Source organism: Grus americana, chromosome 26 (genome assembly GCF_028858705.1).
Source record: "Grus americana isolate bGruAme1 chromosome 26, bGruAme1.mat, whole genome shotgun sequence".
Taxonomy (NCBI): domain Eukaryota; kingdom Metazoa; phylum Chordata; class Aves; order Gruiformes; family Gruidae; genus Grus; species Grus americana.
Genome location: NC_072877.1, coordinates 2,011,919 through 2,084,007, shown reverse-complemented (window position 1 = coordinate 2,084,007; position 72,089 = coordinate 2,011,919). Strand labels below are relative to the sequence as shown.

The 72,089-nt window shown below is 43.2% G+C and overlaps 1 protein-coding gene across 2 annotated transcripts; it reads left to right on the top strand.

Moving 5' to 3' along the window:
* Positions 1-35,189: 35,189 nt before the first annotated feature.
* On the top strand, positions 35,190-60,240 carry ADAM28 (ADAM metallopeptidase domain 28). Of its 2 annotated transcripts, XM_054804390.1 has the most exons (24): positions 35,190-35,359; positions 38,126-38,223; positions 38,885-38,961; positions 40,801-40,879; positions 42,592-42,668; positions 43,689-43,884; positions 44,332-44,394; positions 44,809-44,880; positions 45,417-45,586; positions 46,347-46,431; positions 47,639-47,769; positions 48,619-48,796; positions 49,326-49,415; positions 49,830-50,025; positions 50,709-50,811; positions 51,365-51,521; positions 52,172-52,252; positions 52,847-52,925; positions 53,818-53,908; positions 54,265-54,364; positions 54,643-54,708; positions 55,016-55,093; positions 56,095-56,157; positions 56,256-60,240. In XM_054804390.1, the coding sequence occupies exons 1-24, from the start codon at positions 35,308-35,310 to the stop codon at positions 56,286-56,288; spliced, it is 2,415 nt and encodes an 804-aa protein (XP_054660365.1). In that variant the 5' UTR covers positions 35,190-35,307; the 3' UTR covers positions 56,289-60,240. The 2 variants fall into 2 exon arrangements, with proteins under 2 accessions (XP_054660365.1, XP_054660366.1); XM_054804391.1 differs by lacking the exon at positions 38,126-38,223 and having other exon boundaries at positions 35,221-35,359.
* The last annotated feature ends 11,849 nt before the right edge of the window (positions 60,241-72,089 follow it).

Here is a 72,089-nt window from a genome sequence, read left to right as displayed (position 1 = left end):
TGGCTTTGCAGGGCTGGTGGGAGTGAAAGCTTCTTTTGAGAAGGAAGGCCTTGACCTTGCAAATACAGAAGCATGCAAGTAGCTCTTCTCCTAGAGCCAGACAGACAGCTGTTGGGCTGAGACCACTGTCCATCAGACCAAGCACCAGCGCACAATTGTTTCCTTGTGTTTTTCTGTCTGCTTGTATCCATCTGCCATCCATTGTGGTAGCTAAACTCCCTGGCGTGGAGGCCACTGCCTTGATTTATGTTCATGAAGTATATAGCTCATTGAATTCATGCTCTGCAGTGAGGACTTGCAAAGGCAGCCACTGTAAAAACCAAATACCGCTGCAGTGGACATCCTATAGAAACTCGCAGTACTACTCACATAAGTTCCTGAAGTGCTCCAAGCGTCTGGGAGTGGGGACTGAACCTTAAAGGTGACACAGGGTGCAGGTGGTGTCTCTTCAGAAGGTGCTGGTTTTGTGTCATTGCTTCCTGCTCGCAGACTTTCAAAGTTGATGGTCCAGCTCACTTTCTTTCCTTTTAGAGCCAGAGACCATGCATTCTGTTGCTCTAATGCCACTGGGAAGAAACTGGGAAATAAATACTTGTCTGTGTGTAGTAGATAAGATGTAGCAGGTAGGCAAGATGTAGGACAGATCAACAACCAGATTTCTTGGAAAGGTTTACCAGTTCTCCAAAGTGTACAGATAGCCCCAAACTAAAGGAAGAAACAGTCTTACTGATTTTTTGGTCCTATTTGGGCACAGCTCCAGTATTCTTTCTCTAGCACTTTAGGAAAACACATTAAGACCTAAAGCCTGAACTCCATTCTTCAGATTGACTCACCTGGGTACGGCACTTGCACTCTGCCTTCTGGCTGAGTCCGTAACCACCACCTTTGTGAGCTCTGTTGGTCAGCAGTGTTACGATGGGCCCTGATTCATTCTACAAGCTGGAGCTGGGGCATTGTACTTTAAAATCAGTAGAACAGTATAAATTCTACACATTGAACTCAGTTAAAGCAAAGGCCCTACCAGTTCATCAGAAAGCTGATTTTTATTTTTTTTTTAAAGAAATGGAGGGGAAAAAAGAGACAAAGACAACGCCTATATTTCAGCATTTAGTTCTGATCCTGCACGACGTACACATGCCTTGAATTAACCCTGGCAAACACAAGGCGACACTCACTTAGCAAAGGTAAGCACATGGAGAAACATCTCCAGTTCTACAGGATGCCAAGTCCTCCCTCCGCAACCAAGAGAAAGATTCAAGAAAGCGCTGACGCCCACGTTTAACGGATGAAGCTCACAGAGCCATCGGAAGGCCGATACCAAGTACGGTACTGAACGCTTATGGCCCTGACACGACTGAGCCCAAGGTACCGCAAGAAGAACAGGCGACCCCCGAAAGGTAGAGAGATACGTGCCACCTCCGGGATTTCAAACCCCTCTTGTTATCAAGAGTGTATGTGAGGAATCGCTCTGCTGCTCAGTGTTAATTTCAAACAAGTGGTGTGTTCGCTTTTGGTTTGTGATTATTTTTAGCCCCTTGGGCTCTTTTTAGGTTTCAATTAAATGTCACTAGGTAATTAGCTAACAGATAAAGTCAGCTGCTGGGGCCAGTAAATGAAAAAAACATATGTTGAATCCCGAATGAATGGAAAGCTTTTTCCTTGGCAGATACTTTTCAGAGACTGGTTTTTTTAAGGTTAGCTTTTTGTGCTCCTATTATAGGAGAAGAGCTTTGAAAACATAAATTAATTTTATGATGTATCTTCTCCACTCCTCATTCCATACTCACAAGGAAGAAAAACACATATGCAAGTGTATGTAAAAGCAATCACAATAGCTCTACACCAAAACTTTTTTTTTTAACCTTAAGTAAATGTTTAAAAAGTTCCAGAGCTGAACAACTCCAAAAATCAAATTTACAACTTCCCTTCCTCAAAGCCAAAGGAAGCGGGGAATTCTTTAAAAGCTTTAAAAGTTTGACAGAGTAGAATATTTCGGCTTGTCTTAGGACATATTACAGGAGGTAATTTTGACTGCAAATTATTTTAGCCATATTTTATATTACAGTTGCATGTAAAAGTGGTTTGCAAAAGGTTAATAACAGAAGATGAGCCCACTAAAGACAGCAATATACATCACGTGTTAAGAATACATCCCTGCAAGATGTTATTAATGATCATAAACACATTGCTGGAAGTATTGCCAGGAGGCGTAGGTAATTAATTGCCTTACAGGATTAACTCTTCAGAAGTAACTGATCAATTGTTAGCATTCCTTTATCTATAAGCCCTGTGTAAGTAGAACCTCAATACTCCAGGTTACCAAGCTCTAGATGACAAAAATCCTTTGAGCCTGCAGAGGCTCACAAAGGTACAACACGAATTGTTGTATTTTTAACTCAAAATAGCACAGCTGTGACAGGGATGTTAAAGACTGCGACTGGACAAGATACTAAGGAGATGCGGCACAGGAGCATCCAGAACAGGGAGCGCAATCAGGTGCGATCAGAGAACGCAAGCAAGCTACCCTGAAGCAACACGTATGAATCAAGGTTTGCAGATATATAACCCACCACAAATAAAAAGTATGAAAGCCATTGTGAATACCTAAGGCTGTGAAACCAGTACATAATTGTATAGTGCACCTTTTTTTCTACTAGCAAACACAATCGATTCCTAGCGGGTAGAATATAAAGTACATAAAAACAGAAATAATTCTTGAAACAAAATAGTCTCCTAGGCCTGCTGGAAAACGTGGGATCAGATGTTTGGCTGGTTCTGGCAAGGCTTTCTACTCCTACGGCCATAGCTTTGGTACGTCTCACACCACCCCTTTTTATTGCATTCAGGCCTCCGTTAGGTTCTCAGCCTTCTTCTCTGGCCCAGGGCTCTTGAAACCATGCCTGTAGTGAAGACTTCAGTGGTCTCTCATTCGATCTGAGATGATGGAGCAGAGCAGCAAGAGCTGTAGTGAATCATCCAGCTCTTGGGAAGCAGAGAAAAATCTGTCTTTAAATATATCATCTCACACTGCAGAGCCTTCCAGGAGAAGCCTAACATCTTCCTGCGAAAAGCTCTGACTTGGGAAACCGGCTACAAGTCATCACGCACTAGCCAGGTTTCAAGATAACTGTGACCTCCACGGAAGAGGCTTTGTCCCTAACTGAATGACAGTTTGCTCCTTTGAAGGACACAGCGTAAGCTCCCGGTGTAAAGCTTGGCTCTGACAAGTCCCTGGGAACTGGGGCCTCTTAACTGCACAGTCAGATTCCTCAAGAGTTGGCGTCTTCAATAAGAAACACGTACATTTAAGAATAGCACCGAACGCTGGAGTTCAGCTATGTGCTTTAGGTCTCACTGTGATCATAAATCACTGTCTGAGCTTCGCAAGTGTCACTGATCAGGCAGACCAGATGTAGGACATAAAACCAGCCGACCCAGGACCAATTACAGAAGGAAGAAGAACCTGCTGGTCCCCAAGGAAGGTCAGGCAATTCTAAAGAGGAGTTTCGTACATGGATTTTTGTAGTCTGCAGTGCATTCGTTATTAAAAAATTGATTCGCAAATTTACACATGGCCCTATTACACTGGAAAAAATTTAAATACTCAGATCTTTTTGCAAGTGCGCATAAAAATATTCTACCACCTACAGTGAAGAAAGCTAAGACTGCAGTGGATTTAAAATAAACAAGACAGCAAGAGAACATCTCACAGACTGTCTTTGTTCCAACTACACGTCTCTATCTGAAGCATCCACTGTTATTAGCCAAAGCCATTGCAAATAAGATTGAAGTTTTATAGCCACGCTAATAAATGTTGAACAAATGTTACCGCCTCTCTTTAAGGTTTGTGATAAATTATAGCGAGTAGAGCCCGCGACTGGGAACGAGAACAGCGACTTCTCTCAGATACGTGCTAACTTACTCAGCTGTACGAACAGTTGCAGCAACATTCCCAATCTCAGCAACTTTGCATGCCTTGGGACTGAATACACCTGATGCGTCTGAATCCCTTGCAGTTCCTAAACGATGCTGCATCCATTAGTGATGGAGGAGAGAGGGACCGACGCTCAGGTAGTAAACCAGCTGCAGGGAGGGCCACAGAACCAGCGACGGCCAAATCATGGTGCTTCCCGCACACGGCTCCGGTTAAGGAACAGGGACAGCCACAGCTACTCGAGCTGAAGGCAGGTTAGCAGCTGTGCTCCCAGTACCGCTCAGCTCCTCAGTCAGTTTATAAGCAAGGAAAGAAAGGTGGGAGAAGGAGCACTGACCTCGTGCTGACTGCGCCAAGCAGTAAACCGGAGCCATTCGGCAGCAGCTCCGCAGGGAGCGGAGACATCCACGCGGTGAAGTAGGAATGCTGACAGACAGAGAGATGAGCGGCAGGACCCACACCACCACCCCAAGATAAGCTGTTGCTGCTCATGACTTAAAGCCTCAAGCCATTGCCTGGAGCAAACAGGATTTCTGAATCTTGGACCATGTGAAGCTCTTTTAATTTAAGATATTAAGTCAAGAACACTGTAAGCATCAACGATGCTTTATCCCATTCAAGCTTAAAGAGTCAACATCTGTTCAGAGGCTGGTTTTGTCCCCTGGGTATACTGCTAGTTTTAGGGAAATTAATATTGTGGCTGTCTGGAGAGCAGAACACTTACAGTCTGTCAAGGGAATATTGTTTAATTCCGGCTAATGCGTCGGGTTGGTGTTTTTTCTTGTTAACATGGTGTTAAATGGTTGGGTCATGCAGATTGGCTGCCTAAAATGCATCTCAGTAGAGTATCAAGATCCCACATAGATCCTCTCCACTATATATGCCATTACATCAAAATCAGTTTGTTCAAGTTACAGCTGTCAAGATGACCACAACACAGTCAATGGATAAACTGAGGAGAAGACAATTATGTGACTTTACTGATGATCTCACTCAGCCCTTTCAAATGACAGTGAAAGCAAGCTACAGATTTTCATCTCAGCCACAGGGATCAAAAATAATCTCATACTTGTTGAAACCTTTTGAAAGGGTCACAGAGAAACCAATTACTGTCCATAGACTTTGGCCTTCCAGGGTAACAGGCCTTTGAAGGAGAATTTGATTTCATAATTAGAGCTGGTTCTAATAACAATGCCGGACGACATATTCTGTCACCTCCCTTTAAATCTCTGCATTGTGGAAGAGGGAGGACTAACGCTTCCTTGCACGGTCTCCTGTGTCCAGCCCTGCAAACACACAAACTGAACTTCCAAAACACCAAATCTGTGCTTTCACAAGGAAAAAGCAAGGGCACGTTTATCAAACTGCATTAGGTAACTCTCATTCACAACCAGAGACAAAAACCTTGCAAACACAAAGCAGTTTTATAAGCGTTAGCTCAGTGATTTCAAGGGTACTGGGATTCAGGGATGTGCTGCTGCTTTTTCCGGAGTACTTCCAATGAGAATGGCACAAAAGTTTCAAAACTTCCTCAGTTTCAGGAAAGGAAACCATTTCTATGTGTCCTCATCTCTCACGAAAGACGGTGGATTAACACAGATATTATTAGCAGTTACCACTTGGCAATCAAAACCAACTTCAGATTATGTTAAAAAACATTAATCTAATTCTTCAAATGTCTGACTCTAGCTATTTCCTGGCAGCGTATGCGGCAATCATTACATACACATTTACAGTAAGTCTGTGCCTGCTCTAGTCCTAATCTAAAACTGATGGGCAGAATTATTTTTAGTTTAACCTTGGTATTTTGCTAAAAGGAATGCAAATGTCATTGCTAAAGGAGAAAAGGAAAAAAGAGAGAGACAGAAATAACAACTCGGTGGAAAATTAAAGCACAGAGTTGACTATGACCCCAGCAATTAGACATACACAGGTAATTGATGTTTTGTTGCCTGGGTTCTAATGTCAGAAAAGTGACGTTTTTGACTCTCCCATAATGAAGCCTTAATGTGGGTAATGTTCCAGCAGCCCAGATAGGAATCACCAAGGTAGACATTTAAAGCAAACTGCATTTTCTTTATCTAGATTTTAAATCTACTACCAGAGTACTATTATTTTTATTTATTTCCTTCCTCCCTTCCACCCAGATATTTTACTTGCTACATGATAAGTATTTGCTTCCAGTTCCAGCAGAGCAGCGACCAAGTTCATTTTGCTTCCACGAGGGAAGCCGGCAACAGCAAATCCATACCCCAGGTTGTTGTGAACAGTCACAGATTCCAGGATCAGGCCAGGATATATATATATAGATATATATATGCATTCATAATCTCATGGGCTCTTTAGCCTTTTCCCCCTCGTCTTGCTCCTTACGGGACCGATGGACTAGCTTCCTGCATTGCTTTCTGTCTTCAGTGTGCATTTACACTGGTGTAAGAGGATTCAAATGCATTTTCCTGACGTTCATTTTGGGCTGGTTTATATAGCCAGGCACATCCTTGAAAATTCCCTTCTATCCTTCCTTTTTAAATGTCTGTAAACAGCCACAGAAATACCCTCCTGTTTAATATGGATTTAGACAGATAAATCAGGGCATTAACTCAAAGCTATAAGTTAAAGCTATAGCACAAGTCATACCAGTCACATCCAAAACCAAGGGAAATTCAATCTCTGAACTAACCTGACCGAACTCTGCAGCTTCTTTGTGCAGAGTGTGGGACTGGAGACCTGCGCAGGTCCCTTCTCACCTGAATTACTCTGTGATTCCCAGCCGAGCATGCTCTGGGGCACTTGATAACCTTCAAATCGTAAAAAAAAAAGCTTGGGTCTTGCATTAGCATGCTCTCCTCACCACCACCCCACCCCCAAATTTCACCAAAAAGCCCAAAACAAACATTTTTTCCCTTAATTTAAAATGCGTCTTTTTTTCCAAGGGAAATCTAATAAAAAACATGTTTCATTGACAGAACAGAGTACTCTGGTGTGTAAACAATGGAGATTCTTGTGTGAAAGTCAATTTTCTCTGGCTTCTAGGAATTCCACAGGGATAAAATTAGAAAGACCTATACACAGCCTAGGACTTGTACTTGTGAGATGAATTCTGAAGTCAGTGTTAGTAACAGCCATCACAGAACTGGAACCACAGCGATTTCCCAACACTCTCCTTCCTCTAGGACTCAAAGGCCTGACAGTCACTCACAAGATAGATCTGCTCTCAGAAATGAAGTTGGAAAAACTTAAAAGATTATAACACCAACACCCGAGTGCCAGCCGTCAGCCACGATGCTGACCAAGTCTGTGCGGCTGCGGCTGCTGACGGAGCCTGCGTGCATAATTCACTGTAATAAGAACAGCTTTGAATGTGCAAATGAAATGAGCAGCCTTCCTATTCATTGCTCTTAATTTTGATTTACATTAACACTGTGTAACTGAACGTTGGGCACTCTACAGTACTTTGCTCTTTCACGGCATCAACTCCACTGCGCGAGCGGCAACGCTCTGCTCTTGCTGTTGCAATCGAGGACAGCTGTAACGCTTTGAAACAACGGTCGTGCTCTGAGCATTTCCTACTCTTTTCACCCTTTTACTTTGGTTTCTGCCTGTTTCCTTTGTTCCTTCTTCCCCTTACCACTGTCTGTATAGGACAGTATATCCCTCTCCATTTTCCTCTCAGTCACTTCCTCAACAAACCTCCATCAGCTGCATTTTTGAGCCTGTTAGTTCAGCTGAGACCACATAGCCTGTTTTTCAGCTGGTGTAAATCCGGTTTTGCTGGCTTCACTGGAGCAATGCTGATTTACATGGGCTGATGATCTGGCTGTATATATTTAAGCGTATATTTATCCAGCAAATCTGTCCATGGTGCTTTCAACCTTCCATTCCTTATTCATTCGAACTCAGCTGGCTCTTTCAGGTTGGGAATAGCGCTCGTCTCTCTTCTGTGTTGTGTCTCTCGTAAATGAGCCAGTTGGAAAGCGCACCATCCGCTGTGCAGAAAGATTACACTCCGAGGTTACATATTACAGCACGATGGGTGAGTTGCTGAAGGCTTCAGAGTGCAGGATCAGACCAGTTAACAACAAAAAATATCTCAGAAGCCTGCTTAAAGCACAGCAAGAGGATCTGTGCTGTGAGAGAAGTGCTGGACAGAGACACAGAAATAAGCTTTTTGCATCCGTTCGAGCTCTACGTATAGGGACAGGATGAGATAGCCACATGCAGAGGTTTCTAATTAATGTTTTTAATCTCCAGGCTCCAGCTCTGAATTCTCTTCTCCCTCCTTAATTCTCCAACTGGGAAATTGCTGCAGCTCTCTGCAAATTTTAGCAAAGAATTTGTCCCGCATCTAGATATAATGATTTTGGCCATTCCTTTGACAAGTAGGAAGAGGGCCCGCTGCCCAGACGTGGGACCTCTGGATCCATAAGCCATAAACTCTCTCTCTTGCCCCATTAAGGCATCTCCTCTATCCACATACAGGAAGTTTACTGCAAACAGTAGACCAAAGGAATAACCCCTGGAGTATCCACAATCATTTAAACTTCATTTGTTTCAGCAGCATAGAAGTGCCCACTCCCATCTTTAGCAAGACATCTTCTCAGCTAACAGGAATGGGGGATGTCTCTCAACCTCTAAGCTGTGCAAATTTAGTTAGCCGAGGAATTGCCCCCTCGAGTCCTGAAGCCGAGGCCTTCTCTAGTCCAGCTCTTTCACATAAGCGGACACGACATTACCCACTGGAGTTCCACGAGTACTCTTCTTGCATCTATTGTGCTTGACAGTTACCTACGTAAGCTACATTTGATCTACATCTAAATTTGTTTTCTTATGCAGAAGGCTAGATCTCTTCCCCAGCTCATTTCATAATTTTGAATCCTAATTCATCCCCATCCTCTGGGAAGAATGCATTTTTTGCAATACCTATGTTGTAACTTTCTACAGCACATGCTTCTAATTTGAGCATTATTTTCCAAAGCTCCTAGCACTTAACCACAAAAGTTCTTCATTTATTTTCCTTTTTATTCCCCATTTAATCCATCCTCTTATTTTATGCTTTGGATCATCTTTATATCTTACATTATGGCCTCTAGTATAAAAGCTTTTTGTTTTAACTAAGTACTTAAAACCCACAGAGAAGTATAAAAATTATACTGGGCGATTTAGACAGAACTACCCTTTCCTCTCCTCATTTACTTCCCATTTTTCACCCCCTCCTAATCCCAAAGCAGAAGAGAAACTTCTGAAGAGCTGTACCAGTTCTAAACCAGCATTTGAAGGGGGGGGGAAAACGGACCAGAATCTAGTTGCTGCCACTAATTTTCTGAGTGACTTTGGCTAAGTCATCTTCCCCACGCTTCAAGGTCCACTGGGAATGGGAATGCTTCGTCCTTGTCAGTCTAAACATACTGGGGTGGGTGGTAAAGATCCTTAGGCAAAATATTTTTTGTTCCTCGAAGTTACGAGGCCCCTCTATTAGCAGGTGTAGATCAGGAGCTGCCAGCGTGGATAACGTATGATGAGATGTATTTCTCTGGCCTAAGCAGAGAAAACTACAGCACATCTTGAGACGTGAGGTTACAGAAAGCTATACCAACTCTGCAGCAAAGTTTAAAGCAGAGCAGGGTCCCAGGACAGATACACAGAGAAGAGGGAAAGCCTGAGGAACCATGAGCCAAAGTCCCCCCAGTCTACCAAGATATGATGGGGAACCAGAAGCTTATCTCTCTGTCCCTCCCTCCCTTCCTCACCCCTATCACTGCAAACATCTGAGCTTCCCAAGACCAACCTACCCCTTGCGACACACGAACGGACACCCCATTTCTGAAGGCACGCTGCAGAACAGCACACATGGCCAGCAGCTCTGCCAGCACCCCGTGAACGCCACCGCTGCGACTCGGCCAATTGCTTTCCCTCTGTAACTGCAACTCAAATCTCTTCTTCAGCTGTGACCAGTTCAGGGCCAATTCTTGAGCTACTGAAGACTGCAGGCATTTTGCCATCAAGCAAAAGTTGGCTTCGATATTCTTTACCATCCATACTGCTTACACTGGGGATGTTAAATGAAAAATTGGCAGTTTATTTGAAAGCTGGGCCAGGCGCTCTCTCTGTGGGGCATTTGCTTAAGGGGGAGCAGCAAGCACAGGGTTTTACTTCAGCCGTCCCAAAGCAACTTCTGTCTGTACTAAATTATGGAGCAATTTCTACCTCCTTCACACCAGGGTTTGTGATTAGGGATGAAGCAGGAAAGAAGGTTGTAGACTGCTTCACATGGCTCTCCAGTGCCCGGGAAGCACAGAGCAACTATACAAGAGTGTACAATACCCCAACATTTTTGGTTCACTGCACTATCCAATATCTAGGGCTATCTGGGCCAGTCCTACAGTTAGTGCACTAGGAGAATATCTAGTCAATCCCAAAGCAAAGAGGGGATTGAGCCAGATTTCTTGCTCTAGCACACAGAAGATCGCACAGGTTCAGAACAGCAATAAAATGGTTATTTCCAGCTCGGACACACCTTGCTAATCCTTAAGCTGGGAAAAAAGCCCGTGTGGCTATAACGTGGCTCCCCAACTGAACACGTCTTGTGTGACCATGGCCCTACAGAGTTAGTACAAAATTAATCCTGGTTGTATTTGTGCCTTCAGGGGACAGGGCGTTCTCCTTTCCGTACACAGCAGTGCAAGTGTTCGCTTTTTCTTTGGGGGGGAGGGAAACAAAACAAAACAAAAAAAAAGGCAAACAAAAACCAGAACAATAAAGCAAATGACTTACAGCATACTTTAGCCGGCTTCAAATAACAAACATGACCCCATTCGTATGAATACAATTCCCTCTCCAAGTTTGTATTTCCCTGGTATGTAAATCATAACAAGATGGAGACTCCTGGACCTGTAGATTTACGATGAAACCTGCGTTCAGCTACTCCACGGTTTCAGATGTGATTTCAGCACTGGCACTTGTATTGCCTTTAGCTTTCAGCTGAGGTATCTGTGCATCACCAGCCTCTTAAGAGGCACGGGCCAGAAGGTAACATTTCCCTGAAACTTTCTGGTACAAAACAGTTGTTTGGACAAATCAACGAACAGCCTGGCCAAAAGGTTCGCAAATCCCTCCTCCTCTTACACAAGCTCTTTCTTTTAAAGCTTGTCACTTTATCTGTTGTCATAGTAAAGACTCAAAGTTACAAGCTCTGAGTCAGACAGCTTATTAATAACAAGTGAAGGACGGCACAGCACAGATTTCATTAGGCAGAGTTCATTTAGCAAACAAAGAAAGATGCCAGGGTCCCAGAGGGAGAATATAGTATCCCCCCTCCAGCACCGCAGGCAAGCTCTGATCAGACCAGAGCCACGTTTGACTACAGCGAGCACAGAAATGGACGTTACCTTGGTGTAGATGTCCCCACAAGCTGGAAATTATCTGCAGACCAACCCTAACTGCTACGGTTGTGCTGTCAACCACAGTACAGAAGAGCTTTGAGTAGGGAGACGCTATCTGCTTGCTCTAACTTAGGAAAAGAGAAAAAAGTCCAACCAAATACACAAAAGTCTAAATACACCTTTTTCTTCCTCACAGTCAGAGAGGATGATTTCTGGGACTCCAGGCACAAGAGATTTACTAAACAGAGTTTACTCCAGGCTAGGGCTATGAACAGAATCAGTATAATGTGTACACAGTGGGACCTGAGCACGTTAGAAAGCCTGTCCTTCACTGAGATGCCCCAAAGCACCTACATTTTCCTAAAAATCATTGGTTTAACCCCTCATTGGGACTGTTAAAAAAGCCAGAGGAACAGTGCTGGTGTCAGACTGGAATATAAACAGTGGAGAATCAGCTCCAAGGCAAAGCCACCACTGACATGATCTCAACAAGCGATCCTGGTTTACGATGGTCTGTAGGATTGCAAAATTTGGGGAAAGGATGGGGCCTTGCAGAGTGAAGTCCTTTTCAGTCGCAGCAAAGGTACGTCATCTACAGCAAGGCAGCACGGTGGAAGGGGATCCTACACCGGCCACCACCGAATTGGTACCATCTAGTTGGTTCACAGCATTTCCCGCGAAGCCGTGTGCTGCCATCAGCGAGGACTGTGCTTTAGTCAGGTGGGGTTTACCCCTGCAGCTACAGGTTCCCGCTTGGTAGCCCCACCACCTTCCAGCTCTGCCTTGCTATTTTGGTCTCCGCTGCTTCGCCAAAGACAGCCCCTGTCACAGCAGTACAAAGCTCAGCAAACGCTTCTGTTCCTTGCAAGTCTCGCGATCACTTACTGTGAACGATAACACGTATTTCATGAAATCCTGGCCCTGTTGTTACCAGAATCCGTCCTGCCACTCGCACATGAACTTGGAGGTAGAGGAGGAGGATTCATTTGGCACTATTCTGTCAGGGATTTAATCTTTGGATACAGTGCATTAGATGGATTAGAGCAAAGACGCAGGCTATCCGTATTTTTAAAGCCCAATGACCTTTAACGATGAGAAATAATAAAAGGAAAAACGTGAACCCTGACAAATTCATAACTACAGCACAGGGGAAAGGAATGTATTCTTTTAACATATGAAAAAACATTGCGCATGACATGTCTATTTTCTTTTCAGTCCCGTAGCTGTTATGAATTACGTACAGCATATTCAGTCGTCGTTTGTTCTTGTGCCTTTTTGTGTGTGTGGGTACTTTGTTCTGAATTTTTTCTTTATCATTGATCAAGTAATTGTATGATACACAATTTGGTTTGTCTCTGCAGAATCCTGCTGCAGCGCCGTGTCCCTGTACTACTGAAACGCTGTCAAGGAGAGCTCAGAGATAGCGTTTTGCTGTTAACCACCATCATCCACTCAAGAGGCACAGAACCATTTATCATCCAACTTAAAGAAAAATGGCATTTTGAATTCGCTCCTATTAGCGTTACACAGGCAGATTGAGGAGAGGAGATGTTACAAATATTCCTCGTAGCCCTCCGGATGACTTTGGAAGGAAAGAATCAGGTTTGCCAACTTCCAGTCCCCAACTCCAACCATCTCTGTTATGGTGACAACAGCAACAGGTCATTACTTGCACGATAGCGGTGAGCCCGGCTGTGGATTGGCAGGATGTGTTCTCTATCGGTGTTATCGTTGCGGGATGCAGATAAAAGGAACCAGGCTGCAGCCCTCAGTGAGCCAAGAAAGGTCACTCCATCTCAAAGCAAAAGCAAATGTGCGCACTACCTCATCTCCAAGTGCAGTCACAAAACAATGTCAGATGTCAGCAAACAGCTCAAAAACTCACGGAATCTAGCAAATACCAAAAAAAATAATAATAATGAATTCCTTTTAATATGGAAAAGTTACCCCCAGTGTCTCTAATGAAGCTAAAGATGAAGAAATCCCATCCTTTTGTGAAATTTGCCAGCATATTCATAAAAACACTGTTTATTTTTAGTCAGTTGAAAGCTTTCTTTTCTTTATATTTTCCTCATTCAGCAACAGCCCACATACCAAAGCTGAAGCTTTGTTTAGAGGGAAAAATAAAAACAAGACACAGGAAGAGGCTCAGATCTCAGGCTACTTTCCCTGCAAGGACACTGCCTCCGACACAGCCCTCCCGCAGCCGCTCAGCGCAGGGCCCGGTCCCCTCAAAGCGGGTTTTCTTCTGCTCCTGGTCATCCCCACCACCACTTCCCCTCTCCCCAGGCTCTGCGATGGTGGATGGGTCTGTGGTGAGGGTTGCAGGGAACAGGCCCACCCCGGTTGCAAACATTCACGGGGGTTTTATCCAGATGTGCCTGGGACTGGAGCAAGAGGGAGACGAGAGGAAGGCTCAGCCCTCCCCGCTTCAGTGTGAGAGCACGGCAAATTTGCCGCAGACATTTCTTTCCAGTGGGTCTGCTGCTGCTCAGGTCAGAGAAAAGCCTGTGCTCCTCATGAGAGACCTCCGTCATTAAAAGTGGGTATCGTGGCTTTGAGAGAGAGCTCAACACGATGCTTTTTTCCCGGAATGCTTTCAGATAATCTCCCGGCGAAGTTTGAGTTCCCTTTGAGATGGTGCCTGGGGCTCCATTGGTACATTTGGAGGTTGCCATTGGCTTTTACTCCTTTTCACATGGGAACGTCTGATGAAGACACTGAAGACAAAGGTGGTTTGTTGGGTTTTTTTTCCCTTTCTTGAGTGCAATGTATTTGGCTCCCTCCTGTGGGCAACAGCATTGCTGATCTCCCAAAACATCTGATTTAAACAAGACGGTAACACCAGCTAATGCTACAGCTGAATCCACCCTTCCCCTGGCAGAGTCCTGCGCTCACTTGGCCAACAAAGATTTTCCTAAGCTTAAGCATTACCAGCAATGCCGTAGAAACGTGCAAATGGCCCACAGTAGTTTTAAAACAAGAGAAGTGTGCAGGAATGACCGAAAACATGTAAATTCTTCTGTTTAAAGTATATGAGAGGTGGCTTGATGCTATATTGCCTGGGTGAATGCAGGTAAGCAGTTCACTGGCTTCAAATTTTACTATACAGTTTTCTAGTACCTCTCAGTGTGAGCTGAACCTTCCAGGATTATTCCCTATTCAGGATCCAACTACTGAATGGAATAAACTCAGGAAGTTTTAACTCTTTGTTAGCTGTCCTTACTGATCACTTAAAACGACAAAAAAAACCCAAACCAGGAATATGTCCAAGTTCTTCAGAACTCAGCCTGGATATTCTTGATGCGGGTCCAAACCACCACCACCAGCTCAGCTCCTCTCCCCAGAACTAGAAGTTTCTGTCCTGTTCTTTCTACGAAAATGTCCCACAGAGCGAAAACTCTAGGCCACTGCAAGGCTAATGTATCAAGCAAACCAAATAAAAACAACAATTTAATACTGTCTCTGTATTGCTTAATCCTTAGAAATGTTCTTTTTTCCAGGATTAGTTGCCTGAGCTGTTTCAGTTGCCAGCTAGTTTCTCTGCAAGCACAAAACCAGTAAGTGTGCAGGTAACAGCAGTTGCCACGTGATTTAGATAGCTCTCCCTGGGCTTTTCTGGGGAGTTTCCTCCAAACCTCATCCCTTTTCTTGTATATCAGTAATTTGTTATAGGAGACTAAGTGCGCCCAGTTCCAGATTCATGGTTTGTATAGCGACAAAGGGAATTTTGGGTGTATACGAGGTATAATCAGTATTGTTTTACAGAAGATTTCGCATAGAACAGTTGCCAAGACATAGCTAGCTAATGCCACGTCAGGTTCTAGAATATTTGAATGAGGCTGGGAAATTCAGCCCCTAGAGAGAGCCACGACCTTCTGGAATGGGAACTGAAACAGCATTTCATGGAGGTATTCCGTGACATCTTGGACAGCATAAACTCTCTTTGCCCGGGCAGCTAAGTCTCACCTGAGCAGCCTTTCTCTGAGAGAGCTGGGAGGACTGGCCCAAGATTTTTATTGAAGAAAAGCTTAGATGATTCATTTGCCGGAGGGGCGAGGAAGGAGGGAAGTGGGGACCTATTTTCCTCCTGCAAGTTTTCCCAGACCATGCCTCCATAACACCGTGAAACTCTAAGAGCGAGCAGTCTGGAAGGGTTTCTGGGGAAGAAATGAGGGATGACTGCGAAAGCTCAGTCATTTTTCTTCCCTGCTCACTAGCTTCCTCTCACAAACTGGGACTGAAGTCACCATCTGCATCACGTAGCTGTTTTCACACGGATAAATGATGCTTTATCAGCTTTCCACTGAGAGCGCCCTGTTGACTGCAGGAGTCTCAGAACAAGACCTCTGGACGGGACAGCCTCAGCCAGGGAACTCAGCAGATGGAAAATGCTGAGATCATTCCCGAGCTGCAGCACTGCTGTGGCACTGGACTTCACCATGAACGCAGCCCAGCCGGCTCCCAAAGCGCACATAAGCCTCACCTCTAAGAAATCCACGTCCCCGAACCTCCAAGGGAGAACGTTTGCAGCAGTTTTCACTGCTCTGACCCCTGTAAAACTTGGTCCCTGCAGCAGTTAGGAAGTTTTTTGATCCCTGCCTCAAAACCAGGGGGTTTTGCCCCTGAGATGTGGAACAGAGAACAGAAAGTACCCAGAGAGAACGGGCAGCAGAGCCTGAGCAGCTCTGGAAATGCAGAGAAGGACCAACTCCAGGGGAACAGCGCAGCTGAGAGGGGTCCTGGCACCCCGCAAGCTGGGAAGGCTGTGGGGGGTGAGCAGGAACATTACTGCTGCCCTCTCCTGTTCCTTCACTGCCAAAACAAGCCTGAGTGTGCTCGGAGCAGCCCCGAGATTGTCCAGTGTCTCAGTGAAATGCTATCACTCACGCCCGCATCGATCTGCTTATAACACAAGAGCCATGAATCAACAGCGCTGTCCGATGGCTGTGATGTCCCGAGGGTGGGAGGCTGACCTCCCTCTACCTCAGACCCTTTGGAGCAGGGAAGGAAAGCAGGTCTTTCAAATCTCCAGTCTCGCCTGACAGCCCAGTAAGGCTTTGCGTCTCCACGGCTGTCCTACCACACTGCCGTGCCCATGCTCTGCTCTGCACAGCTCCAGATCCCTCTTTGAACTCGTGGAGAGTTCAGGGAATTGGATCTGGAGTGACCCCGAATGTCCCAGAGAAGCTGGGAGACCTCTGCTCCTTACGACACTCAGACAGTCCCTCCCTCCCATGGCCTTCCCTCCAATTTAAATGGAAATGAGATGAGACAACGCTGATCACTATAAAATTGCAAGTGAAGCAGAAAGCCAGACTGAATTGACACTCTGTCAATTCATCAGTCACCCGAGTTGTGAATTATTGACCTGCCACTCCAAAGAGACCTCCTGTGCAGCTACAACGCAGCCAGACCTCCGCAGCGACCATCACCCCCCGAAAGGCCAAGGCTTTCCTGCAGTTCCCTCGCGCCCAAGCAGAGCAACCATGGCAGCTTTCGGGGCTCTGCTCCGGCACTCTGCGCTCAGGCAGCCGGGCGAGGGGGTTAACCACTTCAAACAACGGAGCCTGGCACGACTTGGCCGGACACATGATGAATGAGTAATTCACGAGTTCACACAGGTAGTGATTTAAAGTCTGGATTTGAGCTGGAATATTGCTAGAGGGGGAGCATGAAGCTTTCAAGTAAAGAGCCGGATGACTCACTTTCTCGGTATTTGTTTTCTTGCACTGCCTCTGCTCCCCATTCCTCATGTACGATCTCGCAACAAAGTCTTGCTCTCCAGTAAAATGGCTGAACTTTCCCTTACACCAAATCAGTAGTTTCAAAATTAGTCACGCTGCGGGTCACAAGTGCCTCTGTGCAGGTATAATCAGGTAACGCTACAGTAAATATCCAGGCACTCCAGGCAATATCCTCGGGTCACCTGCGCTGATTTTCAACTGAGTTGTGCTGCCTGATGCCAGCCAAGGATCAGCCAGTTCTTTCATGTGGATGGGTGGGAAGAAGCAGCAGAACAGAACATGAATTTAAGTGTGCTGGGTGTATAGGAATCAGCAAGAGTATGATCTCCACTCCCTTGAAAAATAAGCAGGAAAGAAGTCACATTAATACTCCTCCTGAAAACCTAGAGCTCCTGACCAGAAGCCAGTTCCTTCCAACAGTGCTGAGAGCTCACACAGACGACCTGAAGTGCAAGCAGTTCACCTGCCACAAATTTCCCTGGAATGGTTTTCCTCGGCCTCTCTCCACGGCAGAAGAGTATCTTGACAACACGACCATGTTTCAGATAGTTGGTGGTGTCTGAAGTGAGGGCCACAGTGCTGCCTCCTCAGTTTCTAGTACCTATGTCTGACCCCACAGCAACTTTCCCAGCGCTACAATTCTCAAGTCTTTGTTCTTTTTGAAACAGGCAGTCAGGCAGCCTCATGCAATAACGCAAATGGTAGATCTGTGCTTCTCTTCACTTTTGAGGTATATCACTATAATAATCAGCAGCCAAAGTTACACCTATTTTTTCATACAGAACTATCAAGAGTCACTTAAGAGTAACCAACTAAGGATATAGAAATGCTAATCTACAAACATCGGTCTCCTGCAGGTTCTTTTGAAGAGATTGTGTTGTCCTCATTGAAGCCAGTGTCTGGGGGAAGAGAGAACAGACCAAGCATGAAATGAAAGCAGACTTGCTCCAGATGTGGCAGATGCAGCTTCCAGTTCTCGCTGGACACTGATGCTATTTTGGAATGTCATTCTTTATGTACGGCATTTATTATTTATTGCCTTTACCTTGCATGTGTAGAACCAGCAGAGCATCTTCTTCAAATGCACCTCACTCCAGTGAGCTCTGGATGGCAGCAACACACAAGACAGAAGCATTGGCCCAGTGCTGCAGGTGTAGATTCGCATCCTTTGCCCAACTACGGGGACAGGCCCATGGAAAGAGACAGCTTCGCCTTGCCTCTGCCATTCCCGAGGGGTTTCACACTTTGAACCACCTTCCCAGCATTATGAGAAACGGCACCTAAAGGCGCAATGGAGAGCCAATTTTTCCCCTGCTGTGTAAAACACCACAACTCATGAACTTTATACGTGCGCTATTGAGAGCGGTCACACACAGGGCACGGCAGCGTGTGCCCAGCGCTCATACCCACATCGCACAGGCACGATCGTACAAAAAAGAGATTTTCGAGCCACCTCTAAAAGTACGAGCTCCAAGCCTCAACTACAAGCACATCGCCTGTCCCCAACCTATCAAATAAAACTGAACGCTAGCCTGCAAGGGTCTTGTCCTATAATCACACAGCTAATTGCTCAAAGGGAATATTCTTTGCTTTAATACCCTCCATTTCTCAAGGGAGTTGAACCAAATATGACTAACATACAATTTGATTTTAAGTGTGCTTTCCACACATGTTTTTCAAACATAGTTTAACAACTGTTTCTGGGAAGGCTTATAAAACACTGTAATCAGCAGGTTTCTATCTTGCTCTGGTCACAAACACCAGGTAATAAAAACTGAGTAACAAATGAAATAACAGTATTGCCTCCAATGAGGATAAGCTCCTGATACACTGTGATAACATTTATATCAAAACTGTCTGATATTCTCAGATTGCTTTAAGGTAAAACCCACTCTCCACAAAACTATTTAAGTTCTACTCTTATGTAATGGTCAAAATTTTGCCCTGTAGCAAACGAATCCATCTCTTCGTGCTTGAAATATCTTAATGAGAAGTGACCTTTTAAGAGGGCTTTAAATCTTCCTCAGCAATGTGAAACCCAGGAGCACGTCGGGAAGTTGAGAAAAAACTTATCTAACATCAGTTGTACTTGCTTAGTTTCCAAAATGCAGTTGGTTCCAAGTTGTCACAGCAAGTAGGACTGGAAGGGCCCACGGTGCTTGGGCTTTTTTCATTATTTTTATTTAACAGAACTGTTTCACTTCTCTATAAACCTGAGGGCGCAAATATCACTTTCAGAGTGACTCATCTTGGAGTAAACAGAGATATTGCTACAGACCTGAATAGGTGCTATCAGCTTTTGTTTTGCAGGATTTCTACAGATAATGCTCAAAAGTCTGAGCTTTGAGAGAGTCTCTCTTGCATCCTCCTCCTCCCACATCCTTCCTTTCTCCTGACTATTCTATTTTTAGCAGTCACAGAGCACTTCCTAGTGCTCCCTTTTTCTTCTTTCAGCCTTGCAATAGGTAATACTTGTAGAGTTTAGCATCAGAAATTTTGAGATAGGTAAGAGGTGTGAATGTAAATGTGCTTTTGTGAAAGCACCAGAAAAAATAATAAGCAAGGGTTAAAAACCTGGCAGCCGTTGAGAACTAAGGATACAATTGAGTGCAATTATGCTGGGAAACATCAAGGACGGTATTTTCTGCATCAAGAACACAGCACAGACGAATTGTCAGCAGAAGACCTGTACTTCTTACCGAAGGACAGGAGGATGGCAAAAGAGAGAACTGCATGTACCGTACCTCCTTCCTGCTATTCTAACAGGAAGATGGGGTGTAAGATACCCAAAATGAGGAAACAAGAGACCATTGCCTAAAATGCAGGGAGGGTAAAGTAAACAAGATTCTTCTTGCTAACTTCAAAAGGGTGTTAAAAGACCTGTTCAAACCACAATTCTTTGTCACCATTCCAGAGGAACACAGCAGATGTAGTGGGGACGTGGCAGCTGGCACCCCTTGTTCTCCACGCCACCACAAGTAATCCTGCCCAGACTACTTGGACACGTACACATTGGTGGGGTTGACTCAGTACGTATGAGAGCGTGAATAGATAGATACAACTTAGAAAAGTTAAGTAAAATAAAAGTCTCCTTTCCCTTCCATAAGGTGTTCCATTTAATTTTTCAGACATGAATTCCTACACACTTACTTGAGTTGAGTGCTTTCATGACGCAAATGTAGAGTCATTGGCTTGTAACAACTGAACGGCATTAGTCAGTGATGTGAAACCTGGCAAAGTATAGACCGACAGACTGTTTAGCAATAAATCCTTATCTTAAGCACTTGAAAAAATGTTCAGAGCTATAGAGAGCGGGGAACTGACTTTGTTCATACTCTTTAATCACTTCTGCATCTTACTCTCCACTTTTCTCTGTTTTTCTTTGTCATGGTACATATTGAACAAAATCATATGTGAAAGGAAAGCTGCAGTCTGGAGCACCTTTCCAAAGTCTCAAAACATTTTAGAGGGTAAATTTCAGTTTTGCAAAACTGTTCTTCTCTGAAGTGCTTGAGTATCATTGTTAATTCCCGAATGACAATAGTTTCTAAAAGTAACATTTCTAATATGAGAAGCCTATCATTCTACTGTCACTTTAGGGAACGAGAAGGATGATGTGGCCTCCAAATCGGTCATAAATGTTCCCCTCTTCCCTCCTCCCCAGTCATTACAACCTGGCTGGCACTTCCTTGGCACTTAAGCACTGTATTCCCATGGACTCTTTGAAGAACCTGAGCCTCAAAGCTCAACTCAAACTGAAGCGTTTGAGCCTACGCAGCGGACCGAGTCCAGAACACAATTAGAGACCTCGATGCTACTTTTAATCTCATCAGCTTGGGTACTAACAGAAACCAAAACCACAGGGAGCTTGCAGAACGATCTCTGCTGCTCTTCACTCCCAAATCACCAGTGGTACCTGCCTCTGGATTGCATTCCCAGCCCAGCATTGGCAGACCCCGCAGTCCATCTTCAGCCCTGACAATAGCTCTGGCAACAACTTGGGTAACAGCTTTCATCTTCTGTTTTCCACCTTGTGAAATAGATATAATAATATTTATGCAGCTTTTCAAAACCCTTGGACAGGCTCACGCAATTAATCACAAAGGCACATTTACTGAACTACTAATTCAAGCAGCTCAGCGTGAGCATTCTGGCGTTACAGCAAAAGCAAGCGTGTGTGTAAAAGGTGCAGTGTGGTAACAAAACGTTTAGAGACTCCTGGGTAAAACAAGTTAGGTCCTCAGCTGATTGCTCTTGGCTGAAAAACCCGGTCCCATGAGTGAGAAGTTCAGAAGTGCTCACAGTAAATTATCATAGCACAATGGATTAAACATACGTTTCTGAATATAAGAAGAAAAGCCCTATTTATTCTTTTTTATCCTAGAAATTAGAGCTTTCTGTATCGAGATCATTAATCCCTCCTCTGCGTACACACGCGCTTAAATCTACTTGTCTCTGTGCACCTACAAGCGTACGTGCGTGTTTCTCCGTATGTCCCTACGAACGAGTAAGCGAGCAAATGTGTGTTCATGTATACCTGCGTTGTGTGCGAGCAAGAGGTTGGAAGGAAATGGTCAGGAAACGCATCCCAGCCAAAAATGGATTTCAAAGTGCAAAGCTGCCTTACGTTGCATAGGAACTGCTGTTACCGTACAGGCAGGTGTATCTCTGGGCAGTATTCATGAGGACAAGTCAGCAAGCACAGGCTACCAAAGCGTAACAAGAAGCTCTTTTATGGCTTCACCCCCTACACTCATTCCACCTGTTCTCTAAAGCTTTGAAAGTATAAAGTCACCGGGTTTATTTTAAAAAGGGCCCAGCACTGGGGATTAAACTGAAGTTTAAGATTTTAACAGAAAGAATAACAGATTCATTGAATTGACCTCTATGGCAAGATTTTAATTTCCTGCCAGAACCTTTTGAAAGAAATACGCATCTAACGAGATTTAATTAGAGTGCAAATAACAATGATGTGGCAGAGATCTCAGAGCCTAAATTTTTGGCAAGTGCTGATATTGTAGAAATTTGCTTTCATGGCATTCATCAACAGGACAGATTTTCTGAAACCTGCTAAATAGATTTCAACTTTTTAAAATAACATCCTCTAAGGATCAGATTTGCTGTAATTCAAACAGGGAGATACATGGCATCTGTGGACATACTGTAAGCTATGTTCCATGCCCGGAATAATTTCCCATCAAATTTCATTCGGACAGGGCAATTTACTGAATAAATTGCAGAATAAACAGACCTGTTTGGATAAGCTGTTATCTTGGCAGTTGTCTTAGTGACCTGGCTCTCGACTTCTTCCTCCCATCAGAAGCTGGCTGCCAGTCCAAGGAGTTTTTGTCAATGGGAAGAGATAGTAAAGCCTACCCTGCAGTGAAAGAGAGGTGTCCAGAACAGCTCCAAGCCTGGTGAGCTCCATCTCCTGCCTGTCCACTGCCCCATGCCACCTTCAGACAGCTTCGGAGGGATCTCTGACTGGTGCCTGCCAGGACACCCCACGCTCGTGGGCAGGGATGGCCTTGCAGGTCAGAGAGGACACGCTGCAGCATCCCCTGGGACGCCAGTTCCAGCTTCACAAGATGGCAAGTGGGGGAAAATCATCTATAGTGCAAAACAAGTCATGATCTGCAGGTTGTATTTCTGCCCTAAGCAGTGTAAAAAGGACAAGGAGCAGCGGATCTCACTCCAGGGATGTTCCTGCTTTGTTTATGGGGTAGACTGCCATGTATTTACTATCCAACCGTCACCACAAGCTCAAGGTTTTCTCACAGACATCACAGAAAAGCTTTTGTTTAAATTTCGCAGCTTTTAATGGAGATATTGAACACAGACAGCACTTTGCATCGTGCATTACAGTACCTATTCTTCTAAGAAGAGGGCTATCCTTTCCTCAGGATAAAGGTGGATTGCCAGAGTACAGGATTATATAGAATCAGACAGCGATACCGACAAAAAGTATATTATGTGCGATTAAAAGTAGACGACTAGCCATGGGCACTTCCCCCACGCCTGTATGTTCTTGCATGGTCAAAGAATAACGGCACACAAAAGTCAAAACTTAATTCAACTTGGAACTGCTCCCTCGAAGCAGTGGTGTCCTGTGAGCTCTGGTTTGAACCAGACAGACACTGCTGCAGGACCCGTCTACCGCACCAAACTCCTCCTCTTAGCTGTAATTAAAAAGCCTCCAAAAAGTAAAAACCAGACACTTTGAGAGTGCCATATGCGAACTACATATCTGGCTTTCACAGAAAGAAATGGGAGGTTGGGTACTTAAAAATCCTAGGATCTTTTCAAAATGTGGATATAAATTACCCGGGGAAGATCCCATCTTTTCCACGAGCCCCTTTGCTTTACCCCCTCCAGTTCCTCCAGCCTGACCCCTCTTCAGGTCTGAATCGAGCTGGATTCAGTGGCAGCTGCTCTGCAACGTGGCTGAGAAAGAGCTCCAGAGACCTTGGCCCGCTCTTCACTCAACCAAAGCGATCTCCTCGAAGGATAACAAACGCCGCAGACCCAATTTCCCAGGGATTACAATAATAAAATCTATACCCTTGATTGCAAATTCTCATGGACGTTGACAGCCACAATTATTAAACACACAGAGTAACTTAGCTTTTGCCGACACTGTTTCATCACATACAATAGCATATAAAAAGACTTAGGAAAACAAAAAAGTGGAGTTTTTTCTTTTTGAATGCAATATAAATGAAAGGCTATACCAATTAAGTAAGGTCATAGAAGTTATTTATGTAACAGAAGATAAGAATCCATTGCAATTCAATAAAACATAATTTCATTTTATATTTTCCCACTTTTATTCATGTCCCTATTGGACTCACCTCAGAATCTTTTGTAAAATTTGGTGCCTTTAACATGAATAAACAAGTTTTCCTATTCAATTTTTTTACTCTGTTCTATAGCTGACAAACGTCCTTAGAAGTTACAGTGCTCATTTAGTAGAATACTTGGAAAATTGTATCCCCAAACATTTTATTCCTGAACATCTTGCAATGTTTCTTTCTTCTGAATTTTGGTTTACTACTTCATGGCACTAGTGAGCTTGCAAATACTGCAAAAATCAGCCTTTCTTGGGGCATTCTGGCACTTTTTGCACAGAACTGACCAAGGCCAGGATGCTCAGAAGAAAACAAAAAATTTTAAAAAATGTTTCCCTGAAGTTTTATGAAACTTAAAAAAAAAAAAAAAAAGTCTGGCTCAGGATTAGTATCTTAGCAAGCTTCCAAAGTTACTGTGCCCTTCCCAAATTTTTACGATTGAAAACAAAAAGAGGAAAAAAAACCCCTAACATTCATTTTCCTAGGCATCAGATCAGAGCTCAAAAATATCTACCAGACTTATTTTAAGAAAGGAACTTGGAAATGTTTAACTAAACCCACTAGAGAAATTGCCACACACACAAAAGCAATGACTACACGGGGTATTTACTTAAAGATTTTGTAATCTCTGTGCCTGTGCACGTTCTCCTCCTCTCTTATCTACACGCAGACACACAAATCAAGACTCTAATTGCTAACATAACGAAGACTCAGGTGAGGGGCCACTTGTTCAAATACACAGCAGAAATTAAGGTGTTTTTTGGTTTTTAAATATTTCTTCCTGCTTTTGCAGAGGAGTCAAGCCCTGTTCTACACCTGAAGGCTGCAATACCAAGATGAGTAAGACAGAGGCTGCATGTGACAGACGAGTGCTGGATGTTCATCCCTGGCAGCATGAAGCCGTTAAATGGCTCAGTTTAGGGACAGCGGTGCCTGGGGCTGCTGGCACGTAGGGAACAGGTTTAACTCTTGTGCAAAATGCACGAGTCCTTCTCCCATTACTTCTTACAAATGGTGCAAATTTAAAGCCACCACCCCGTTTGAATGGAGGTGAGGCAATGGAAAAGGAACTGCTGAGATCTTATTTCTCATTTATATTGATGCTTTCATGCCTGTATTTGACTGGTATTAGTAAATAGCTAAGTGTCTCTGCCACTATTTGCTATCCTAAGTAATTGCTAACAGCACATTAATATAGCACAGGGATTTGGGGAATCTTTCCTGATACTATCAGGTCTGTCAGAGCCTCAGATAAATGAGGTGAGGAAGAGTGGTAGCTTACAAAAAGTCAACCAAAGCCAAGAGCTGTAATAATACAAGGAAAGACCACGACAGCAAGAGCCACACTATGGCAACTGCCTATCAGCATTAACCTTGGAACTGCTGCCATCGTGCACGTTAAATATTCCATACAGTGCCAGTGAGCTGTGCTAAGCCGGAGTGCATGCTGCTGCTGTTTGCTATCTTCTCTATGCAATATTTTACTATCTGTTCTTTAAAAATAGTTTTCATTGTTTTCTCAGGATTAAAACAGCAACAATAACAGGAAAAGTGTGGATTAGCAGCTCAAAAATTTATTAGCTCAGCTCATAAGTGTACGGTATTCTGTAAAATTGACTAACTTTCAATTAAATGCATTTCGAAGTTTGTTTTACTTTATTTAATTTTCAGACTTTTACCTTTTGCAGGTAATAATTTGAAAGGACCTTTTCTATTTAATGTACCTGTGTATGTTTGGGTTGGCACCCAGTAAATGTACTCTTTAAACAGGATGGTTAAAAACTTCTCCTGTACAAATGTAATTTTAAAGCAGTCTTTACTTTGCCTCCAATTGAAATATTCAAACGGGCCAAAAGTCACACGGAAACCAGGAAAAGGTGGTAAATAAGTTTTGGCTGAATAACATCAATTAAAGCTTGGCTGTGGTCCAGCTTAGAAAGAAAAATAAATGCAAGTCAGTAAATTTTGAATTAGCTAACGTTTACGTACCGAGCATGGACAGGTTAGGACAACGGACTAACCCGTTGCCTCTGTTTGGAGATGCGGTTGTGGAGAGCGAACACAAGAGCCAGCCGCCCCAAGTGTCATTCACAGGGCTGGCTCCTGTCTCTTGCAGCCCTCCTGTATCTCATCTCTTGGCAGCTTTAAAGCAGCAACGTACCTACTATATGGCAGGTACAGTTTTTCTTCCTGATACCTGTTTCCTTCATCGTGAAAGCTGGAGAGGGGCTGGTGACAAGGACAGGGAGTGACAGGACAAGGGGAATGGCCTGAAGCTGCAGGAGGGGAGATGGAGATGGGATGTGAGGCAGAAATCCTTCCCTGTGAGGGTGCTGAGGCCCTGGCACAAGGTGCCCAGAGAAGCTGTGGCTGCCCCTGGCTCCCTGGCAGTGTTCAAGGCCAGGTTGGATGGGGCTTTGGGCAACCTGGGCTAGTGGAGGGTGTCCCTGCCCATGGCAGGGGGGTTGGGACTGGACGGGCTGGGAGGTCCCCTGCTGTAATTCTATGATCCCCCCTCACCAGTTTATCCTGCTTAGTGGGTAAAATCTGATGCAGGATAATATAGCTGCAGTAAGAGGCACACCTTAGAGCAGGATGAAACTAGAAGGCACTCTGCATGGGAATCACGGCCAGCTCCCCATCATATGACTTGATGGGGCAGGTACATACCTGGGACAGATGAAACTTGAGAGGTCTGGTGTTTGTCTAGTAGTCTCACTTTTTTCTGGCTGATTTGGATCTGGAAATATTCCACCATACGGCCGCAGGCTTATCTGATTGAAGACAACAGTGCGTGGAGTGAGTAAACTGCCACACTGGACCTTGCCTTTGTTCTTTCTCTTCTATGCTCAGTGCCTGTCTTTCTCACAGGGCATGTGGAGGGTGGCAGGAGAAACATGATCCACGCAAAATGAGTTCCTGATCACAAGATGAGGGGAGCTGGTAGGCAGGGATTACTTTCTACGGAATTGTATTTTGGGGCCAGGAACTCTCCTTTTAGAACTGACCCCTCCATGACCAAATCACTGAAGCTCTGCTCATTTATACCCAGTCAAGGACTACTTGCAATTAATTTTTTTTACTTTAGCAATAGCTTACTCTGACCTGCTCAGAAGCAACACAGCATGGTTAGTGGAGGCTTTAGACTACTTCGCTGCAATGAAGACTGAGACTTAGAAGATCTGAAATCAATTCTTTATGCCACTACAGACCTCCTACGAGACCTTGAGTCCTTAGTCCCAAACTCTCCAAAGTACTACACTTGTAAAGCAGGATTAAATACATGCTTTGACTCACCTTTTGTCTTTTGACATCTTGCAGCCTCTTTGGAAAAGGGAATGGCTCAGATCGGGACTGCCAACTCCAAGCATTCAAAACCATCAGCCAGGCCTAAAAAAATAACAAAGAGACCAGGAGATTAAAAAAAATAATAATGCATTTGGAGTTCCTTTTATTTGCTTTCTCAGTTTTATATTGCTCAAGTTCATGTTTTCAAGCATTTTCAAGAAGAGAACTGCTTTCTTTTCTATTAAAATAATAATAATAATAACTGAAAGCCGAGACTGCAAACTATTCACATGACTCCAGGGATTAAGACTTTAGGGAAAGCAATAAATGTACTGAGACTCATCATAAAACCACGTGAGTTGGCAGGCACCCTGTGCCTCATGTCTACCAGGATGAGGCCCCAGTAAACAATAATTTCTATCTTGCTATTGTTAAAAGTGGCTCTCCCTTCTCAGAAGACGCACCTTCATGTATCACAGAGGGCTTCTGCCACCGCCCTCACCGCTTGTACTGTATGTACAATGAGGAGCAATGGTTTTCAGTCCCCAGCTGCCTGGTCCCCTACTTTGCTATGGCTCCAGTGGAGTCATCCCAGAGTAAATACCACTGAAAGGCACATTTGACCGTTCAGTACCAGGATTGGAAGCAACACCCTTCACACATCCCACTAGAAATGCAAAGGGACCAAAAATCCCCAGCTCAGTACAGCACTTCAAATACATCATTAATGTGCTCATCCCTAAGAAAAGGCTCCGAAACAAGCTCTGAAGTATGCAGAGCAGTTTAGGTAAGTAAAATGAGATGATTTGAATAAGTGCAAAGGCAGAACAGATACCCATCTTTAAGGAAACAGTGTAGTTCAATGCGTCAGTCTATCCTGCTACACTGACAAGGGGTTGCCTGTTGTCAGCCACGCCACTTAAGCACTTTCAAGGCCTATTTAATGCAGACAACACGAGAAATAAATGAAACATGCTCAAGTGTTGCAATCCCCTGCAGCCAAAGTATCCACAGGTGCTTTTTTTTTTCCTTTTTCGCTTTCATTATAGCTGCTCACATCAAAACAATATGAAAAACTAGACGACCAACATCTTGCCCTGAAGGTAAACACTGTCCATGTTCTCCCTCAAGGTGTGACAGCTCATTGCGAGCTCAGTTTTGTACAAACCCAAAGATATACGTCTGCTCCAGACGGTTGCCACCAGGCTGGATGGACACTTGCAGCAAACCACCCAATTTATACATCCCAGGTTTCCCCACCTGTAAGATGGGGAACTAGTAATCTTATCGTCAAAGTGCTTTAAGACCTACTCATGAAAATGTTATATAAAAGCTGGGTATTATTAGACTGCTGCGGTCCAATTCTTATTAATAAGAAGGAGATGTAAGAAGGTCTTAACTGCATGCGCACCTGCTCAGTGGACCTTTGATCTGGAAAGGGTAGTGTCAAAGAATATCTGGGGCTGCTCACAGACATATCTATTGCTTCAGAGACAGGCTTAAAAGAAGATTAGTAAAGCCACAGATAATCATTGAAGGCTGCAGTTGAGAGGGAGAGGGGAGAATTGTCTCCTCACCCTTGTGGGTAGAGACCATTTCTGAGCAGACAGCCTTTCCAAAGGTGACCAAGGGAATAGCACAAAGCCACTGTTGTCGTTCTCCTGGGTTGAGACTCACAAGTAGCTGGAAGCAAAAGGAGGAAGCGGTTAACACAGGAAACAAAAGGCAAACGTCACTTTGGGATACATTCATCACAGCAAACATTTCCACGAGGAAGTCAGCAGAAGACGGCATGCAACTTAGCCAGTGGCAGCTCCTTCTCACTAGCCTCCTTTCTCAGTGGTCTAAAGAGCACGCCCATACAAGTAGGTTATTGCACGGTAAGGTACGGAGTAAACCTGCAGCTCACCTCCTCCTCAGCTACCCCTGCACACATGCTTTCATCTCAGTGTGAAAGAACGTGCCGCAGGTCGAGTTGTCTCTCACTGCACGATAAAACGCGATTGTGGGGTTTACTGCAGAGTACCTGCCATGCACTTATTTCCACACAGCTCTTCTTTTTGTTTGGATTAAGTGGGTTGGGAAACGGCTTCAGCTGCCCCTGCATACGTGTGAAGTGGGTACACACCTAACTGCTCACTGTTGTATTGCTGAGATCACAGAGACCAGTTTAATTTCAGAGAGGTCATTAATGTGTTTGATTTTTGGCTGCTCTATATCTTTTGAAGACATTTCTCATAGCCATCAGAATACAAAATCTGCATGTTGGAGGTCAGAGCAGTCTAAAGGTGTTTTGGGGGAGTTCTTCTTTCACAGGATGAGGGCCTTAAAAAGCAAAAGGCAGCTACTGAAAATGAACAGCAAACCCCACCCATCTTTTGAGGCAGTAGACTGGGCCAAGAAGAACTCTTAGGCTGGAGACAGAGGAGCTGCAGTTGCTGTAAAAGCCCAAGCTATTTCTAGTATACAGTCTGTGTCACATAAGGATGTTGATTGGGGCAAAGAAAATACCGCTGTGCTCGACACGGCATCCTGACCTAGACACAATCGTACCTGCAGGGCTTGTTTTACTCAAGAGAAGGCACCTTTACTCTGCCGATCCAAAGCACAGCTTGGCTGGTGGATAGCCCTGTCCGCACTGGGAGCTCTTTGTCAGTAACTGCATCAAGCTTCCTACGCCAGGAAAAATCTCCTGTTGCAGAGGTAGCTCAGGTTGGACAGTTGCTTCTTTGTTCATGTTCTTGCCTCAAGCGCAGAGGTAAGATGACTCAATAAAATGTTCTCTATGTGTGTGGGAAGCAATTGGAGTCCATCAGACTGGAGACACTACGACAGGTCATCCAGGTAAAATAGCTCTGCTTCCCTTTCCTTGGTTGCCAGAAAAAAGCTGCATGTCGTGCCAGCTCTCTCCAAATTCCCCGTGAGGGAAAGGAGTTGAGCTGAAAGGCCTGATTGTGGCAGAGCCGGCAGGACAGCAGGCAGGGCAGGCAGGTGCAAGACCTTCCACGGGCAATACAGGGGTTGAAGGAGGGAGAGGATGGGCAGAGATGAGGTTCAATTCATGGAGGTCTAAGGTGTGGGTCCATTCTTTGCCATGCACAGACATTGCCTTGCACAGCTCTAACACAGCCTAGTAGGTCTACCACAGCTTTGGGTGGTGCCTCCTCCCTCCTGAAACCCAGCTCTAAGAACTGAGCTGCTCTTTGCCCTTGTGTACAGCAAGCAGTGCCCCGGACAGATGCCAGCCAGCAGAGAATTGTGCTAGATACCACGTTGCAGCACGCAGGATTCCCTTCTCCCTTGGCAAAATTGAGCCAGACCTTAAGTACCGCAAGTATAAACAATATGATAAGCAACACATTAAAAAAAATGGAACAAAGATCGCAGTGCTTAATTCACAATGATCTGCATTGTCACTCCTGCTGTACAGATGGAGAACATTACACAGCCTGTACGTGTGCACACAATTGCGCAACTCGCAGCACAGCCAGAAATGGGGTTGCATGTGGTTTTTGAGAAGTATTAACCTTCAAAAAATCACCTTAAATCATGTTAAGAAGTTATGAGAAGTTAGTGGTTCTTGAGAGATATATCAAAAGGTCCTGGACCTCCAATTAACTACTTACAGTCTGCATTAGATTGCTACTGTATATACCACATTGCATTGGGGCAGGACGATTAGGCAAAACACAACTAATGAAGAAGGATATAGAAGGAAGATGAAGTAACCATTTTTTGATCTATATTTTGAAGAAAAGGGAAGGAAAGAAGGAAGCAACATACTTGTAACATACCGTCTATGTCCATGATCTTCTCCAAGGCAAAGAGGGTGACAGAGATGTAAAAAAGTCGTAATGAGGTTTCATTAGTCAGAATCAGATGACAGCCTGTGATCTGATACCAAAAATAACTCGGCTGGTGCTCACTAAGTTAGTTTCAATCACAGTTTAGGTAAAAACATTTTACTTTATATTAAACCCTGGCAATACAAACGTAGCCAAGTGCTGCACATAAGCTGTGGAGCAGGTAACTAACAGCTTGAAGGGAGGTAACTTTTCCAAATACTCTGATCAGGTCTAAAGCAGCCATCTGACTATATCCTTCAACAGAAACCCAGAAACTAAGGACAAAACATTGAAGGCTAGTAGCTGAGGAAAAGAAGGATAATTCACTTTGGGAATGTGTGAGACAACAGAGGCAAGCACAAGAAAAAGCTTTATGTAAAGAGTAGGTTTTCAAGAGGAACTGTAGAGCTGATCCAAGGGCTCTGGAAGGCAATAGAAGGTCTTCTGTTGACTTCAACGGGTTTTGGATCAACTCTGGAAATGGAGGGGAAGGGCCCGGGACTGGCACATAGAGGCAGGTTGTGGGGAGACTGGAACGCAGCTGCGAATAGCCGGAGGAAGCAAACAGGAGCGTAGGGCTGGAACGCAGATGCAAGAGCCACATGGTTTTGTTTGTATGTCAGAGAAAAATAACCTGCAGGCTGGCTTGGGTTGAAGCTTGGGGAAAAGAAAATGGAGGAAGGCGGAAGGCAGGTTAGTATTTGAGCCGAACCAACAGACGCATGACTGGTCTGGTGGCAGCTGCGTGTGAAATCCCACAGTCCTTCCCTGAACGTGCTCCCAGGAGGAACAGGATGTGGACGCTGTTGCAAGGCAGAGCTGCTGAGCTGTTGGCTGATGCTGTCCCAGGGTTAGGTGGGGGGAAAGCAGAAGGGAACAAATGGAGATGTGTGGAATAACAAAATGATATCTCTCAGCCGCTTATCTCTGTCTGTAGTAGTTATATGGGTGTCCTTACTGTTGTGGCTGAACATATATCTGTTGAAGAGCAGGGGAAACAGATGCCTACATTGTTTATACAGTCTGGAAAAATCCTGTCGGGTGCATTAATACCTTTGCAAACCTAGTTCAAAGTGAACTTCAGGACAAGGCAGTAGCAGAGAAGTGATTCAACCCCCGATTCTTCCAGAGTCCAGCCTAGTGCCCTAGCACGCAACTAACATTTTACTTTTAATATGCATTTTAATCTCACATGGGCAGGATTTGTGCAGATCCTCAGTGTAGGGGTAAATGTCAACCTTTTCTGCTTCCTTAATTAATCAGATAGAATGTGAGTTAAAAATGCCAACATTCTAGTTATTAAATGTTGAGACAGACTTGTCATCCAATTTTACCCCCCCCATGCATGTGAAAACCACTCAGCTGTTGTGCAATTGTTTCAAAAAGTCAGAAGCAGCTTTCCTGTCAGCTGAGACCTTGCAGATACCTCTTTGACCATCTCTGGGGGAAGAAGCTACGATCAGACTATTACGGAATCACTGAACCAAGGGCAGAAACATCAAATGCTTCTCAACTCACAAAAGGAAATTACGTCCAATTCCCTTTCAAGTCTACCCAAGACCTTCGCCACATCACATTCCCTTCTTAAATGCCAGCTCTTTGTTGGGATGTTGTGTCTATTCATAAAGTAACTCTCCTTTACATACTGTTCGAAAGCACAGCTTATTAAGACTATTAGCTTAGGAGATTGGTGGGGTCAGTACATGGTTCTCAAGTGCGTCACACAGAGAGAATGAGCTGAGATAAATGCTTGGATAGCAGCCACTCATTTTTAAAAGCAGTTGTTCACAGTTATTTTTCTTAATTATCTTTGTAAGGCAAAAATGTAGACCAAGAATGCACTGCTTATTTCCATTCATATAACATTTTAAATACCTTTTAGACTAAGCTTTATCTTTACAGAACTAAAAAAAAAGACACCAATACAAACTAAATTGCACAGCCCTTCTCTGATGCTCGCTGTGACTGAAATGAATGTCTTGTTGTTGTCCCAAAAGTGGAAAAGTGCAAAATTCTACTTTTGGATATCATTGTCTTGACAGGGGTATATCCAAACCCTTCACAATGACGCTTCACGATTTCTTTGCCTGAAGAGCTCTTTCATAATATGGGATGGCGACACAGTTTGGTGTGGTATGTGACTTTTCTTACAGAGAGACGGCTTGCTCTGTCTCCAAGCTATAACGTCCCAAAGAAGTTGCTACCAAAAAGCATTCCTGTCCCAGCAGTGTCAGGTTGCAGCTCCGTCCTGGGAAGGCTCAGCTCCCAAGGCACTCGGAGGAGACAGAAGGTCATCCTTTGTTTGAGCACAGTAATAGCTAAAATGAGTGTTGTTAGGATAGCAGGTGGGAGATTAATAGTGACCGGAGTTATGATAACATTGCTGCAGAACTCCTGGGTTCCACTCCTACCGTGGAAAAGAGGTTTGAGGGTGGTTATCAAGACTCTGGCAGACAGCTGCCCTTTTCCTCTCTCAGACCCTCTTCCTGCCACTAAATCCTGCTCCAGGGGCTCTCAAACACTTGCAGAGACCGTTCAAACCCAACGTTGCTCACGAAGAACACAGTGTTTGCACTAGCAGGCTTGGAGGCCAGACAACATCCCGTGTAAAAATGTCCTGCTTCTGCCAAAGCAGAGCAAAGCTTTCAACAGACTGGAATAAATGATTGGTAAAATGCAAGTGCTGAAGGAAGACCCAAGAGGTAAATGGCCAGAAAAGCTGCCCAGAGGGTTTGTCTGCGTATCCAGCCCAGCATCCCTCAGAGGAACCGACGCCAAAGCAACACGCGGGGGGTACGCTGCTCTCATGGGGGATGATAGGAATTCTTCTGCACTCAGCCTCCATCACCTGCACTGCTGCAAAGCAATGCCAAGGGACGTGAAGCTATCCTGCTTCTGCTCCGCAGCAGTTTACACCCATTTTAAAATCACTGTGTCTCACTGGAAATGGCTAAACAAAAGAAAGACACACAGATAATCAGGTACTCGGCTTAAAATCAAGTTTTGCTATTAAACTGCCAGTTCTACACCTAAGTTGATTATTGCAATCAGCACTGCAGATAAATTGTTATTATTAACTAGTACCATTCCATCCTTAAAGAAAGCTCAAAGCCCATTTGTTGGTAGGTCCCAATCTGTCCCGGAATGTCTGGAGATTTAGCAAAATCCAAGGGAAAAGTTTGAATTTACAATTTCAGATTTCAATGTTCAAAAAATCACAACTTTTCAACACATACCTGAGACAAAAATAATTATCCAATAACACTTACATTAGAAGTGCGAACTTTTGTTAGTTATGACAGTAACAATTCTCCTATAGAAAGGGTTTTTTATATAAATGAATATAATAAATTCATATATACCTGTGTAATGTGTATTGCTAATATAAATTTATATTCATATACTGCAGTATACATCACAAGCCATTCTCATTCTATGTACTCTGTAATACCTGTTCTAACATAGGAGAAGTTAAAACTTCCACAAAGCAGCTCTATATTCATAGCTGTGGCCCTAAGAAGCACATAGTACTAATTTATTACAACTGGCTAAGCTGATGCGATACGTCTCTAGCACAGATTTTTAGAATATTATTTGACAGATATCGCCTTGATTGCTCACTTGTCTGCATCCCCTTTTATTTAGACATTATCACATAAACATCAAGCAAACATTACTAATACGGCAGGGGCAGAAAAGTACCTACTCAGTGTGTATACTGTAGGTATGATTCACAGATACAGAATTACAGGTACCTTTACTGGTGCTCCAAGCCCTTCCCTTCCGTACAGATTAAATGGTAATCAGCAAGAACTGAAAGGCATCTTTAACACCAGCCCCGTGTACCTGTTTTACCCTAAACCTCTTGAAAACTTTCCGGTTCCTTGTGCCACCAGCGGTACTCAGTTTCTGTTGTAGCTTTTCACCAGCCAGACTATAAAAAGACAAGATTAGGACCACTCCAATCTCCCTCTTTATTTATTTTTATTTTTCCTGATGAACAGTTTTAGGGAGTTTATTTCAAAGAAATCAATATATCACAATTAACTGACATTAACCAGCAGGAACTTCCGCTTGCCGTAACACTCTGTGACTTGAAAATTGTGCAACACCTTCAGTAAACACTTCCTCATATAGAAACAAGAATAAAGCTGAACAACTCACTCCCTCTCATTCACTGCGCAAGAGAGGACTGCTCAAAGCAGACGGTCTGGGAACTCGACTTTCCCAGACCACGGAGACCACCGCCAGAGAAGTGCAACTGCAATGACTAACATACTACTACTTTCCGTTGTTTTGCTACAGTTTCTTCAACAAGGTATGGCTTGGGTTTGGGGTTTTTTTGTTTTGTTTTTTTTAATCCTTGACCAGGGTTGCTATGAATAACTTTGTACAGCTTTTATGAATTTTTAATTATTAACACGTAGATGACAAAGAACAGTGAATTAAAGCCATTGAAAAAAACGGCATTGCTGAAGTTAGGGGTGTTTGCTTTTTTCTCTTTCTATTCAAAGTAGTTATCTAAAATTCTCTAGTTAGAGAATTATTTACTTCTATAAAAACTGGCCATAGATTGCCTACAGACTCAGAACCGATTAGTTTTGTGAGCCAATTTAGAAAGTACTTCCCCTGCAAGTGAACGGACAATTTATCCAGTTGGGACAACTTATTAAACTGACAGCATTTTGGATGTAAAAAGAAATACTTTTATTTGAATTCAATCAATGACATTACCTGAATTAAAATAGTTAGCACCCTTATTATCTGTGTGATACTTCAGGTTATGAGTATTCCTATGGCTTAGCCTTAACAGACCACACTTTTTTTTTTTTTTCCACGTGCATTGTTTCTTTCAATTCATGTCAACAGGGAACAGATTTTTTCAGAGCCTGGCATGCACGAGCATGCACAGGTTTTATAGACATAATTAGACATGTAATTTGTATTCAGGCAGGTATCTTTATGAATTCATTAGGTGCACAGAATATCTGAAAATGTGTACAGTACTAATGCTTAAGGTGTCACGTATTTTGTTTCTTGATAAAACCAAACCTTCCCTGTCAATGAAATCCTCACTAATGGTTTTTCTTCCTGGTTTATGCTCTTGGATAAGTACATAATTATTTGTTCCGAGCACTTTTTCTAGCTGTTGTATGAGGCCCAAGGAATTTCTTTCCTCCTTAAACCTACTGACTCAAGACAATGCCTGAAGCAAGACAAAGACAATACACTGAGTTGATTAAAAAAAGTACCTCGAAGAAACGATTTGTTCCAGAACAAAACTAACCCGTTTTCCTCGAAATGCTGTTTGTACCACACTGCAGGGAAAGGACAAGTTTAGTTCTGAGTCTCCACTCCAATCTAGCCTGAACTTGAACCACCTGGGCTACAGCTGGCCTTGTAAAAAGAGTCTGCAACAGGGAGCGGATAGATAAAATTGGAGCACAGAACTCTGTTCCAAGAGACCCAAAATATTACTGTGATCATTACGTAAGAACGTACTTTAAGCTCATGAAGACTACGTCTGCAAAGCAAAAGATTTTTTTAAAGTCAATATAATTAGTTGCTTAAAATAAAATATAAAACATCATTGTAAATTACAGTAACAAACTTGCACTTGGTATTTGCTAACAGCGTGTGCAGGGGAGTTACTGTCTACTGTGTAATGGCTCAGCTGGTGTAAGATCACTTCTTAGGACTTACTACAATTATACCATCACACCTTTCTCTGCAGCACTCAGCTTTGTCAAGAGACAGCCAAGCTTATTCTGCAATTATTTTTGGAAAGGGTTTAATCAAATAAACCAGTTATGAAGAATTAATTTGTTTATTTTACTGGAACAATATGCATGAGGATGTGCTCTGTTGTTCTAGATATAGAAAATTACAGTAATTGGATGACTGGAGGCCCCACTCTTGTAAAACTCTGGCCTTGAGGCAGACAATTAAAATGGGAGTTGCACTCTCCCTTTGTTGTTTGTGGTTTGGGTTTTATTTTTCTTTTCTTTTTTTTTTTTTTTTTTTTTGAAATACAGGCTCTTGAGCTGAGCCCTCAAGAATTTGCCCATTCAGGTGAAATGACCTTTTGTAGGAGATTAAAGAGCTTAGGAGGCACATAAACCCTGCCCTTGCCTTGCTGGAAACCAACACATCTCTTGTACGACCCAGTTTTCTGTACACCAGCTGCTATTAACACCTTCAAATGATCAACATGTGCTGACCACCCCTGCGAGTCGTGCCACAAATTAACTTTTGTCAAGATTCACTCAGGCTCAGAAGCAGCAAACAAAAGGAAACACTTTTCATCAGCACTGTATTTCCTCAGCAAGTTCTTTATGGCCACTGCAGGCACATGACACGCCTTACAAGACAGACCAGCAAAAAGGGGTAGGCGAGTTAAGGAATCATCAGGATTCCTTACCAGCTTCAAGATTTTCCTATTTTACTATCCCCTATTATTTTACCTAGCCTCATTCGAATGCCTTCTCCAGTCCTTCTGCTGTCACAAGTTTGTAACCACCCTCAATCTGACTCGTTAGGTGAGAGCATCTAATAAAGCACTGGCACACGAATTTATGTGAGAAGACCAGCTGAAAAGCTTTCTAAAGGAGAAATCTAGGCTTGGTCCAGACTTGTGGTGAACTCTATGAGTTTATTTGCTTATCTAGAGGCAGTCTTAACTTGTACATCATCACGCGATAAGGTTTGGAGATCACTAATTTCACAGAACCGTATAAAATTAATTCAGGTCACCTGCAAAACCTTGCATGGCTCATCCAGCATGTTGGTACTTGAAAACGCTAATGGGTGCTGGGGAAAGAAATCCAAAGCGAATTGCATAAAATATTTTGACGCCTGGTAATAGCCAGGTATGTCAACTCATCTGAAATCCAGACTGTAACAAACCTCGTGTGGGGTCACGTAATGGGGTGACTGCTTCGCAGAGCAGAGGGTACGTGAGAAACGAGTGGTGCAACTGGTGAACGATTACATAGCCCAAAAGAATCAGTCTTGACAGACATCAAATATGGTGTTTAGTAAGTTAATACTGTGTTTTCATAAATATACATCTGTTTCTCCCTAGGGAGCATGAGCAAATTACCTGGAGTTGAGCAATATGAAATAGTTTATCCACGGAAATTGCACACAGTACACAAAAGAGATGTAGAAAGAAACAAAGAGGTATTAAAACACATAAATTATTTTTTTTTTTTAAATTTTTTTTTTTTTTTTTTTTTTTGCTGGGAGATGGGGAAGGCTTTCTGGAGTCAGAATACCCTTAGTTTTCAAGGGGAAGAGAGTCTGGAGCCAGACACTTGTTCTTGCAAAAGCACATGAAAGAGAAAACCTGGAAGAGTGATCCCGCGTCCGGTAAAGACGGGCTGTGAGGTGTGCTCGTGCAGTGAAGTACCTGAATCCATCAGCAGGTCTACTGTACTTGTATCTCTGCAGAGATGTAGGTTTTGATACTACTCAGATTTTTAATAGCCTATGGACATTTTAATTTGGAGTAAATGAAATCAAATGCTTAAAAGCAAGCATGTTCTTACATACTTCAAGAGAGTGTTAGGGAAGTGCTTGAATCTAAGCATCCGCTTCAGCACTTTCTCAAATATGCAGGATACGTGCTTATGATTGTAAAAATGCATTTACAAAGTTACATTTGTTCCTCTAATTAAAAAATATGAAACAGTGACCTCCTGCTTATTATATAACTGCCAGAATACTTATTTTTGGTGGGAAGAGGAGGAAAAGAATGCAGTTGGCAACTCAGAAACAGCCAGCTCATAGCGAGGCCAGAAATTGTAACAGTCCGTATTCTAACACTTAAATCTGTTTACAGACAAAATACGATGACACAATGGAGTATGGAATCAAAGCCAATGGAGAGGAAGTCATACTGCACCTACAAAAAAATAAGTAGGTTCAGTTCAACTTTTTCCTTGAGCGTTATTCCTCCCTGTAAATGGCTCTGTGGGGCATTCAGGATACAAAGGAACAGGACTTAGGCTTCTGTAAGACAGAGGTCTTTTGGTAAATACACCTTTCGACTCCACTGAAAGAAGAAAAAGGGAGAGAAAGCATCATGGCGCTATTTTGGTAATGTGAAATAACGATCCAGGCATACGACATTACCGTGATGGAATGACTTGCCTGTACTGCTAACTCTGCTCTCCCATTTATTTCCTAAATGGCTAAATCCACTGAATGTCTAATGTTTTCATATTATCTCACAAGTTTTCTGTGTCCATGGATAATCTATGGGTGATATTTATTTGTTCTATGCTGTTAGAAACTACAGAGAATAACAAGAGAAATATCCACGAAATGGGGCTGTGCTGGCTCTGTATGCTTTCAGAAAATGGAAAATAGTAATAAGAAATGCAATAATCCTTAATAATTCAGCTTCCAGCACTCCCTACCTTAACACTACCGCTGTCGGACTTTGAGTAGTCGAATATATACTGGCTTTGACAAAATGCTTTATGGAAATTGAAAGCAAGGAGAGCTTGCCTCCTCGGCTGCAGAGATCAACAGCATTTAAACAGGCCGTGCAGAGGGGACAGAGAAGCAGCGGGCTTCGCTGCGGAACAAAGGATACATGGAAAAGTCCAAAAGCGCACAGAGCAACACTAAATAAAGCAGAGCTGTGATTTTCTGCTTCCTGGCTCCATAATATTTAACATGGGATCAAACAATTTGCTTGTTTTGCTTGTACTTTTCAAATGGCTGTGTAAATACAATAGTACTATTATCAGTTCCTGTTAAATATAGGCTATAATTAACTGTTTGCCCCTGGTTTAATCTAATCTAAATATTGGGGTGAGGGGTGGGGGAATTCTAGTGTACTAAATCCCACTTTTTAAAAAGAAATGGGATTGGGGCAGTTGCCCAAACAGAAGTGAACGCAGACTTGCTTTGCTGCTAGCTTTAGTAAGACTACAGCCCTAGCTTAGCTAAGCCTCTGCTTAGTGCTCTGCCAAATAGGAGCCTGAGTGCTCAGAGCCTTGCGGGATCTGCCCTGCCATAGCAAATCACAAACGTGGATGCTAACAAGAAACCCAAAGGCACCTTTCCCAGTAGTGGCAGAAATACAGTAATTTATTCCATAGTCATGATATCCTCCTCCGAAGGTTCAGGAACATGTACGTGTAAAAAATAGACAGAAAAGAAAAATCAAGTTCAGGTAGAATAATTACAAAGATGAGAACTTGCGCTAGCAAAGTTCTAAAAGAGCTGTGAGCAAAAAAATTGGACAAATATACGTGTGATCTCCGCACAGAATCTCTGCGTGCGCGCACACGTACACATACATGTATGCACGGGCAAATGTAAAACAGGAGGCAGCTTTTCCTTGACCTAGATCTTTGCTATTTATAATCACTGGGAAGGGAACAGAACTGAACCATTTCACACTCGCTGTGGGGTGGTGGAAGTGGCTACACAAATTGGAGGCCAAAAAAGGATCAATACTGCATATGTAATTAAACATTTACTTTCAGATCTACTAGGAGATTATACCAATGAAATAAGTAGACTTTAATTGCTTTCTTATTTTAGAAATGTCCCTTTGTTTGAGTAAGGATTATGAACAAGCAGAATTCCCCACCCAGCAGCTTTGCTTCCCTAGTTTTTCGATACTAGCAATAACCTGAGTAATCAGTTGAATTCCCTAAATACTTTGTGTGCTGTGTAATTGCCTCATTTCTAGATGACTACAATTCTTTTTGAATAATAATCGCACTTGACTCTTTGCAGGCATCTATTAGCTAAAGACTATACTGAAACAGTTTATTCTGATGACGGTCGACAAATAACAACAAGTCCTCAGATCAAGGTAATAAAACCAAGGTTCCCTTCTCCCATACTTGCAGTCTTGAGGAGGTCTGTATGAGATTCACGGGTCCATGAAATAATAGCACGTATCAGACAGAAAGAAAAGACTTTAAATCAAGGTTTTAAGCCCTGTAATTTAGGAAGCCTCTGAAGGGCCAGGGAAGATGTGACTCGTGACTTTGGCAGAACCACACTGATTTACCCCTGCTGAGAATCAGACACGCAGTTTCTCTTTCAAAAAGACGACTGCGCCCAATGAACACATTTTCTGAGCCAAATCCTCTCTTTTGTCAGGAAAGGGAGTGGAGCCAGGGCCATCCCACTGCTGTCTACCTTCTGACTTTGCCCTCCTGACTTTGCTTATTCTGTGCAACTCCGTGACTTGCTTTTACACCCTAATCTCGGTGAGATCATAGATTCCAATAAAGACACATTTCCTCGCTGGCTCACATTACCACCCACGCTCACAGAAACGCACTGCAGGTTACCCCAGGTGGTTTCTCTGAGCCATGACAAATCAGTTATTCAGATCCAGACACAAAGGCAGTCACTGTAGAAGTTATTTTTTTAATTAACTGGGCACTCACAGGTCTTATCTTCAACAAAGCTCTCATCTGAAGCTTTGTGCGCAATGCCATGCTATGTGTTTTAACGCATGTAATTTGGAATACAAAGCCTAATATTTTTTGTCATGGAACAATTAGCAGGAACGGGAGGATCTTGAGCGAAATAAATGTGCATAAAGAATTCTGGGTTGGCTTTTGTTGTGGAAAAAGGTGCCATTTCTGACTGCTCCAATTATTTTCTCACTCTGAATGGATTCTGTGAAAAGCAAATAGCACCTACGCCTGGTTAAAGACAATCTCCAGCAGGCCTACTGGTGCAGCTTGCTGACTAAGGAATTCCTACTTTACTTTACTGTGATCTCAGGAGTGGTTGCAAAGGTGGAGAGTAAATCCCCACTTCTTTCTCCAGTCGTTTTCACTTTGTTGGTGCCTTTTTCACTGTAAGAAGTTGGCACATTGTGATGGAAGGACAACAAATAAACAGTAAAGTGAAACCAAACATCTCTGAGAAACAAAAAGGCACAATGCATGCAGGTTTCAGTACTCTCTTATAGGTGTCTCAAGAAATGCATTAAGGAAAATGCTATGGGTAAAGTTTTCCACAATACCTCAGTGGCTTTGAAGTCTCTTTGAACACAGAAAAGTTCGTTAGACCTTAGATCCTTAAGTCAATTAAGTAATGAAAATTTTTCCCATAATCATAAGTTTTAATATAATACACACATTTTAATCTCATTGAAGTTAATGCATTTAATTGTCGGGTTAATATTAAAGGGTGTTTCCTTGAAATTTGGCCACAATAAAACAATTTGGTATGGTCTTTAATTCAGCAGAGCACATCAGTATATGCTTAATTTTGAGCAGTGAATATGCATATTCTCATTTTCATGTACCATCGTATATTGGCCAGAGCCCACCACAACTGGATTTGTCACGGTCTGGGTCAGTCTGTGTTGAAGGATAACAATATCAGTGCCACAGCAAACATGGAAATGGTCACCAGCTTTTTTTCATTTTAAGGATCTCCTCTAACGGGAGATTTCCTCAGACAGTGTAGTTTGTCTCCTGAAATCACCAGATCTAGGCCGATCCATTGCAGTCAATGGACACGGCCCAATTTGACAACATATTTTTTCTTTCTAAACAGGATCACTGTTATTATGAAGGTTACATTCAGAACGATGCTGATTCCATAGCAAGCATCAGTACTTGCAAAGGTCTAAGGTAAGAGGGAGGTTTGGTGCCCAAAGGGTACCAATGGCAGAATATGCATGCTCTGGGAGGATAACTTTTCCAATTTAAATAGTGTCAGGATGTAAATAAGTTTACAAAAAAAAAAGGGGGGGGGGGGGGGAGAAGGGAGAAAAAAGTTACCTTCTACTTCAGTTTCAGAGTTTATAAATTGGAAGCTAAAGAAACATCTATATCAATAAATTTATATGACTAATTCCATATTAGATCCGGTCATAAATCCCAGCATTTAGTGGTGCTGACAGTGAACATTTAGGGTTGATGCCTCTAAGCTGTAGGAAGCTCCGCCGACACTTCAAGAGAAGGCTACGCTATTTTCAGCACTACAGCAGTTACAGGGTCAGGAAATTCAGGCTTTTGTATGAAAGCTCAGTTAAAAGGATCTGCTCGTTTCTAATCACTGAAGACACAGTGGTACGACATCAAATGGCAAGAGGGTGGCTGTGGAGCCTGAGATGCTGCAGCAGAACATTTTCCCAATGGTTAGTGGGGCCTTGCCAAACCCCAGACTTTCTTTGTGAACCCTTCTTGCGTATCTTGTCAAGTTTACGTATTAACACAGAATGCTTATTTTGACATTTGATGCTCAAAATGATTCAAAACTCTTAATTCCTTTCAATATTTCGGCTTTTCATCTCAATTAAAGATGAAAACATATCTTTGAATTCCCCACTGAACTGAAATTCACTTTTCAATCACCGCTAGCAAAAACCCCCCAAATTTAAATGTAATTCATTCCTAAACCAGTTTCTTTTTGACTGACAGTCTCCTACTGAGAGACTTCACCGACCGGCCAAATCTTCCAATTGACTCAGCACCTTTGATTTCTGCTTTTAAATTGTTGTAAACTCTGTCTGCGTGCTGCCAAACTATTCCATTGCATCAGTGTGTGCAATGGCCCGTATGCTTGGGCTAAATGCTGTTAGAGATAATGTTGCTATCTTGCCTCGGTCCTACGAATTCAAAAGATTACAGTCTAACTAATTTTCTTAGTGGATATTTTGAGACTCGTGGTCAGAAGTACCTCATTGAACCCCTGGGAACTTCAGACAGAGACGAACATGCGGTCTATAAATATGAGAAACTCGAACAAAAGTCCATAAAAACCTGTGGTCTAATCAATAATACCTGGGAAGAGGATTCAAATGACCCCATCAATGACATCTTCAAATCCAGCAACAGTCCAGAAGTAAGCACATAGTTAAGCAACAGTGCAGTAAGTACATATCAGAAAAGAAATTGTGGCCGTAGGAGAACTCTGTGAGTAGCACACGTCCCACTGTCTGCTGGCCTCTCCAGAAAAGAAGCGATTGCAAAGAGCGAAGCATAATCAGAGCTTAAAGAACCAGTGCAAAATCTCACAGAGCTGAGATTTCAGAGTCGCCACCTGAGTTTAGCCCTCTGCATGTACCTATAGGTGCCCACGTGCACCTTTAAACATCTAAAGACTTCTTCATACCTAGCCTCCCTTTCTTAATCCTAATAATTATTTTAATGTCTAGCCGACCTTTCATTGTCCCATTCTGAATGACTTGGCTAAAGAAATACCCTCTTAACTAATGCATGGCTGTAAAATTGCAAGGGCTGAGACTGAAACAGGCCTTTGAGAAGTCACTGAAACGTATCTTTTCTTTAGATGCAAGCATACCTGAAAGCCAAAAAGTATCTGGAAGTTTACATAGTTGCAGACAATACTTTGGTGAGTATTGAACCCATTTTTTCTCATTTGACCAGCCAGAAGTGAGCTTTCCAAAGCAGATACTGCTCATATCCCCCTGTTCCTACTACAGTTACAGCGCTACGCTTTTTTGCCATCGACTTTGGCCAGGAATAGGATTTCCTAATGTCTATTGGTTTTGAAAACCCCACCTGGAGAGGGCGAGAATTCAGAAAACACCGTGCAGCGCCTGCCCTCTTCTGGACCCTACGCACAGATACGCATTTTACAAGGGCCTGAGCATGAAACACGGTGTCCGATAAAACAGTACACTGAAAAGATCATAATAAGTAGACCGGCTGTGGTTTGCAATGCAATCTTCCGCTGGATATTTCTTTTCTGATAAATCACTTTTTTCCTCCCCTTTTCCTAACGTACTATATTTACCTTTTTTAGTACAAGAAGTATGAAAAAGATGTTAAAACCGTAAGACAAAGGATATTTGGAATAGTCAATTACATCAACACGGTAAGAGTAAACACAGCAGAGCAAAACCAAAATAGGAGTGATTTATCTTTTTTTTTCCTTTTGCAAACATCATGAATTTTCACTATTACATGTAGGAAAGAATTAAAACTGAACTTCATTTTAATTTATGAAACAAATTTAACACATCTGTCCATATCATCCTGTTCTTTGCCTTCAGATATGAGATATCTATAAAGTCAGATTTATACCATATTTTCTTAACACTCGTTGAAGTGAATGATTGAAATCCTTCAAAAAGAATGAAGTGATTCTCAATTCTTGATGCCTTTTGCAAGTCAAATTTCTTCAAAAATACTGCTGGGATTTTCAAGTATTTCAAAGGCTTAAATGTGGGGAAAATAAGATTTCATGTTTTGTTTGGGTTTTTGTTGCAACTGCAAAGCGTGGAAAAGCTTAAGTCAGGCTTGGAGCAGATTATATCGCAAGTGACAAAAGTGAACCAATTACCAGGGTGTTTGTTCAGAAGTCATCATACCATACTTCATTTTTACAGCAACACTGCTTCTCTGCTGCAGGTTTATAAGGCCATAAATATCTACGTGGCTTTAATTGGCCTGGAAATCTGGACAGACGGTGATAAATGCCTCCTGAGTCACGCTGCAGGATTCACTCTGGACAGTTTCTCAAAGTGGCGTCTATCAGATTTATTAAAGAGGAAAAGAAACGATAATGCTCAGCTAATCACGTGTGTATCATTCTGCTTCCTATTTGCATTTCCAAGTACGTTAAAAGAATTTGTCCTTTAACAATTGGTCCTCAACCCATCAGAGATGCTGTCTATACTGAACCGGGTTTCATGTTTTCCAATACAGGGTTGTACTAATTCTAGGACAGAGACACACATAGGATCTCTTTTCTTGCCTTTATTTTCTTCATGGAGCACGATCACCTGCTCTGACATAGCAGCTAATCTTTTTATCTGAATCCCTGCAAAAACAGGCAATGTGGACTTTTGCTACATCTCAGTCTCTGCTTTTCCCCGCTCTGGTCACAGAACAGTTGAGTGTCCCGAAGACTCCAGCGTAGTCTAACAGCCTAAGGAGCCATGACATGAAGTTTAACGGCTGGGAAATGCAGGTTGCCAAACTAAACCAGCACTCACTTCACTATTCTGGCTCATGTTCAATGGCCCCGATTCATCCAAGCATTTTGCTACGTTTAGAGCACTTCATCAAACTCTTTACGCTCAAACAGATGCTTTAAGTCTGATGAACTGCAACGTAATTTAAATAAAAATTTAAGATGAAAAGTGTATTCAATTGTTTTCTGATTTGCAGCGATCTTAAGCATGTCCTCAAACACTGTATTAAATCAGGGATGCAAACCAGTGCTGGAAATGAGGACATGCTTAGAGCCCTCAGCCTGGTTAATAAAGCAGACCTGACTTCAGATCTGCTTCCTGCTCCCATCACTGCATTTCACTCTGCCTTTCTTCTTCCTTACAGAGGCTATGACTTTGAGGGGACAACGATTGGATTAGCCTTTCTAAAATCCATATGCAGTGATATATACTCTGCAGGTATTATTCAGGTCTGATTAATTTTTATTTATTTTTTAAAGGCTTTTCTATGGTTTTTACTCAATCAGCAAAGAAAGTTTATGAAAATTATTGGGTGTACAACACTTTCAGTTCTCTCTCTGGTTCATATCATTACTTTATTACACTGCAGAAATTCACAGTCAGAGATTTTATTTTAAATGAAGCGCAGAGGGTAGAGAAAGCACACACAAAGCACGGTATCTGCGTTGTCTAAATGCCAACATCAAACTCAGACACCCGCATTTGGTGTATCAGCCTCCAACAGAGCTAGAGGAGAGAAATATAAGTGATTTTTTGCTTCTACCTTAAGGTTTCCTGTTTTGAATGGGGAATTGGTTCTGGCTGTCAAAACGCATAACATCAGTTTAGCCACTTAACTACAGCTGCCTAAACTACTGTACTTAAACTTCAGCCTAAACAGGAACACAGATCCAAAACTTTACCAACACCACCAGGATCCCAACTGTTGCACCCAGCTCCAGGGCTTGTTAGTAAGAGGAATAATCCACACGAAATTCCAGCTTTCCCACATCACAAGGAAATCCCAGGATGATCGTAAAAGCGGAATGCTTTTCAAGGTGTGGGGATGCACTTTGTAGCAGCGTGATTGCAATGCCACGCTGGGAAGAGTACCATCAGTACACTCTCTTGTACTCTATGCGTTTCCGCTACCACCTGCTATTTATACATCTGGATTTCACTGAAAAAAGCAGGGCTTTTCCTTTCCTGCCTCCTGCCAAGCAGCAGCAAACACCAAGCTAAGAGGAAGGATGGAGCACAGCATCTGCCTGTCCTTTCTGTGCGCACACACAACGCTGTACACAACAGTTTCCTCGATGTAATGAGTAATAATTATATCGCACCCACATAATTACCCTAAGCACAGAGACAGCTATCCAGAGAGGATTAAGAGTTTCAGATGCTCAGTTCCCTTTAACACCCAGTTGTTATTTGGCAGCCAAACTGCCTCATGTTTATTTAAAAACCAATTATACCAATTTACTCATGTTCGTTAGTGGTATCATCTCATTCCTGTTACAATATAATCCAGCATAAACTGTGGAAGAGATGCATGCGTGGATTGAACAACATATAAATCCTTACGTATTGTCCTATTTCTTAGCCATGTAGATTCCCTGATGTTCCTACTCGTTCTAAAACACTCGTAGAAACAATAGCTTGTTCTTATCTTTACAGGATCATAACAGAAATGAAATTGCAGTTGCAGCTACGATGGCACACGAGATGGGACACAACCTTGGCATGAGTCACGACACCAGTGCCTGCACGTGTAGTGCTAAAGTTTGCATCATGACAGACACCGTCAGGTAGGAGTTTGGATAAAAAGGCGAGGGTGTTAATGCACGGGGCAGTTCAAGGTGGGCTTTGGACAAGCTGCCAGTTTCCAAAATGGAGTAGTAATTATTTTTGTCCTCTAAGATTATTCCATTCAAATTATATAAAAAGAAGAGAAAAATGAAGACAATCCAGGTCTTTCTAAGATATTCCCAGACAGATACCCCCCCAAAAAAAACCCAAACCAAAACAAAAAGAACCCAAAGAAACAAACCAACCCTAGTCGCTTTTGGATAAAATTAGCTTTGCACATGTGGTTGGAGCCTTCACATGACACCATAAATCATTTCTTCCTTACAACGATGACAGCATGAAACTGCTGTGGTGTCTCAGATGGCAGAGCTTCCCCAAGTTTTAGCTGAAGTATATTTTTGTTCTCTATCTTGAAGATGTCTCCTGTGAAAACTGCACAATGTGCTTGCACCTTCAATAAACACCCATGAGATAGGAATTTAGTTCAATTTTCATCTTTAGTTGAACACCCTAAGCCTCTGCTGGACAGCCCAGTGGAAAACTCCTAAAGCCTGAAGCATCCAGGCACAAGCTGTGTAGATGAGGCTTAAATCCCTGAGATGTGGGGTTTACTATATGCAGTGTTTACATTTAGTACATTATTTTTTTCTGATCTGTTTGTTTCTACCTTTTTTTTTCCCCTGCTATAAGTAGGAGATAGCCACTGTATTTATTAATATATATATTGTAAGAATGGTTGCACCCAGAAGTCTGGGGGATGATCACTTGTTTAATTTCTCTTGTAAAGGGTATTGCTTTTCCCTGCCTATGCTGGTCCTAATGTAAACCCTCCTGCTTTCTCAATGTAGTTCGATCATCCCCAAGAAATTCAGTTCTTGCAGCCTCCAAAGTTTTGAGAAATACATGTTGAGTGACATGCCAAAATGCTTAACTAACGTCCCAGATATAAGCAGCATCATAGCACCTCCATCCTGCGGAAATGGCTTTGTGGAAAAAGGAGAGGAATGCGACTGCGGTACTCCCGAGGTATCTGCATAACCGGGAATAAAACAACACTTGGAAGAGGCAAAGAGTTTCATTCAAGCTGTACAGTAACTAGTTTCCGTTAGTTTCCCAGATAGCCAGTTCAAAGCTAGCTGAAATATTTCTGTAGAAACTATAGTCATCAAATTGCTGATCTGCAATGTAGTCACCCCTATAAGGGGCACGCCAAATGGTGAGAAAGATGACTGCATGGTTTGTCCTGCCGTGTTGACAGAGGAACTGAGAATGAGGAAAAGCCACACATACAAAACCATCTCAGCAGAAATAAGCAAGTTCCTCCGCAACTTCTCTTAGCACTTTCATAATCAGACACACTTTGTATTCTTTATGCGCTCACTCAATGGCTGGCACGGCTTCTAGCAAAAATGGTTTTCAGAAAAGCAGAGTGCAGGTCCAAGATGTCCTTCCCTCCCTGCGTAACCAAGCGCAGGATGGTTCGCTGAGAAAGGGGTAGGGAAGGGACCAAACCCCGAAGCAGGTACCAGAGCTCTGACTGCTGATTCTGTCACAGGAGTGCACAAACAACTGCTGCGACCCAGAGACGTGCAAACTGAGAGCAGGTTCCATGTGTGCACACGGAGAGTGCTGTGAAAATTGCCAAGTAAGGCTTTGAATCTCTACCTTCTCATATTTTCCAAGTTTGGGGTTTTTTGCCCATGAGAAAGCAGCAATACACCTTTCAAAAGAACCAATCCTCTTCACTTGTAATTACTGACATAGCACTGTATCCATCCCAAACTACACCACAACTATCAACTCACTCAGTCTTTCAACATCCTGGAAAAATGAGCATTTCGATTACCCATTTTTCTCCTGGAAAGAAAAACTTGAAGCACAAGCAGGCCAAAATCTTGTCAACTGACATAACCAACTTTAAATTAGATACAGATCTGGCCCCTCATGCAACTTGTAGAATGAGATTTGTCTCCCCTCGTTTTAGCCCTCTAGTTCAGCGTCAGTTTTAAAAAGCACGGCAGAGCGGTGTATTAAGTGCGGCATTGCTCTCTCCCTTAAGTATAAGAAGTCAGGAGCTGTTTGCCGAGCAGTTAAGCACGACTGCGACCTGGCTGAGATGTGCACCGGCTTTTCTGCAAAGTGCCCAGCGGATCGATTCCGTGTGAACGGACATCCCTGCAACTACGGCGAAGGCTATTGCTACATGGGAAACTGTCCCACCCGAGAAAACCAGTGCAAAGCTGCTTTCGGACCACGTGAGTACAAGTTGGCATTGAAGAGTAAGGTTGTCTGGGTCAAAGGAGAGGGACAGAGATAGGCTTTGCCTGCTAGCACATCAAAGACCTTTTGTAAATCAGGAACAGAGTAGCTATATAAGTGAGTTCTAGTTCGCAGCATATACTTTGTTGTTATTTTTATATTTACACTGTGAGTGAATATACTCACGTGAGCTGAAGCTCAGAGCATACAAGGCAATGTATTTCTAGAGAAATGGGAAGTGGTAAGCACAGTCCTCTGTCACACAATGCTTTTAAGACAACTTTGGAAAGGAGCTGGATGAGTATTCTTTGTTTGATAGAAAAGGAAGTGTCTGTATTTCAAATTAATGTCCAAATTTGGCATGCCTTTATGTTCCTGGAGGTGTGTGGTGGTTTACCTTCTTCCCAGTCCTAAACCATCCCCAGTTCTGACTATGTCCCTTCTCCTAGGCAAGGTCTATAGGTTTGTACTGGACAGAGAGCGAACACGCAGGAAAGGTTCCGTGTGTACACAGTAACATTGCAGAATTAATGCACAAAGTGCCAGAGAGAGCCATTTAGGCCCATGGGCAACTTCACTGGGAAAGGCTGTTTCCTAAATAGGTAAAGGAACAGGAATATTATTAGTTTTCACAGGCAGAGAACCTAAACTAATCCCATTGCATTTTCCTCTTTCACAGAGGCTACTGACGGCGCAGCTTCCTGTTACCGGATGAACGAGAAAGGGGTATATTATGGATACTGCAGAAAAGAAAAAGGTAGTCACGTCCCGTGTAAAAAAAAGTAAGCACTGTGTTACAGAATTTGCTGGGATTTGGGAAGACAGACCATTCCTGTTCAAATTAAGAGGCAGAAGCAAAGAGCAAATCATTTTAGATGGCATTTGTCCCTTCATGTTCAGTGTGAATATTGTGGTAAAGGCAGTTCTGAGAAAGCTAGTTTCCAAATCTTGAGATCAGTCTGAGAAACGTGTGTGCATATATATGTACAAGCCTGCTTGTGAGGATGTCTGTGTGTGTGTGCATGTGCAGGTAAGTACAGGGAAGGGATCTTTGGGTGGGAAACCTCGGGTGAGCCTCAGAAGTTGAGGACAGGTCGGTTAAATACTCATTTCTGCAAATTATTGTGTGCTCCCTAACAAACTCCAGAGGAATTAAGAACCTGCCACCTTCCACTGACAAACTGACCTGAAAACACCACAAGCCAAAATTCCTTTCTGCAGCTATTTCTTTTGCGTTCCTGTACGGACACAACAAATTCAAGCTGGAGGGGAGACCAGCTCAGGTAGTTTTGCTGTGCCACGTCATTGTTCTAGCAGCTCTCGTTCTCCTTCCAGAGACGTCATGTGTGGAAAGTTGTTCTGTACTGGGGGGGCAGAGATGCCTCGGGATGGGAGTCTGGTGACTTTTGAGTCCTGCAAAGCAAGTTTTCCTAGAAACGGAGAAGCAGATGCAGGGATGATTCTAGATGGAACGAAGTGCGGGAATGGGATGGTTAGTAGAGAAAAGCCTTTCTCCTTGTTTTTCCCCCTCTTTCAGTCTTGCTTGTATCGTTAGCTCTTCCACCAGACAAGAAAGATTTTAAACAGGGAAGACCGAAGCAGACACTAAGCTTCTGCTGATGCGATTTGCCATACCTTCTGCCTTACACCGATCACAAATCAGTAGCAAAGCAGACAGGAACTGCTGTCGTTCTGATTTCCTTATGCTTGACTGCTGTCTTATTATTTTTCTCTGACACAAATACACATGGCAGTAGAAACATACCTTTGTATGAAGGGTTACAAGATCGTACATATATTGCTATTTTGCATTATTTCCATAGTGGATATGCGAGGCATCACTGAGCACTGTGCCCAATTTCTTTGCTATCTATTTCTACTTGGGGGGGGAGGCTGAAGGATTAAAGAGGAGTGGAAAGCAGTGATGTCTGCACACCTTTGTCACTCTCCTTTGCTATAAAATACCCAAAGGTCGAACAAAAAGTTATATCCACATATCAAACTCCTAATATAGGGTAAGTGATTTGCAGACATGTTTCTATGCCTCCTTTTACTCTCCACCACTTTACCCAGTATCGTATGAGCTCTGCGTGTTCTGAAAGCTGTAACGCAGTTTGGTAACATTTGCCCTGTACGTTTCAGGTGTGCAGCAATGGAGAATGTGTTTATGCTGAAGATATCTTTAGATCAACCAACTGCTCTGCCAAGTGTAGCGGACATGCTGTAAGATATGGGCATTTGATGCTATTAACCTAAAAAACCAAGAAAATTATGGATATCGGTGACAGACCTTATTGCTGACAGTATTTAAGTCTTTGGGATAGGAATTTTCAAAAGCTGGGGTCAGAAGCTTCCTGTATTTTTATGAAAGCAAATCTAAGCTGACACAGCATCAATATTTTTGCTAAGGAGATCACAGGAGATGGACACAGATTCTGTGTCCGGCCCTGCCTCTGAGCCACAGTATCACAGCTATTCTCTTTCAGGTCATCTTCTGTTTTGGAAAGGTAATTGTGCTCATCTTACGTGAGCATTCGGAGACCTACAGATGCAAAGACTAACTCTGCTGCTTTGTGCCTGTGGCTTTCACTGCAGAAACACCTGCAAAGGCACATGAGAGCAGTCGGGTCTGTCCTTTACTGTGCAGAACTGCTACTCTCTGTGCTAAATTTCAGTCCAAGTGAAATGAGAGGGGGTTCCAGACCTAACGTCAATAAGCTGCTCAGGGCCCTGACCCAGAGCCACTGAAACTTGATGACACCACAGCTTCACTCATATTTCCAACCTGAAGATACTCCTGGCTTTGTGCTTCCCTAGGTGTGTGACCATGAGTTGCAATGCCAGTGTGAAGAAGGATGGGCCCCACCAACCTGCGGCAGCTCCTCAGCAGTTACCAGTAAGTGCTGTGTGGCCTCACACCGCGTACAGTCAGCTGCTGGCTGAAGCGAGCTGCTTCAACCCCAGTGAAACCTGCACTGGGTGCCAGACTGTGTCTTTGCAAATATTGCATAGCTAGGTCTCTGATTTTATCTTTAAGTTGCTGCAGCTTGTATGAACGACTAGAGCAAGCTATTTTTTCTTTCTAACCTAACAGAAGCGATACACCCAGGCGATTTAGAGTAGCAGGCTTTTTTCCTTTCTCCATCCTCAGATAACGAGCACACCATTTTAGCTCACTGTCAAATCTGAGTGGAGGCCAGCTCCCCGAGGTTTTGCTGTGATGGAGGCGGGCAAGTTCATTTCTTTGTCATCTGCACGGAGCTGGCCTTTAACTGATCTACTTCTGAGGGAAAATACTTCGTGTACAGATTCCCACGTGTTTGGGGGGAAAAAAAATAATTAAGCCTTTGTTATCAGATATGTTTGTCCTCCCTCTGCACTCACTAGAGCTCTCGACATCGTGGCTGGCTTGAGGCTTTAGAATAGCTGTGTTGAAGGGAAACTGTGAAGCCTTACTTGTGTACAAAGCCAAAGGCCTGCGCCCAGTTTTGAATACTACCCTTTGAGAAAGAGGAATGACAATGACATGGTCTTTGAGGATGGATGCAAAGGGCTAGGTTTGCTTAGCCAAAGGACAGCTCAGGCAATAACCACAGCCTTCAAATATGGCAAAAAAGGCAGGAATGCATTCCTTTCCATCACTATTTGTGAGGAGAAGCAGCCATAAGCTTGAGCAATAGTGAGGACAAATGTGAAAAAAATTAGTTTGCCAACGGTCGTGATGGGAAACTGCTTAGCAATAGTGGATCTTGTAAGAAATAGCAACTTGTGTTCTCTCTCCCTGACAGGCGTCGCTATTGTTGCCGGTGTGCTGATTGTCCTTGCTGTCACAACAATTGCAGCAGTGTTACTTAGCCGCTTCCGAGTACTCAGGAAGAGGTAAAATGCTTACCCCCACTGAGGAAAAAAACCCCCTAAAGCCAAGCAGCTTCTGGATAGGTGTTAAGTTGGGGTTTTCAAAGGGGGTGGAAAGAATTAGACACTGGAAAGCCAAGGAAGTTGGTCCATGACCTTTGTGGAACCGTTTCAGAAATCCCAGAGTTGAGAGAGTACTGAAGACCTGAAACTATAGTCCTCCAGATTAATCCTAAATAATTAAAATAAGGGGAGAAAGAAAGAAATAAAGGATATGGCTACATAACACACCAATAGGATTAAGGCAGGGATTCAACTTCAGTGGGTTTTTTTTACTTCAGTCAGGGTAAGATTTACAGTTATATGTAATATTTGCATAGCTGCCAGACCAGAAGGGGACCTGGAGCCACAAACCAAGTCTTTGTGGATCAAGAAGAAAGATGCAGAGAACACCCTGTCCTGGAGGTACCTGCCCAGAAGGTAAGAGCAGGGAGGCACTGGGTCAGCTATAGCCTCCCTGGGACTGTAACTGAGGTGTCAAAACATTAAAACTCACCAGCCAAAATGTGCTACATTTCCATGAGGGCTTCAAAATGCTTGTCTAGGCTAAGAGGACAGTACTGTGAATCCCAGCACGAGGAGGGAGTGGGGAAAGCACATGGCACTAAGTCCTCAAGTAATCTGTCTGCAGTAAAGGAGCGTGCAAAGATAATGCACGAGAGAAGGGGTCCATCCAGTTATCTGTTCCCTGTTTTCAGATGAACGATAAGAAACTTCTCCTTCCCGTACCCCCGCTGCAGGAGAACAAACCACAGCTCCGGAGTGTAAGTACTTCTAGAGAACTTCTTTGCATTCGTGGTGGCTGTGGGGCAGACAGCACATACCAGTTCACACCATGGCAGAGACCCGTGCTGACAATCTGATCCCAAAGGCTGGGGAAATCACTGCAGGTTCTCTCAGGGCCAGATAGCATAAAGCATCCCTGCGTCTGAAATAAATGCATCCTTTTACACATATTAATGGACTTTTTATATAGAACACAAGCCTGCACGTTCTCATGGGAACATGTGGATGCACACATATGCAATACATATATAGGGTCAATATGTTTTACATTCTTTTCTTTTACAGCCCGTCATAAGGCCAAAAGGTCCTCCACCTCCTGTTCCTTCTACCAAACCAACCCCTTCTCACCCAGAAGAGATTTTTGTAAGTATAACCCTCCAACTTTTCACATCTTTCATCTGAGTTGCAGGTGACTATCAGATGCCAATTAGTATTTTCAGTTTCTGACTATGATTAAAAAAAATAAATCACATTCGAACCACCTATTCTTTAGGGTAGGAATCAGCTTTTTTGCCATGTAACCCTGAACTGCACAAGACACTCTTAATCTGCTCCTAGGAGTCCTATGCCATCACAAGCACATCTCATTAGCAATAGTACCTGGAGTCCAAACCAACAGGGATTTGAGGTGTAAACATAACGCAGATGACGAGCATCTTTGCTACTACAGATGTCAGCAATGGTCCCTGTATTGTGGGGATCTGGTAGTCTCTAAAGATGCCACCTGTGAGGGGATCTCCATCAATGTGCATATGTGTATATTTTGAATTCTTAAAAAAAAATTTGGAAACTGGAAGAATATGGATATTTGCCATTAATAAACCCAAAGCATCCTATTTAAACAAAAATGCCTCCCTCAAATATTTACCATCTCAGCATTTGAGCCCCCTGACCACCTGATACAAAAGCATAGATTCTATCTTCACACAGGCAACATAATTTCAGGGTGCTGTCTGCATAAAGAATAATGGATCAGGACTAAATAAAAAAATAATAACCCCCCACATATCAGCTTGATTATAAAAACATATTTAAATCCCACTGTCTTTAGAGACGCTTTCCTCAACACGCAGCTTTAGCTTCCTAAGCAGTCTATTTGAGCAGGGATACTCGATACAGATGAATTTACACACTGAGAATAGCTCAGTGATCTTCAGAAACAGGAGATCTATACCCCCTGTGTATTTATATTATTGTGCCTTCTTCTGTGTGGACAGGTTAATCTAATTCACCCTTAGCTTTTCCACTAGGAAAATGCTGTAGTAAATACGTGAGATAAAGTAGCAGCAGCTGAGGTCTGCAGGGGTTCTGCAGCTGCTCAGACAGGAAATCCTGATGACATCTAAACTACATTTTTGTTATAGGCACCAGAGAGAAAACCTGCTCATCTCCCAGTTCCCAAAGGCAAACCTCCACCTCCACCAAAGGTAACCTGCGTTCAAATGTGAATAGCAATTCTTTTGGGATGTAATTCATTGAAACTGCACCAGGCACATTTTGATTTAACTCTTTCTTTTCCACGTAGGCTCTAAAACCTCCAATTAATCCCAGAGTATGAAGCTTCTGAAGAAGGGCTGATTAAGATACCTGAAATTTTCAGGGACAATTTGCTTGTCCCTTGATTCCTCCACTTTTGGCAAAGGCAACCAAGATAGTCTTCCTGTTCTCTTTAAAAAAGGAACAACTGACTGCTAGCTGCTTTGAAAGAAAAAGTTTGGTTTTCAGACAGCGAGAAACTCTTTGGTGATGACATCAAGCTACTGTCCAAAAGGAAACGAAGCAGAATCACGGCTTGCACTGAGGTGTAGACTGGGAGTAAGTTATGAAAGCTGCTCAAGACATCCTAACTCCTAGGCCAGCACCGCCAGATGTGGCTGCACTGGGACGCCCTGCATCTGCACTGCTTTTGGGGTACAGACCTGAGAAGATCAGCGAAAGTACAGCTACTAAATATGTAAATTGTAAACTTTTTGCTACATTTCTGGATCTCTTCAGCAACAGAGTAGATCTCCTACATGTGCAAGTTGCAAGTTCTGGAGAAGCAAAAAACCTTCCTGCCCTTTGGAGAAAAGTTTGTGTCCTTAAGGCCTGACCCAGCCTTGGAATAGTAAGATTACACACTGGAAACACACTTATTCTAGAAAGATCCTTTTGGATCAGATTCTCTCATGAATGCTTAGATTACCTCTTACACAAGATTCCTCTGTTGTGTAGGTAGAACTGGAGGTACTCTCAAAAGCAAAGCACGCAGGAGTCAAGCCACTTGCTGCCTGCAAGTGCTCCCAGAGCTGAGGCGGTGCCAGTTTAAAAAGAGCTCCAGCTGCCACCATTGAACTTGGACAGAAAAACTCAGAAAAGCACAGTCAACAAAATCCTTAATCATTTATTTCATTTGCCCCTCAGCTCCAGAAATATCAGAGTATTTCTCCCTTCCAGGATATACACACCTTGGTGTTTGTGTTTAATTGCTCTTGCACCGGGGTGTGTTATTGTAAAGTTGCTAATGAGAACTAGGCTGGGCACAGGGGTTTGTTATTGTGGGACAGCATCACAGCGCGAGGCTTTGCACACTGGGTTATTACTGAGGGGTTCTTCATTCGTTCTGGCCTGTTGGCATCAGCACTGTTGACACTATTGGCCTGCTGGCATGGATCTGCACGATGCTGTTGGCATTGATGTTAATAATACTGCGAGGGTGCTGGCACCGATGCTATTGTTACTGTTGGCACTGAGATTATTCATGTGGTTGGCATCAATATTTTTAAGTTAAAGCACACAGAAATGTTTTTCAAGGAACAAAAATTTTACCAGGAAAAAAAAAAAAAAAAAGGAGAGAGAAACAAAATTGCCCTGGACCCAAAGTACTCAAGATTTTATAGAGGTTCCAGTTTGAACTGGATTTGGGTTTGGATCAGGATCAAAATCAGAGCACACATCCAAATCGATTACACTGGGGCTCAGGAAGGCAGTTTCCAGCCCTTGGGCATAGTGGCTTTGCTAGAGAAGACCACATGGCTGCCAAACTGCCAAAACACGATCTGGGCCCTCGGGCCAGCACTGTGCACACTCACCTTTACCTGTACTTAGTTCTGCCCAGGGCCTGTTAGGGCTTTTTTAAGCCCGATCCTCAAAGGGCTGGAAACCTTCTATACAAGTTTGTGAACCAGCTCACACCTGCTGAAAACCTGATCCACGTAATCCTGTTCGGATACTGAGCACATAACTGTACAGTTACTTTTCCAATGCACAGCCTTGTTATTTACAGTGACCGTTACTGCAGCTGCACACTGCAGATCCATCGTCTCTGATACAGAAATACGTATAAAAAACCATTTCTCCTTTTGGGCTAGGCTTGCTTTGAGGTTGCCAATCAAGTACTGTATGCTCTGCAAAACACAGATGTGATGAAATTACGGTTTGAGGAATGAGGTGGGGTTTTTGTTTTAGAATAGATTTTGTTGGAAGATAATTGCTTTCTTCCGCTTTGGATAATTACTTCTTTATTTGAGTCAGAAATGGATTTTAATCTATCTGTATTTGACTACGGTGTAAAGATTCAGAACTTATTTTTTATGAACTGTAATTAATGTATTTACAAAGATTTCTGTATTAGAAGTATTCCATATAAACTGGAGATAGTTGTTTTGTTTTTTAAAGATCATCATTTGCACCTGAAACACATGACAATAGTGTAAAGTAGGATGATTTATAACATTGCCAAATCCCTAAACATTGGGACCAAAAAAAGATCATTCACATGTATTGCCAAACCCTGCCAAGTTAGCCAGTAAAGCTGAATTAAATACTATAATAAGCGTCAACAAGATACTACATCACAACTTTTCTGCCACATTAAGATGTACTTCTTCATGGTTTCCAACCTCTTCTACTTTGTGAGCACTCGAGAATTTTCCAAGGATATAGAGATTTGAAGCAAGCTAAAGTCTTGAGACTTTTCTTAATTACCTTTTTAAGATCCACCTCCCAAACCATACAGCTTAGGCTTACTTTCTCCTGCAGAAAGCAGCACTCTGTCTGACCTGGATGGGTTCAAACCTCCTTAATAGCTGAACACATTCAGTAAGCAAAGCCTGCACCCCAGCACCCCAGCAGGGTGCGAGTGCTGTGCTCAGACCAAGCATCCATCTTCAGCAGTCGCTTGCAGTAGAAACCTAAGAAAAATATGACAGAGCACACACCTATAGCAGTTTGTGATTTACAGCTTTTCACGGCCCCAGCATCCATAGGACAGGTGACAGTATCTCCTGCCACGGAGATGTGGACAACACGTTCTGTTGTTCCAGCCAGGCCTCGCACAAAAGGGCTCCTTTGTAGGTACAATCTATTGTTCCGTTATGCAAACGTGACATCTACCGTTAAAAAGCCTCTACTGCAAGAGGAAAGCGAACCCAAAAAAACCAAAGACATCTTCAGCACTCCACTGTCAAGAGCCTGCAGTATGTAACCCCACAGGACTGGTACATCACCAGGAGCATTTCTCTCTGCGGTCTCACGCTTTTCACCGAATTGCAATAGTTTGATCCGGGTCCAGCTGTCCCCTTATTCCTGGTGCAGGGTCCCTGCTCAGCACGATTTGCCACTCACACACGGCAGAGCAGAGCAGCAAGCCCACCTGCTGGCATCGGATGGGAAGATACCGAAGGGATTCTGGCACAGCCCAATCACCACCAGTGAACTGGCTCTGACCAAATTTGCATTTGCAGTGCAGGAGCCATGTGCCAGACCCTTCTTTTTCTCCCAGTCCAAAAGCAAAGCAGTTTACCACTAGTTTTCAGTTGGGTTTTTTGTTTGTTTGGTTTTGTTTCTTTTTTAAGTATTAGTGAGCATTCCACTCCTCCATCTCCCCTTACTCCATGGGAAGACAAAAATGTGGGGTTTTTTCCTGTTTCTTTTCAATCTCTGAATTTACTACCCTCTTTCACCCCTCTTTTCCCTCCCTTCATGTGTTTCTGTGTGATGGTGCTACCAAGAGAAAGCAAACCTTTTGCTCTTTGCACCCTCAATCTTCACTGTGAACACTTTTGGGGGGTTCTTGAAAATAAGGCACACACGCTGGACCATCACAACAGACCAATTTCCTCAGTAGTTCCTATCTGGCCCTCTGAATTGTCCACTTTGCTGTGCAAATTCAACACTGGCCATTAGATGGCAATGGGGCATGGAAAAGAAGTTTCTCTTGCTTGCTATCAGATGACTGCTATCACCTCAAACGAATCAATTCTGAATTTACTGCATCCTCTGACCTTGGGCTATAGATTCGGGAGACATTAACAAGGACGCGCCACCAGCCAGGAAGAGTGGGGAGATTGGAGCACATTCAGATTTTCAGACACAGAGGCACCAGACAACTAATAAATAGGCTGAACCCAACCCTTCAAACATGACACCATAGACAGTACATGCTGTAAGCTCTACACAGCAAGAGGCAGTCCTAATTGATTCAAGGTTTACTGACCAGAAAACAAAATGTTGTCCTACCAGCCCTTATCAAGATGAATAATAAATGTCACTTGTAACTTGAAATCAAGAATTTTCTTTCGCTTTTACTTTTTTATGCCAGTCGATCTTTCATAGCCTCACAGTACTGCATAAATCATTACCATCTTAATAAATAAGTGAATAAAAGGCTGCAGGTTGAATCCACTGATGTGCAAATCAGTGAAAACCCATGGAAATAGTGAAGATTTCCTAGCTGACAGACCCTAAGAATTCAGACCCTGCTGTCTGCCTCCCCCTCGACTGGGCCTGATGGCTCTCCAGCGCCACAAAACAAAAGGCTCTTACTCTGATGGCCTTTGCCACTAGCTGATCATATCAGTAAAAGTGAACCTCAGCCATCAGCTACTTAGCGTTATTTACCAGTGGCTGAGAAGTGCCAGTCTTTAATCATCAGTTTATTGATAACTTCCCGAGCTGGATGCTTCTAATCGTCCTCTGGTGCCGAGGCAACGGGAGGCCCTGGGAAAGGAGCAGGGGTGTCTGTCGGGTTGCCAGCAATTGCCTCGGCCCCCAGACCACTTTAAAGCAATCTTCAGAAAGCGCCACAGATATTAACAGGCTGTTACTGACACTTGATCCATAAATAATTCCACATAATGCATGGCCCCAGCCTTTAGAATGTCTAGGGGAAAAAAGTAGAGGCTGAAATATCGATAGATGTGTCTGCTAGAGCTATTAAAAAAAGGAAAGCAGTTTCCATGGGATTGGTCTAAGCCACTGCACCCAGGACCAGAGGGAAACCTTGGTCATGTACCTGAAAATAGATCTGAATGCACAGCACCAAGCAACAGGGTAAATGAAAAGAGTAACACAACTTCAGCAGCACTTCAGAAATGGAGGCATCCCCCTTCAACAGTCAAAAACTGTTGTGAAAGACCAGAGAACTTTTCTAGCAAGCCTTAGTACAGGTGAGGACAGAGCTCAGGTACGTTCACTCTGTGCTGCAGATACAGAAAAGATCTCTCTCCTACATCCGCTCATGCATAGAGAGAAATGAGCTGCTCTGTCATACGCCAAATCTATTTTTTCATGTCCTTAAGTGCACTGGAATAATGTATTTTCCATGTCACTTTTTGCAGCTATCACTGAGAGACATGTCCCTGAATTCCATCAGTAGGTATGTCCCGTTAAAGTGCTGCAGTGAATTGCTAAACATGTTTTATGAATTAGCTCATCCAAAAAACCCTGCTACCCAGCCCTGTCCTGTAATGAGGCTTCATAACAGTAGAAAACCCATGAGATGACTTGAACAGAGGAGAAAACAGAAAAGCCATAGCACGGTCTCCCAGTCAAGGTACTGAAACAGATGAACATGATTCACCCCCTTCAGAGACGCCAACTGAGCACCCACATGCTTTGCTGCAGGCATCTGTTACGGGTCCACCCCTCTCCGTTCTCTGCTGCTGACATCTTTGCTCCCACCCCACACACTTGAGAGCTTCAAGTTGGATTTCAAGGCAACAGTCCCTCTTCAACTCTCAGATGGTGCTACAGGACTGAGTCCCACACCAGCGGTCAGATTTCCTGGCGCTTAGCAGCTGCAATCAAGGGTTGGCTTTTCAGAAGAGTTTAGCATCTTCAACATACCCAGCACGTCAAGGTCACTCACCTGGGAACTCAATTCCAGCCTTAAGTTCCTTGTGCTTCAGCTTTCCATGTTCAAAATAAGGACACCGGCTTCTCTTTCCTCTCCCTATCTGCCTCACCTCTCAAAACTCAGAGGTCCTCACTTGCCTCCACGGGCTGCAGGGAGGATGCCCAAGCCTGTTTTTGGGCTGAGCCCACTGGGACCAGTTATCTAACCTCCTCCACACTGGTTGTACCTTTCTGGATCCCCACTCTCCTTTTTGTGCATTTATAGCAGCCCACACAAAGGGGCCTGTGTTGGTCTTTTCTAGACTCTAATAGCAAGAATGACTTGCAGTAACAACACTAAAGCATCTATTAAAAACCTCTGATGCTGCCACCTCTCTTAACACAGAATCTACTGACACACCGCTGTGCTAAGATTGATATTTGTTTGACAATCCCTATGCTGAAGCCCTGCAAAGGAAAATAAATAACCCTGCACAGGTCCAAGTACACTGCAGCAGCCCAGCACCCAAAAAAGGGGAGAGGCAGAGAGAGAAACTGCAGTAGGACCCTGGGCCTGACTCATCCAGCAATCACTGGACCTCCAGATAGCTGTAATTTGCTGTGAATTTTTCATGCTAGAATCAGCTGTGTGCTGCAGGCACGTAGCCGAATGGAAAATAAACCTGAAATATTAATGATCCACTGCAGAGTGCAGGCAGGAAAAGATCTACAAATGAGGACAGGGAACCTTAGATAGCCTAGTGGAATTGCTCCCTTTTGGTCCACAACACAGGTGAGTTAAAATGAACACGCACTGTCCCAGAGGCACTGGGAAGGAAGGGTGCTGGATTCCAGGTTTTGGGGTGTTCAGCAGTTGGTCTGTATGCCACACCGGGAACCAGGGTTAGCTAAACCTTTCAGGTTGCCACTGGAGCTTCTCGGCCACAGGATTAGCACACCGTGTGACAAAAATGGTCTTCTTCCTGACTGTGGGTCTGAGCAGCACAAGGCAGACAAAGCTCACAGAAAAGGGGAAGAGGAGGGGAATCTACAGGCACACTTCTCAATATACCGCAGCGGCTGTCTAGACATTATAAACCAGCAGACTTCCCTCTCTCAATAAGACCTGACCCACAACTCTCTAAATTTAACCAGAGTGGAAACACAAGACCTCTGTCAGAAATGAGCAAGAGCTCTAATTCATACCAACATCATGGGGTTTGTTTCTCCTGAATGATTATGTTTCTAATTTCACACATATTCCTTATTCATGTCACCATTTCCTTGCCTTAAAAGCCATCCTGACATGGGGTTACAGTCATTTACTTAATCACTGCCATCATTAGGAATGCTGCAATCAGAAGAATAGTGCCTTCTCATTACTTATTTAAAACGTGCTAAGCAACATAGATGTTTGTGAGATTTATGCCAAATTATGCCCAACAGAGGAGGGGGACAGGGCGGAAAGCAGTTACATATATGCATCTTCTGAGCATCTGCAGAGTACTCCATGACACGTAGGAGTAGCATAGAAGCTCCAATATTAGTTTAAAAAATTCATGGGCCAGCAGTTGCCTCTCTACACCAGGAATAAACTTGTTAGAAAGTGTTACTCAGAATGAAAGAAGGTGGTAATATTTGGCCTGCTGAGCTTATGCATCATGTCGTGTTAGGAAAGTCATGATACGATCCTGGATAGAGGAAACTGTCTCAAAGTTGCGTGGCGTCCTTCACTTGGATTGATTTTGACATGTTTAGCAAACTGTATTTATGCAAACCATATCTCAGGAGCTGCAGGAGAAGGCAGATAGTGGGAGGTTTTGCAAAAGCTGGGGATTTGGACCATCCTTGCTCTGTAAAGTGAGAGCTGCTGGTGCTCGACCCTGCTGTGAATTGTGGGTGGTGCAGTGGGTCCTGTCACTGTGAATCTCGGAAGAAAGAAAACCCCAGCTGGCAATGCTAACACTGCTCATTTTCCAGCGAGCTGTGGCTGTCACTAAAGGCAGATCCTGTCCCCTTTAGCCAGGGTTTACTTTGCGATTCCACCCAATTTTGGAGCAGGTCTAATATAACACTTTGACTTGACCCATCTTCCTATCTGAAAAAGATAGGAAGCTGCAAGAGAGAAATCAGCACTTGTCCATTCTCTGGCAAATTTTCCTCTCCCTGTGCAGGATTCAGCCTCTGACCACCCTTCGGAGCCCACAGAACTGGGCTGTGCCCTCCCTGCGCACAAGCGAGTTTTAAGCTGATGCACTACGACGCACAAATCATTGACCTGGAAGAGCACAGGGCTCCCCCCAAGCTGCGGTGTTCCCCAAAACGGGCTGGTAGGAGACAGCCCCAGTGGCACAGGCTGCTGTGCTGGTCCCCAGCCAGGAAAGTGGCTCCTCTCCCTCCCCAGCATCACTGGGGGACCCTCGTCCCTCCCCCCGGCCAGAAGCACCCCCCTGCCAGGCACCAGCTCCACTCGTCTCACCCAAGGGTAGAACACACCAGGAGACAGTTGGTGCTGTCTCTGCTCGTGGAATAAAGCAAGAAGTATTGCTCTTATTATTCATAAGTAGTACCCTGTTCTCGAGCGCTGTGTATCCCCAGGGTTGGAAAGACTTAAAGGTGCTTTATGTATTCGTGTGGAATATGTGTAGGCCATGAAAAGAAGGCTGTGCTCGTTCCCGGAATACTTGGTACATGAAGATAAAGGCTGCTGCATGTGTTAACTGCGACACACACAGGTGTAACTGCTACAGACACACACACGCCTACATAAAGCGTGTGGAGCTGCACGTGACAGTACAGCACACTGGGTATTTAATGCCATCTCTATGTATACAAGATATTCATTTAGAAAATATTTAACAGAACAAGGAACTCTTCATTTCAGAATGTTTTTAAGTGCTAGGGTTCGGGGTCAGCCTTCTTTCTATCACACGTATTATTTGAGTTGTTAATTCCTCCTTTTAGCCGGTTACTACTTCTCCCAGTCAATCCTTTGACATCTGCCCAGTAGGACCTGGTGTGTTTTGCACATGACATTTATAAAAACCCTCCAATAGAATTTATTTTTAATTATTCTGTATTTGATTTCTCTGAAAAACAAAATCTATAATCACTTCTAAACCTGATGAGCAACTGAAGTTACACTTAAAAGGAAATGGTCAGAAGGTTTTCTTTACTTATTTTTCCCGTGTGTATGCTTTGCCTCACTATACTCAGCTAGACAAAACTTATTTCATTGTGTGGTATTTCTGAAATTAATATGGCTAACCATATTTTCCATACCCAGTGGAAAAAATAGTCCTTTTTCAATGTGATTGTTGAGGGGGTTTTCAACCATTGCAGAGTTTTTCTATTTTGAGGGGAGAATAAAAGCAGTTTTATTCCCTGTTTGCCAGGCTCCTATATTTCCCTTTCCTTGGTGTCTATATTTCTGCTTTATTATTTCTTTCACACAAAGAAAAGAGAGGAAAAGAGGATAAAGAAAACAAAATAGAGCAAAACTGACCTCTTTCCTCCTGCCCAGAGTGATCCCTTTTCATTACACCAATTGAAAAACTCTAAGTATTTTTAGGGTGGAGCTTCTAAAAATGACATTTTCTAAGTTTTTTATGCTTTTCCAACCAGGTCTAGAAACTAAGATGCTCTAAAGCATCATTGCTTTCACCTGTCTTTTTTTTTTTTTTTTTGCTTCCTTTAGGCATGACTGTACCCTGCCAAGCCCATGGTCTTCGTCACAGCCAGGAAAGCTACATGAGAAGTGGAACAAGCCACGTCCAGATCCTCCAGTAGCTCCAGAAAGAGCCACCAGAAACAGGCAAAGAACATCAGGGAAAACAAAAGGATCTTGTTACACAAACATACGACTTAAACCACAATCAGAAATATTTGCAGTGTTATTCTTGTTTCTTTGGCAATATTTGCAACCCAGTTCGATCCCTGCTGAAGGCAGTGGTAATGTTTCCACAGATTTAGTGTGACCTTCACAAAACCTATTTGTCCCCCAAACAAAGCATTTATCCTGTTTTCTATTTTTACTGTAACGCTAAAATCTCATTTTCTGACTAAGTTTGTGTTGACCTGCCTGACGGACAATAAATATAATCACACTTAAGTTAATGGGCAGGACACCAAACCCAAAAGCTTTTATTTTCATTAAACATCATTAGATGTGGCATGTCTTTTATCAAATCTGTCTCTGATATTCACTTTATTAAAAAGTCCATCAGCCCCAGGCTGCATAATGTAATCTGCAAGGACAGTGAATTTATATTAAACATGTTAGCAGGTGGGGACACAGACTCCTGAAAAAAATAAATATATTCAAAAACCCTCTTTAGAAAGGAACTAGAAAGGACATGCAACATGAAGAGAAATTAATAATTCAAAGTGTGTGTGTGGGGGGGGGGATTATTCTGCAAACAGTAAAAAGAAATTACCTATTTTAGCTAAAAAAATAAAATAATAATAGTACTATGAAGTCTTACAACACCCAAGCCAAAAGGTATTTGGATGACCATGGCAGTTAAACATTTAGATGTCTTTGAATATCTGACCACAGTACAAAGGTCATAAACAGCTTCCAGTTCTGCAAAGTGCCACCGAACAGGCAGAGTCCAGGGCCCCCGGGATTTCTCAAGGACGGCTACACGAGTTACGTGAAACAGATGGCTGCACTGAAAATTCACTTACCCTCACCATGCTGTTCTAGCTTTAGGAGCTGCGGTTGGGGCATACTGAAAAGAAGAAGTTTTCTTTACCTTAGACTATATTCATGTGCTGAGCGTATGATTTCAGGACATATAACGGCACAATTTTCAAGGCCGCAGAGACACTACTGATTGGAAACACTGTGGCTGGGGTTGAGGGCGTCCAGGCAATTGAGACTCCTCCTGAATCATATCTAGCTCATTTTCTACATGCCTTCATGACTCCAAAAGCTAAAACCTGACTTCTTGTAGCTTCAAACAGCCTGGTCTGCATGACTGTGTGCCTGTATACAGGGGGAAAGACAGGAGAGAGGTCAGGAGCAATCTGACCTTCCACTCCCAAACTCCCACAGGCACAGGCAGACTCTTGGCTCTAAGATGTTAAGACCAGACCAAAGTTTTCTTTAGTTTTTCCTCTGCAGCTTTAAATTCTGCACCTTTATGTTCAATTTAAAAGCCTTGGGTGCAGGTAAGGCCACATCTCTTTGCAAGCACCTGATCTAACCCCAGCTTGGAAGACAACACCACAAACTGCAGCATCCTAAGGACAGCTGCTTTCTCTGCACAAGCCAGCTTGTCATCTTCCACTCACGCTGATGGTACCGTTTCCCACTAGGCAGCACTGCCTCACACGTAAGTCTTGTGAAACCTCAGTCCATCACGCCGGCACTGCGAATCAGTGGAGCACATCATTCCCAAAGCCAGGGAACTCGGGCCATGCTGCAGAGAGCTCTCCTGCAAAGAGCCCCTGAGGCTTTAGCAGGAAGGAAGCACTCACTCTGCACGTGGATGTTGCCTGAATGGTCTCAAGACTGACTTTTAGCCAAGCTGTACATGCCAACACTTCAAATTTTCAGGGAATTTCACTAGCTGATGAGTGCTCTGACGAGTGCAGGGAGATGTGATCTCGCACTACACGGAGCTCCACACCGGCTGGATTCAACCTGAAAATCAGATGCACTGATATAACGCAAGTCTAAAACAGAATCTATCCTCGGTCATTTTAACTCAGAGAGACAACTTCCAGAACAGAGCTGGTCTGTACTTAGACGACTTGGTGCCTGGGCAAAAGAACTTGCATCTACCGAAGTCTGTCCACCTCTGACGCACGCCACGGTTCGCCTGTCATAAGCCTCAGCACGTATTTGTGAAGTGCGGCGTTTGCTGCATGGGCCATTAATCGCACTTACGACTACAGACTGACCTTCCTGAAAATATCTCCATTCACACAGTGCAATGAGATCCTGGCAATCTCTTTTCACTGATACTTTACTTTGTATTTAAGAAGGTTAGTTAAAAAAGACAGATTTTGCTACAAAAATTACATTGTATTTCCTTCTTTGGCAAAAAGCAATCCCCTCATCTTTTCCTGTCAGCTTGCCAGAAAAATCCAAACCCATCAAAAATTCAAAGCACTTCACACTCATATCACAGTTTTTAATCTCTGAAAATCAGTTTTGTAAGTGAACAAGGATAATCTGTGCCAGCTTTGATTTACTTGACAAGCTGGTTGCTGTTTAAAAACAGGAATGTTTCCCTGGGACTTGTGAGCCAACCTTCTTTACGGAGCTAATAACACAGCAGCAGCCACTGTACAGGGCTGTTCCTTGGTCTGGGGATGAGACACAGCTCCTGATGCAAGCGGGACCCCATGGCACAGAGCAAACCTGCTGGACTCTGCATACGGAGGGATGTCTCCCTTTGGTACGGTTAACCCCTGTGGTCTGCCACACGTGGCCTCTTCGGAAGGACGATACTATCTAGGGGAAGTTCTGTTCCAGTCCCACCAGGAATATTCAATTAAAACAATATCACGAGGATTTTATCACACAACTTCCAGATCCCCAACTCATTCCACTCTAAGAAATAAAGTGCCCCAGCATTGCCCCTCTCAGTCACATGCGATAGCAACGTGGGCTTCTTCACACACAAGCTGGAACTCAATCGAGACCACAAGCTCTAGAAATTAAGTGATGATTTAGTGAGAAGCAGCTACTAAAGCTCATTTTAGTCCTGAACTGTTATGTCCTGTAAACATCAGTGTAATCTGGCTGTGCGAAGAGACAAGTAGAAACTACTGTGCATCCTGGCAGACGTAAAAAGTTACGAAACAACTACTCAATAATGGAGTAGCACATACTGAAGAAATCACAGGCTATTGCTCACTTTTGCATTGTCTGACAAGCACTGAGATTTACAAAACACTTTGAAAACATTAACTAATCCTCCTCCTATTTAGGCCTGCGCTGTCAGCACGTTAAAGTTTAGTGTTGTAGCCTTCCAGATGGGGAAAGCAAGGCAGCAACTTTATGCAATCTTTCCAAAATCATGAGGGAAGCAGTTGTCAAAGGCAAGATGGGAACTTGTTAAAATCCAGGTTTATATAACTATGCCCTGTGCAGCCTGAGGAAGAAATCTTTCAATGCCAATTAAATCTGTGCTCACAAGACAGTCTCCTCTCCCCTTTCATATGCAATCCCAAATTCTTCGTCCGATGGCCCGTGGAAAATACGGTCTATTTCCAAAGCTATACATCTGGTCAATGGAAGGGCGCTATTTGCTGCTGCTTTCTTTCTGAGTTTGATTTAGAGATATTAACATTAGCCTCTGAGGAAAAAAACCCCCTTTGGCTTTGTGAGAAAGAAGTGCCGAGTTGGGTGTTTGCCTGGTGTTGTGTTCACCTGCAAGCACAGTACAGGAGGGTGCTTTTCAGTAAGGTCAGCTCTTTGGAGAAGTGCTGAACTGCACAGTAGCAGTGGTGTGACCTTTCAAGCCATCACTGTGGAGCTGATCTAAAAATTACTGAAATTAGTAGAAATGGCTGGAGGGAATTTTTGATTGGAGTCTGACAGGCAAGGAACTCAGCAACAGAACGAGTATTGTTTTCTAATCAGTTACCCTAGGGAGCTGCTGGTATTAATTTATTTTGTATGATATTAATAAGAGATCTTATCTGCAGGCATTAGTAAATATTATGAGTTAAGTAATGATATATTTAAGTTAAAATACACAACATGCCATCCTTTTGATCTGCATCATGCTCTGGCAATGGAAGCCTTTAAGTCAAAGTGAATACGTGTAAAACTCAAGCTGTAAATACCACCATATGGACGAAAGGGAAGAGCTCTGCAGTGCACGAGGAGATACTGTGCCGTTGTGCCCAACCCCGAGGCGTTATCCGCAGCGAGAGCTGAGCTAAGGGTGTCACACTGCAGGGAACCGACCTTGGATGTTTCAAAAAATAAGTGCAGAGGCATCCTCGTGGTGACATTTGTCTGTCAATGCACTCCAGGATGGGCTCAGTTCACAGAGCTGAGTACGTGCCCAAGTGCTCTGCTGCTGAGAGAGAGATGTCCAAGCATGAGACCAGGTTTATCTCCAACTCCTTGTTTATTACAGCCTTTAGTCAGGCTGGCAATCGTCCCCAGGAACAGCCTTACAGCCTGCACAGGACTAGATCCTCTCAAAGACAGTTCAGTGTCAAATCAGCAGCAGGTCATGCTGATGCAGCCTGCATCATTTCTGAATGCTTCTGACCAAATGAAACTCCTGCTGTTATTCAAATCTAGGACTGCACACGCCAACTTTATTTTGCATAACAGGACTCACTTGACTACAGAATCTATTTCCCAGCTTGCATAACCTTACTACATTACTGCATGATTTAATATAACTTCCTTCCACTGATTATATTGTCAGAAAGAGGAGTACGAGTAGCTGAACAATCCTGGAATGAGGGGGTTGCTCCAGCAAAAAGCACTTAGATCAGGGACACCTGAAAATAAAGGTTTCCCAGGCAGCCTCACACCTCTCTCTTGGCAGATATTTCAACTGCTACAGAAACAACACAGCAGTCGCAGCAGGAAGGAAAGGGCTCCAAACAGATGGTTTAGAAATATGAGGTTTGTCAGTGTAGATAGAGTCTCAATCCTCAAAGGAGGTTGTAGCCAAAAATACTATAAAGATCAGGTCAGAGAGAAATATTAAATCCGGTAAGTTAGAAACCTGTGCACAGGGATAATGAGGGATCATTTCACTGCAAAGAATTACTTAAGTTCCTGAAGCATTCGATTATCATACATGGCATCATCGATCACACTCAGGAAAACAAGCACATTTAATTTCACACAGCAGCAAATCCCACAGCTTCAGCACACAGAACTTAAAATACAGTGCTTTGTCTGACATGATGTTCCACCCACCCATCACAGCGACACGTTCAGCGTCACTGTCGGTGTGTCAGTATGACGGGAGCTGCTACCTCGATCGAATTATCCAGCCTGGGATGCTGCCACATGCAATGGGCAAGCCCAGCATCTCCAGAAGCAGCAAGGACTCTGCCGCAGGCAGTGATGGAATAACACACTGACAAGGGAAAAACCTCTTCCAGTTCCTGATCAGTTTGCAGCAACACACAGGGGTTTGAATTCCAAGCAGCACTCCAAACTTAAAATCTTCATATTATTTTAATTCCAGGTATGCTCGTTATTTAAAATAAATGTCCAAACAGCACTTGATCTCCACAATATCCTGTTGCAAATCTCAACAGAAGAAAAAAAAAATATTGATGCCTAATAGTCTTACACATCAAGAACGTTAACATCTCTGGCTTTGCCAAAGCTAAAGTGGAGATAAACCAGAGCTAATTCTCAGTATTTCACTGAAATGAGGAGATAGAATAGTTGCTATTATCTTACAAGTACATCTCTCACAAATAGGCTGAGTGTATGTCCTATAAATCTTAGTAAGAAGGTCTGTCTGTAATGAAATGCCTGCTGCAGAAGGGTATGCATACACCTTTGGCTGCTCCGGGTCTGAGCTAAAGATGCTTACATCCAACACCTTAAGCCTCTTTATTAATGTCTCAAAATAGCATGAGTGATGAGAGTCCTTCCACAGCAGGTATTGAAAACCATTGAGAACAGCAGCTGCTTCTTTCCAAGGAATTAATCTTTCTGAAATTCATCACATTATGTGATGAAGATGTTTGTGCTGCTCAAAGGTTACGTGATTCACCCTCCATTCCCTCTTAGAAACAGTTTCACCTTTTAAACAGGATTTTTTTAACAAGAAAAAGAGTGACATGCAACAAATAGGACAAAACGACAAAAGCATTTCTTGTCACGTAATTCAGAACTCGGGGTGAAATCTTTGATTATTTTACAAGATTACATGAGTATTGTAACTTAAGAAACAAAAAGTAGGTTTCGAATAACCAAGCAACACTTTAACACCATCTAAGATAATTTCTTTTCAAGGCACCCAAGGAGAGACAGGATTTCAAGGCAATCTTGTCCTTCCCATATGCAGTAAAAAAAAAAATTTACAATGTGACCTCAAGGCATGCACCTCTTATGTTAACCTCAGTATCTGCTTTATTTTCAGAAAGGCTGACTCTGCAGAAACCTTTCTTGAAACACTCCCAGAGGGTATTGTAGATTACACTGGGACAGCTGAAATGTCCTGCTGCCAAGACAAGCAATTAAGAAAAACTAACAGAAAAAGGGGGAAAAGCAGCATCAAGAAACTTCATGTCAAGGTTAAAAATAATGGATGGA

Bases quoted from the DNA above. Each gene is read 5' to 3' on its own strand.
- ADAM28 (XM_054804390.1), top strand. From the start codon at position 35,308: ATGACTAACATACTACTACTTTCCGTTGTTTTGCTACAGTTTCTTCAA. The intron at 38,962-40,800 runs GTAGGTTCAGTT...GACTCTTTGCAG, and splicing joins CTGCACCTACAAAAAAATAA to GCATCTATTAGCTAAAGACT. The intron at 51,522-52,171 runs GTTAGTAGAGAA...TGTACGTTTCAG, and splicing joins CGAAGTGCGGGAATGGGATG to GTGTGCAGCAATGGAGAATG.